The 59,290-nt window shown below is 40.3% G+C and overlaps 1 protein-coding gene across 3 annotated transcripts; it reads right to left on the bottom strand.

Annotated features, from left to right (window-relative positions):
* Window positions 1-316: 316 nt before the first annotated feature.
* On the bottom strand, window positions 317-52,104 carry LOC132761300 (calpain-1 catalytic subunit). Of its 3 annotated transcripts, none has more exons than XM_067464299.1 (22): window positions 52,052-52,104; window positions 27,716-28,006; window positions 26,124-26,193; window positions 24,569-24,687; window positions 24,191-24,324; window positions 23,687-23,855; window positions 21,937-22,020; window positions 21,770-21,855; window positions 21,195-21,269; window positions 17,443-17,603; window positions 15,140-15,309; window positions 15,020-15,031; window positions 12,961-13,172; window positions 12,139-12,178; window positions 11,128-11,193; window positions 9,219-9,276; window positions 9,015-9,079; window positions 7,433-7,501; window positions 7,217-7,295; window positions 6,748-6,864; window positions 4,955-5,013; window positions 317-3,516 (listed from the first exon to the last, which is right to left on the bottom strand). In XM_067464299.1, exons 2-22 carry the CDS (start codon window positions 27,959-27,961, stop codon window positions 3,490-3,492), a joined length of 2,118 nt encoding a protein of 705 aa, XP_067320400.1. In that variant the 5' UTR covers window positions 27,962-28,006; window positions 52,052-52,104; the 3' UTR covers window positions 317-3,489. The 3 variants fall into 3 exon arrangements, with proteins under 3 accessions (XP_067320400.1, XP_067320397.1, XP_060610031.2); XM_067464296.1 differs by lacking the exon at window positions 52,052-52,104 and adding an exon at window positions 43,640-43,981; XM_060754048.2 differs by lacking the exon at window positions 52,052-52,104 and adding an exon at window positions 43,607-43,981.
* Window positions 52,105-59,290: the final 7,186 nt, after the last annotated feature.

A 59,290-nucleotide genomic window follows, 5' to 3' on the forward strand; every position in this document is an offset into this window, starting at 1 on the left:
TATTTACTGTTATAAATAAAATGTTCTTTTACGTATTTCCCTTCAAGTCACCTGTTCATGGGGCAACCCAATAATTTTGCAGGATTTCTTAGGTGATTTTGTGGTTTCCATCTTCCAAAATAAAGTCAACAGCACCTTGTATTCACTCTTAGGAGTTCTATCTGTGCCACCAAAAGTTCAAAAATTACCACATACATTACAATAAACCAAAATCTCCAGATTTTGGTCAAAGGGATAACTTTTCCAACCTCTGCATCACCCTCAGTATAATAAATGCACTCTCTCATACAAACATGAACTTCACACACAAACAGAATGTTGTTATATCTCTATTTATTACTTCACATATCTTGCAAATTGGGCTGAGAGACAGCCCTGCTCCTTGAGCGAAAGTGGTTTATCACTAGAGCCATATTCTGCAGGAACTCTAAAGCAGCACGAGAGCACAAAGCTCTCTGGTAAAGCACTAAGGCCACACTGCCAGCCTGGAGAGAGGCCTAAGGCATGGAGGAATTGGGGCTGGTGTGGGCCAGGGAAGTCATGCACTGCCCTAGCTGGAGTGGGACTATGAAGAAAGAAATGCAACCAGGAGCTGAATATCCTTGTGGAAGACAATGGGGCACGCAAGAGTGCAAGTGTATGAGACAGAAGAAAACAAACTGATTTGTTATGGTTCCATTCTGTAATTCCAATTTTGCTACATGTAAGCAAACCACTTCCTTTCTAGCAACTTCCCAACCCAAAGTATGGAAAAATTGCTTCTAGCACTACAAGTTCCAGAATTGCCAAGCCAACAAGCTATGCTGAGTGTAAGAATCAGGGAGTTTTATTACCAAAGGTAATTTTCTAATTTCTGCATAAGATCCATATAGCTGGTTTGTGCCTACTGGTTACATAATTCTCAGCTCTCCTTAATCAGATGAGGGATGATTCACACGAGGAAGACAGTGGGTGGGCTTTTTTTTTTAAAAAAAAACAACAACAATGCAGCGGCAGAAGCCTGGAATTGGAAAAGGCTGCTTGGCATCTTTTTCACTTTTAAGAATTTAAAATATATTAACATTTCTATTTCAGGAATTTAAAACTTCATATGAGGCAACCAAACCTGGGAAAAAACAGGAAGTGCTTAAGGGAGAGAGGCAGAAGGGCTGCTGGACAGAATTCTCAACCAACAGCAAAGGTCTCAGGCCTCAGCTCCACATTCTTCCTCTCAGCCTTAGACTTTCACCTTGCTTTGTCAACCTAGCATTTTAAAAAAACTGCCAGATCCACATTTTATTAAATTTCACTACTTTGTCTGGCATGAAAATAAGATGACAGAGATGTGACTGTGGACTTTTAATCGGTTTGTCAAATGCCAGGCATGACTTCAAAAACCGAAGGGGACAACTGCAAATGACCATGAATAGGCATAGTAGCTCAATAAACATTTACTCTCTGTTTCCCTCTCTGATACTTTTTGAAAGCACACATTTTATGTGTGGAATGCAGTTTCCAGTTGATGTCAGAGCAACATTAAAGTTTGACAAGCCTTCTGGATGGTTTCTGTTAAATTACTCCAAAATGTGACAGATAGATGGGCATGCTTCAAAGATAAATCCAAGCTGGCAGGATTGAAAACCAACAGGTTGCAGGTTCGAATCCGGGGAGAGCGCGGATAAGCTCCCTCTGTCAGCTCCAGCTCCCCATGTGGGACATGAAAGAAGCCTCCCACAAGAATGGTAAAACATCAAAACACCCGGGTGTCCCCTGGGCAATGTCCTTGCAGACAGCCAATTCTCACACACCAGAAGTGACTTGCAGTTTCTCAAGTTGCTCCTGACATGAAAAAAAATCCTGGACAAGTTGACTACAGTTCAAAATCAGAGGCTTGCAAATAAAGTGGGAATTCTGCCCTCATTCTGGGAGATAAAAAAGCAGGGCATGATGGAGAGCTCCATCTACAGCAGTGTAACAACAGTGTACAGCATTATAACTGGTGAGTAATAGTTTTGCTTGTTATGCCATTCAGAAACTCAGAGTGGAAATAATAAAAGCAGGAAAAAGGACTTAGCCAATGCCAAAGATAAACATTTCAGGCAAGGCATGTAGTATGTGAATGGGACTCTAAACTTTGCTTGTGCTAGCCTATTCATTTGTAATGCTTCTATATTGCTTGACTGACCAAGTTCATGCTAACAGCTTCAACAAAGCAGCAATATTGGTTATTCTGCATAATTCCTAAATTGCATGGGAAGGTGCTGGGATTAAAACCCAAGAAGCCCAAACCAACAGGCTTCCTTTTAACTCAGAGATGCCGGATGAGACTCTGAATGTGTACTGAAGCTATCCTGTGTCTTTCCAATTACTTTTCTTCTCAATCCCCTCTTCAGAAAAAAACAATGTCATAGAGGAAAGAACAATTCAGCTGCCCAGTGTCTTTTGAAAGCAATGGTTATACCTTGGTTTTTGAACTCTGCCATGATAGGTATTTGTTACTAATCACATCCTGCCTTATTTAGTTTAAACAGTGAAGGGAAAATGAACCCTCCAGCAGTATTTGGACTGGGAGGGCACTATATAGTCTAGATTTCTTTTCTTAACCGAGATTTTTCATAATTTATGTTTTCACTCTGCATTTAAAGGTTCCATGATTAATTCTGCCTACTTTGTGCAGAGGGCACAGATATCCTGATGCACTTTGGTTTTGTGATCAGGACCATTTGCTCAGCTTCCTGTAATCTGGCAATGCTTCTCCTTGGAAAAGGCTACAGTTTTCAAACCAAGTGCACTACATCTCTGTATTTTTGCAGGAGTGGAAACACTCTCTACAGGGAGAGCAGCTGTATTAGTTCTTGGAAGTGGGATCCTGAGTGGTCTTTGCAAAAGACTTCCCCACCTTTGGGTGGGTGTATTCTTTTATTTAAGACTGAAGAGTAGAATCCAGGGCTCATCTCCCTTTTGCCCATTGCCACTGAATTTACCAGTGAAAAGCAAAAACAAAGAGAAATGATTCCAGGAGAGAGGAGCAGGTTTCCTTGTAAAAGCAGAATCAGAAACAGGACCAAGTGGTATAAAAAGGCCAACCTTTTAGGAGAAGCAACAACGCCCCACCAAAGTCCTTCTGCCAACTCTGAAGGGAGCCCCTCCTAATAGGCAGACTAACTCTGAAATCAGCACACACTCCTGATCTTTTCTCGGTTGCCCCAATTCAACAAGAGCTGTCACAAGGTATGCTCACAGCAGGAAAGATCTGCCTCCTCTCTCCCCTGGCCCCTAAAAGAGAGACCAATCCCTACAGAGACAATGGTGTTGGTGAGAGCAAGAGTCCTTGTGCCGTGGGGTTCAACTGTGTGGGTGATCAAGGGGGATGGAAGATTCAGACAGAGGACTCAGCAGTGGGTTGATGAAAGAAAGGAGGGGAGTTGGGCCATCCGGTTTCAGCCTGAAGGAGGCACTTGGGTAGCCCAGTCCGAGAGGGTCAGCGCAGCCTGAAGATCCACCTGTGCTCTAGCCACACATTGTGAATGTCAGCCACTGTGAAGGAAAGACAGCAACAGTGAATTAGCTTGTGAAAGACCAGACGTTAGGTGAACAATCAACTGTTGTATGATCTGCCTTCCATAGTTTGGCCAAAGAATAATGCAGTGAAGTTACATTACTTTGAAAATTCGACCAGTGTTCAAATTGTGGAGCAAACCACAAGGGACAAGAGATACTTTTCACCAAGGTAGTTTTAAAAGTAGTTTGAAAGAGGTCAAGGTGCACATACATCCAGAGACAACTTTTGGTGCCTCAAATGTTAGATCTGTTTCTGGCAATGATTAGTTAACACCTCTTAATGTGGACAAGGTCCCTGTTTATAAGGATATACTTTGATTCAGGTAGTAGGGCTCTTATTTAACTTATAGGAATGATTGTGATTTTAACTAAAGTTTTATGATTCTTATTGTTTAATTTTTGTTTGCTCATGCTTTGGCTTATTTTTTATCTCATGTGTTATTATTTTATTTTTATTTTCTATGTATTTTTATTGTATTTCTCTATTGTAAGCCACTCCGAGTCCCTTTGGGGAGATGGAACTGGGTATAAATAAAGATTATTATTATTATTAAATTGTGGATTCCACAAATGGCACTATTTCCCCTGATCAGCTCTAGTTTTTAAGATACAGAACATATACAATGTAACAGTTGTTATCTGCTTACCCACAGAAAATCATATCTATGAAACTAGAGTTGATGTGGTCTATCCAATGTAAATTTTCTAATTCAATGCCCCAAATAACCCCAAGAAACAGGCCTAAAACCAAGACATCATGAAAAAAAATGTGTTAGGATGCGATTTGAACAATTACTCCAGGCCTATGGTTAGCTAGGGTCCCACCATAAAAGAGACAAGCGTGAGTTTGATTTCTCTTCCCCACAAATTCCTGATATTTCATGTTTCACCCACATTCTGAGTGCTACTTCAGTAAATAAAAAAATAAATTGGGATGTTAATTGCCTTAAATTTGCAGGGTTAAAATGAGTTCAATACATGAAGGTTTAAGAGCATTTGTCTTGTTTTTAACTTATGTCAGTGGTTCCCAACCTGGGGGCTGCAAGACCTAAAATAAGGTTCACAGCTATAGATTATTAAATATGGTTTTCTATGGGCAAGTACATGTTGACTACTGAATGGCATATGTTCTGTATCAGAAAGTAGAGCTGATGTGGTCTATCTAATGCAATTTTCTGAAAACATTGATTTGTAATCCATTTGGTACTTAATGTTGGAGAGTGGTTCCTGATCAAAGTGGTCCTTGGTAAAGTGGCCCATGGTCAAAAAAAGGTTGGGAACCACTGACTTATATCCTAAGATGCCTTAGCTCCCATCTTGGTACATAAAATTATACTGCACACTTTGCCTTCTAGGAGAGAGCTTTTAGTTAAGCTTATATGTCATTTGTCTGGCTCTGTTTTAATTCTCTTACCTCACCAAGGTTCATCACTGCACTGCCAGTACCTTCAGGATCCATGCTTTGGAAGAACCCTGCAACATTTTAAGAAAAGCAGATTCACTTATCAAAGTTGTCTTTTCCTATCTGTTTTGCCCTATGGCAGCTTACGAATTAAAGGTTGAGACACATACAGACATTCCAGTTAATAATGGAGACTTCTGCAAAGTGTATAGATTTACAAATACATGAAATTATGAAGGGAATTTCATAATTTCATGGACCAATTTCTACCATGGGAGAAGTGGTTTGCACTTGGTAGTCACCTATCTCACCTCCAAAAGGTAGCTATGCCAGAATCTCAGCCAAGAAGCTGAATGGTAAATAACTAAATTGAGCTTAATTATGACTGAGTGACATGAGAACAGTACCCCCCAATAAATAAATAAATAAATAAATAAATAAATAAATAAATAAATCTCAGAATACATTTTAAACAGTTTTAACAATTTCAACTGTTTGTTTGTAATACAATTCATATTTAATTCTATTTTAATGCTTGTATGTTTTAAGCTTTCAATTTCTGGTTTTCTTGTAAGCCACACTGAGTAGAGAGAAAAAGCAGGGTATAAATATAATAATATTAATATTATTAATAATATAAAATTCAGCCTCCTTTAAGCTCTTATTACACAGTCTGCAATGTACACACTATCAACCCTGACAGATTTCCCTTGTGCCATAACAGGAACATATAGGTTTAAACTCAACATGGCTTCTGTTTCAGTGTTGTAAAGAGAAGTTCTCCTTTGCTCTTTCAAAGAGAGATTTCTTCCTTCAAAGCCTGGAGCATATCTCCAAATTCTACACAATCTTGCAGAATACAGAGTTACCTATATTCCCTTCATTTTTCTAGAATAACAAGTGCAAAACCCAGTTAAGTTTTTAGTTCAGGACAATGAGTGCCCACAGCATGTCCCATTCCTAGTGAAAGGGATGGCTGCAGGGGCTAGAGCTACTACCAACTTTTTTCTTCACATGTATTTTTATCACTCCCCAGTCTCCTAGTTTGATGGATCTCAAATGCCCTCTAGATCACGACTGCACAACTGTTGGCCTCTAGATGTTTTGGACCTCAGCTCCAAGAACTCCTGACCATTGAACAAGCTGGCTGGGGCTACTGGGATTCTCAGTCCCAAATGGCATGTAGAGATTTGAAGGCATTTTAGGCTCAGGAAAAGTCTTTTCCCTAAAACACAATATGAAACGCTCTTGGCTTAGCCCTACTAAACAAAATATAGTGAAAATAGCCTCTATGATCTTGAGATAGTATTTGGGAATCATACTTTTTGTTTTTTATTATTTTTGCAAGGAGTATAACTTGATTCCTTTGTTTTTATCTTGATCCAAATCTTGTGATTCCACTTGGTATCATTGATTTATGAAACTGATCTATACCTTATTCAGGAAACCCATTTTATACACACACAAACCCCCACTGTATCATGTGCCAACTGTATTCAAGTCTGAGAGAAATATAGGAATGCATACATCAGGCTTGGAAGACAGTACAGTGCAGTTGGACTAGTCTGCTAGGAAATCAGGACTGAAATTTCTGCTCAGTTTTGGAAACCCACTGAGGGTAAGTTATGCTCTCAGTAACAAACTTCTTCTGAATAACAGGTTACAAACAGTGTTGTAGAAGGCTGAGGTTGACTTGAACGCATACAGCAACAATGTCAGGCTTAAAGGTATATTCTTACATACTGTTGAGACTCACAAATTGCTCCTAGAGAAGGCTGCTCAGACTCAGCAACAGAGAAACTTACTGAACATGGTCTCCAACTTCACTAAACAGGAGACAAAGTTATCAAAATCCACACCCAATGAGTCGTCAGCATATCGGGCCACCACCACTTGATGCAACTTGTTGTCCAGCTTGAATCCTAAAATGTGAAAAAAATATTTGAATTAGTGGCAAAAATGCATCACAACCTGGTAATGGAATTGGGATGACTATGTTGATAGGCCAAGGATTGCAATGATAATAACTGATGACTTTTTATATCTCTATTCTGGTGATATTACTGCTTGTGCCTTTTTAGGTTCAAAGAATATTAACCTTAAACTGGCTATGCCCCCTCTCCTCAATGGGAAATAGAAAATAATGGCATCACACAAGATATATGTACATCCAAAGTATACAGTAAAGTCAATGCATCAGCTACTTCAGTTTATAAGCACTCCCAACACCTCAATGCCCCCAGCATGTTTATTATTTTCCCTTCTAAAACTTACCAGCTGTTTCCAAAGCCAGACGCATCTCATAGGCGCTCATGGTGCCTGATTTATCCAGATCATGCTGACGAAATATATTCTGTCATAACAAAATAAAAAATGATGACTCTCTGATTCGTTTCCCAACTGTTACGCTTTGTGTACTCTGTCTCACTCTCAATTCCCAAAGAACTGTGCTGAATGTGTCACAGACCCATGCTCCCTTCACTTCCTTACCAGCCAGCTCCTGATCTTATTCCACAAGATCTGAAATTCCACAAGACCCAGGCGAGCACTGCCATCTTTCTGAAGAACAGGAGAGTCAAGGAGAACAATTCAACAGAATAAATCTTACAATCACAAAGTCTGAGAAAAAAATATATGATGGAACAGATGATATAGGCAGGACTTCCAAAACTGCTGAAAGTACTAAATGATGAAAAAAAGTATTGGTTGTAATTCGGTTTATATGGTCAATCCCACCCACTCCTTCATTCTAGACCCACTACTTGGATAAATGTGTGTTGCATAATGGCTTCATTTGTGTGCTTTTCATCTTGGAATGGTGAAAACATCTGGAATATAACTCTGAGCCTCCATTTTGGGGTGAGAAGGGTGGGATATAAATGTAGTAAATAAATAAATAATAAATAAATACAACTGTCCCACATCTGTGCCAAAGAGTGACCCTTTGGTATCTGCTGAGCTGTGATTCCAGAACTGCTTCCCTCCCCAAACCCCCTGGATACTAAAATCTGTGAATCCTCAAGTCACGCTATAAACAATGATGTGGTAAAACAGTGTTCCTTATATAGAAAGGCAAACACAAGGTTTGGCTTTTTGGATTTTTTTAACAGGGGGGGGGATAAATAAAGTGTGGCTAGTTGAATTCATGCATGCAGAATCTGACGATACAGAAGGCTGACAGTATATAAAAACATGAAATAAAGAATTGTGCTGACTTCTTAATGATGTTTGGTCACAAAGTTACTTGAATACAGTGCTATCCATGTCTTGACAGTTTTCTGAAATGTCTTACATGAGCATAACCAGGAAACCAGCTTTACTACTACTACTACTAAATTGTTATTACTACTACTACTATTATTATGTTATTTTATTTATAATCCTCCTTTCCTTTTGGCTTGAGGTGGAGTACAACCATTCATGGATTTAGTCTCTTCTCTCTCACATAGCTCCCTATAGCCAAATCATTCATCTTGATCTACTTGTGCTGATGCACTGCTTCTTTGAAAAGAGAAATCACAAATATGCAAAAGATAGCATATTAGCATAATTGCTCTCACTTTTGAATCTTGTTGTTTGTATCCATTCTCTGCCCACTTTGCTTGGGTCTTGATTTACACTGTCACATGCTGTTCCAAAAGAAACATTGCCAAAAATGGTCAGGATGAAAGAATAAAACACTCTGGGAAATGGCAATGGTTTCAGGATAGACTCTCTCTCTCTCCCCTCCATGCATTCAGTCAAAAATGTGGCCAAGGCATTAACATAAATGCAATAGCTTAAAATATTTTTCAGACTGTGAGGCATGAGCCAATAAATATGAACAGTCTCCAGTACAGACTGATTTCTGCAGTATTGTAACAATCTGAACTTTTGATCTGTTTCTAACAAGTTTGGGGGCTGAGAAAAGCTATACACATTTGCAAGATAATACTGTTCTAGAACTTAGTGACTGCCTCATAGAGTTCCCGCTCTGCTTAATATAATACAAGCAAAAGCAAAATAAAAAGTCACACTACATTTCAGCTTAAGGATAGACCCCCCTGAACCTATTGACCACAAGAGAGGATACATCCATCAGGTTGACCATGTTGCGGCAAGAATCCATGCTGAACCCATCTGTCTTCAGATCCTTGTCTGTCAAAGTGAGGAACAATGACAATTATGAAGCTGTTTTCAAAATAATATATGTTTAAGGTATGTGAATCATGAGAAAGGAGCAGAAGTTATACTCCCCACATACTATGGGCCAGAGGCTTAAATAAGAAGCACTTACGCCTTGCAATGACTCTGTTCAGGACAGTTCTGAGTTCAAAGACACTGATTTCCATGTCCTGGAGGAAGAAGGAGCAGAGCATTAGCCATTTCTGAATGTTTCTATTTGTTCAGAATCTCACCTCCTCCAAAAGCTGTTCAGTAGTTCCACATGAGGACAATGTTCACATTGAGCTGGGAGTTTGGAGGCTTGCAAATCCCTCCTCCATCTCCTACATTTTCTAGGTTCTAGCAAAAAGTCCTCAGGCAAGGACTTGTGTTAAACGAAGGAATGTGTGTTGAAACACATATATAACAAGACTGACGAGCATCTCCCACTGCCACTTGTTTATTTCTTCCTGGAATTTCTTTTGGGACTATTTTAAGAAGTAGAACTAGTCCATGAATAAACACTGTGTTAAAGGACAGTTCTGAATAATCTTAAGGAACATCATCGCTTCAGTGGAAATAAGCTACTATCTGACTAGAAAACCACCAACCAGAAAGCTGTAGTCTAATTCACCATCTTTGAGATGTCACAAGATCATAAATGATAAGGTGCTTCAATTCACTATATGTATTTTTTGGATTGTTTCCAACATTCTTTCAACAAAGAGCAACAAGATACTGTATAATGTCAAATCTAGGACAAAATTGTTTTCTAAAAATTAAGAGTCCAAAAAAGGGGCGCATTTTGGAATTGTTGGTATCCTTGAATCACAGAGTTGCTTTTTAAAGATGTTTGGGAGGGAACCTCAGTGTCCTGGGCAGCTCTCTGTCTCTGTCTGCCTCTGGAAGTGGGGAGGAGTGAGAGGAAATCCTGGGCTTAGGCACAAAGACTCCCCCCCCCCCCCCCCCGCCTTCCATCTCCAGAGAGAAAGAGTGAAACCAGGTCCAGAAGTCGGGGCCTTCCAGCTTTTCTCTTCCCCCTTCTTTCTGTGCAGCTGCCTGCATTCCAATGACACCAAACAACAAAAAGAGAAAAAGAAAGAGGGAGACGTCCAGGCATCATGCTGGGCTCAAATAACTAGGGTGCGTCCTAAATTCAAAAATACAATTTTCTTTTTCTTTCTTCCAAAAATAGGGCTGTTATCTTACAACTGAGTGGTGGTGGCCAAAAGCAAAACTGCGATTTTAACTAAAAATATGATGTACAAGGAGCTTGGCCTTGTTTTAAAAGAGGAAGTGCAGAATTTTGGAAACCTGATTCTTCTCTCAAATGACACATTTCATTTGTTTTTAAAGGAATCTGTACAGTTCTGATTCTGTCTAACTGTGGTGGCAGGATGGGGACATTGTAAGAATTCCCTGCAAATTATTGGGGAGGGGGATCTTGGACCCTAAACTAGGTCTGCAAACCAATTTCAGGTGTAAGCTCTCCAAAACTCTACCCTTACACTAATATAAGGCAGAGGGAGGCTAAAATAACCCCTCCTAATTTTCCTAACACTGATAGGTGAAGACAAGAACTATAAGTCCGGTATTGTTTTATATTGTATTGTGTAACTTCCAAAATCTTTTTAGAACACACATTTTTAATTTGGTTAGTAACTTAATTCAGTTTAATGTTGATTTTTTGCATGATTTTAATTGTAGTATTTCTAATGTATATGCTGTCTTAAAGCCTAACCTTGGATGGGTGGGGGGAATGGAAGATGTACGAGTAAATAAAGTTAGCAGCAGCAACAACTATAGTTGGGGTTTGAAAGAAAGTGACCTTAGAGGATGCATCTCATATCAGTCTCTTGTTAAATCCAAGCGCTATAGCCTATATAACAAACACCCCCCAAATGACAATGATCATCACTCTACATTACCAGTTAGTGTCTTTGATATTTTGCATATTCACATTCACTATAGATTTTGACTGTTCTGTGCATAGAAAAATTGGCAGGAGAGAAATTCATAGAAAGTCGCATGTCAGCACATACCTCTCCTGCAAGCTGACGGAACATGTTTTTGAAGTTCTCATCTACATCATCCTCAGAGATTTCTTCCTGAGAAAATAAAATTTAGGAGGAGATGAACAACCAACATTTTTTGTAATCATTCTAGAATTTCAGGTTTAAACTGAGAGCAGCCTATAGCTATACTATCTATACAGACTGGCCCCAAATTACATTCAACTTACAAATTACTTATTGTTAAGAAAGGGGGTGAGAAAACAGGAAGTGAGAGAAATATATTCCTCAGAAGGGAAATTCACTCCTGAAAGAGTTATCATGGCGAAAAGGTGCCTCCACTGAATCTTTATCACCAATCTACAACAAACCAATTTTTCCAAAATCCAATTATCACAAGCACAGAAAGTGAGGTGAAATATTCTGAATAGGGGCACACATAGCAAAATAAACACCACAAGGGAATTAACCCTTCCCCCTATGCTATCCAATGCTGGCTGGAGTTACACTTTAAAAAATGTACCTTTTCTGACTTACATACAACTTCAACTTAAGAACAAACCTACAAAACCTATCTTGTTCATAACTTGGGGACTGTCTGTACTGGCAAATTCTTCTCCAATGAACTTAAAGGGGCATACAGAGCTTTTTCTGCCCTCCACCCCCTATCCTTGCAATAACTCAGTAAGATAGACCAAGCTGAGAGCAACACTGCTCCTGACTAACACATTACACTGAACTGGATTTCATGTTTTCTCCATCACCAGGTCACTTATTTGCACCTTTTCCCTTTTTCTTTCCTTCAATTTGGCTTTCTTTTTCAACTTTCATCCCAAACTGTTTTGACCAGCAAGGCCTACTTAATAAAGATACAGTGGCTCTTCAGAAGTAAATAAGCCCATTGTGAAGAGCAATACTGATATGCTTCTTTCAAAGTACCTATAGTACACTGTAGTCATCAAAGGTACAGTACAAAGAAGTCAAAGGGTGGGGAGGGAAGAGTAACATTTTAATACCACATATCCTGGACTAAGTCCTTACCTCATCTGGAAGATCTGCAGAGATCTCCTCATCAAGTTCCCTGAAATAGAAAGAAGGCTGTGAAATGGGTCTCTAGTAAGTATGCCTAAAAGGTAAGTTGAGGAATTCTCGTATGGAGTGTTTCTGAATATACAACAGAATGGAAAAGAAAAGTCTATGACAATGGCTATTCAAGTTTTGTGAAGTAATTAAGATTGACAAACTGATTAGGCTGAACAGAAGAGAAATATCCACCTAACTTCAAGAGATTGGGGCTTTATTAATATAAAATTGGGAGACTGACTAATTGTGTGATTTATGAGCTAGTCACATACAATCTTTCTTAAAGGAGAGGTCAAATCAGAACCAAAAACCAGGCAGAAAGTGAGAGGTCTAAAGATTAGGCTAGTAGATTGGTTTTTATATTTGTTCGTTACTTTTGCTTTTGCATGTACATTGTGTGACTTAGTTTTGTTAGCTGTTGTAGTAATCTTATATTAAGATTAAAATGTTGGTTTTACGTGTTTCGTGTAATTTGCTTCTTTGCCCCACTGCCACATACAGAGATGTGACATTCACTCAGGTAGTTAAATATATCACTAAATAATCATGGCACTGAATGGTGCAGTTAGGTCTGTCCCAAACTGATTTTGAATCTTTTGCTCACACCTACAATCCAAATGAGTTTTCCACACCTCCCAACAAACTTTGCCACTACAAGACTGTTGAAGCTAGAGGACAGATGCACCAGGAAATCTCTGTGGAGGAGGCTTGAGGGATGTTCATCAGTACCTTACAAACAATAATAAATACTACAGCAACTCAAACAGTGCATGGACTCACTCTGTATCAGACTGCTTTTCTGTGAAGACACGCAAGACAAAGTCTGCTTCCTTGTTGGGCTCGAAGGTGGAGGGCACAATGACGTATTCACCAGGGGGCAGGCGGATGTGGTTGCTCACCTCCCGCAGGTTGATAAAAGTTTCTGAGCGAGCCTGAGACTGGTTTCTCAGAAAGAAATCCTTTTTCAGGTGGACATTTTGGCAGCCCTGTGCCTAGGAGAGAAGCAACTGTGTATAGCTAAGCAAATACATGCAATCCCTGTGTTACAAACATCCAACTTATATCCGACTCCTAGTTACAAACGGATAAGACAATCTATCTCTAGGAAGTGAATTCACTTCTGTAAGAGTTATCATGGAAAAATGTTTCTCCACTTTGTTAGCAAACCTTGTTTCCATGATAACCCAAAAATGTTAAAATCCAATTGTCACAGGGACAGAAAGTGAAGTGAAATCTTCTGAACAGAGGCACAAACAGCAAAACAAACATAACAGGGGTGTTAAGCTTTCTCTATGCTATACAAAATACACAATTTATATATCTGGTATAAAGGATTCAAAGGATATCTGGGACAAGGGGGAACAAAGAATCCCACCGCTGCCACCAGTATAGTAAAATTAAAGCGCCACACAGCTTGGGCAGGGTGGTCAAACAATCCCACCTCTGCCACCAAAGCAAGGGATGAAAAGGTATTATAAATGACCGATGTTATTGGTAGTATTAGCCGCCACCACCTCAGCTTTATTGGTCTGAGGAACCAAAGGTGTGAATGTGTTGTAGGTAAAGGTGTGTTTGCCCTGGGTATCTTCTATTACTCCTTAACTGGCTGACTGGACTTTAAAAGTGCTTGACAGACTGAGGCTTACACCAACTAAAAGTGAACTAGAAAAGGTTTATTGAGCTTTAAACAAACATCTACTCATGGAATGAGCGGTACAGAAGCGTAATTCAGTTGCAGAGACTTAGTTGAATTAAACAGTTAGTTCTACTGACCAAAAAACTTTTGAAACTGTGAGTTTCCTTAAACACACTGTTCTATCCTTAGAAACAGTATCTCTTAGAGAACAGACTCCTGTCTGTCTCACACACAGGGCGATAAGATATCTTAAACTTCTCCTAAGTTTAATAAGACAAAACTCTCTTTTACTGGTCCTCTAAGCTCAGTAAAACCCTAGCCTTTGTCTCAACCTTATTCCCTAACCTTAAGGCTCACTTTCTAGCTTTCTTTCCTGTCAGAACCCTATTTTAGCTTCCTCTCCTAAAATCTCATCCTTCTGTGTCTGATGTTAAGACACTTCTCCCTCTCTCTGTCAAAAGCTGACAGCCACTTTCCCTCTCTCAACCGACTCCTCCCCTAATTGCTCTACCAATCAGGAGTCGGCTTGACTCCTCCTCCTGCTGCTGCCTGTCTTTCCAGATGAAAGCTACTGACATTCAGGCTTCGGCCTGTTCGCCCAAAAAGGTAGATTTCACTACATCTGGAGTTACGCTTGTACCTGTTCCGATTGACATAAAAATTCAATTTAACAACAAAACTTATTGTGTTCATAATCCAGGGGCTTCCTGTAGTTTGCCCCTCTCTTCAGATGACAAAGAGCCAAAACCTTCCATGAATAGGTAAAGACACAACAAAAAAAAAGCCCAGAGATAAAACCATACAGATGGAGGGAATGTCTTGTGAACCAAAACCCTTTGTGATTGACACAAAGTTAAGAAGGCATCATAACAAAAGAAAAATCTATCTGTCACTGATATGTTGAACCATTTCCTTATGTTGCATCTTCTACTCTAAAAGAGGATGCATTCACTGCAGAGCTGACATCCCCCCCCCCCCCCCCAGTGAGTTTGCATATAACTTTGACTATCTTGGTCAATCATATAGTCTAAGAAGCTGTGCAAACACTGTGACTATTTGTCGTATTAATGGTAAGTGCCCCCCCCCCCCAATTTTGTGCAGAGTTATTAGAAAAGATAATAAATCCTTTGATCAATTCATTTCAGTTGACTTTGAGGTCTTCATTGTCACATTTCAATAATGCTTTCCTTGCTCAGGACATACCTCCTCAGGAACCTACAGAAAGATCAGGGGAGGGGAGAGAAAAAAGAGAAGAGATTAGAAATTAGCTTCTGCTAAACTTTGCTAGTGAAAAATCACACCAGAAAACCTTGTAGGGTTTACCTCATAGACAGCAAAGCCAATGGTATGCATATCTTCTCCAATTCGGCGAGCTTTTCGACGATTTTTTTGCATCAAGGCAACTAAGAAAGTGCAAGCCACCTCATCATCCTCTGGGTCATCATCCTCTTCTAGGAGCTTTATTTTGAACTGTGGATTAATCCAGAATGTTGCTGCAAGAGAGGGAGAACTACAGTTATGCAGTGCTATAATAACTCTCATGAGTTCTGTACTGAGAGAAAGGCAGGTAACAAATAGCACAAATAAATCATTGCATGACTAGAAATGAACAGTAGTGTGGGGTCTCTATAGTGCTGAGCTGTCAGGAGAGAAGCCACTTTAGAAAATAGTTCAGAATTAAGAGCTACTACACCAGCATTCCTGCCGCCTGCCTTCAGGACTACAAGAACTTCTGCCGAGCTAGCCTTACTTACAAACTGGGCGTGGCTCCGTGCAGCTACTGTGGCTCTCACTTGAGGGCAGCTGCAGTTGGGGGTGGGTCACTGGAGCCTTTAAGAGCCTGTTGGGCTCAGTGGCAGAAACAGTTCAGAAGGTAAGAGCTTCTACACCAGCATTCCTGCTGCCTACCTTCTGAACTACAAAAACTTCTGCCTAAAGCTAGCTGTACCAGGATAATCATCATCATCATCATCATCATCATCATCATCATCATCGAACTGCAAAGGCTCTGGCATAAACCAGTACAGGTGGTCCCAGTGGTAATCAGCACACTGAGTGCCATGCCAAAAGATCTCAGCTGACATTTGACAACAATAAACATTGACAAAATCACAATCTGTCAACTGCAAAAGGCCACCTTACTTGGATGTGTGCACATCATTCGAAAATACATCACACACTCCTAAAAGCTTGGGAAGTGTTCAACTTGTGATTTTGTTATATGAAATCCAGCATATATCTCTCATTTGCTGTGTCATACTGTGTTTTTGTGTCCGTAAAATAATAATAATAATAATTACTATTTTAAAAATGACTTTATTTTTGTTCCCATCTACCCGAAGGGACTGGGGCGACTTACATGGGGACGAGCCCAAACAGCATAATTAAAATATAGCACATTAAATATATAATGGCAACATAAACAAAAATAAAACAAAATATAAAAGCAAACATCAACTAACAACCAATGAGCCCTGCCATAACAATCAGTTTCTGGGAACGGTTGGGCAGACTGGTGCAAAAACAATTGTGAGGATAGGGCCGATGGATAAAGTGCATAGATCATACAGAAGCAGTGGAGATAGGAGGGCAATATGAGAATAAAGCACTATAAATTTAAGTACAGGACAATAGTAAAGTGCATGGGCAAGATTTTGGGTTCTAGTTGGGGCCAAGCTATCTGGGGGGTTGTTTAGTCAAAGGCACAACAGAACAACCATGTCTTTAAATCCTTGCGGAAGATGAACAGGGTGGGTGCTAGTCTAATCTCCCTGGGGAGGGAATTCCAAAGCCGGGGGCCACCAACAAGAAGGCCCCCCCTCTCATTCCCACCAACTGTGCCTGAGATGGGGGTGGGAGCAAGAGAAGAGCACCGCTCTTTACATGTTAAGTGTTAATGTCTTATAATTTGTCTTTTGTGTTTTTATTTTTTGTATGTGTCTTTTCCCCTGTATTATTTGTTTTTAGTTCAGTATATACTGAAAATGGGATAGCAATACAAGTTGTGCAGGGCAGAGGGAGATATGACGATGGCAGAGCCACATGTCCTCATATAGAGGAAGGAGAGAAAGGTGTTTAATACCTGTCCCACCTACCAGTCACCCTGCCAGCCTGAGGAATTTGGAGACTGAGCCAGACCACCCACAAAATCTCATCTTGCTCTTAAGTAATGCCACTTTAGTCAAGAATAAGACACACATCATCTATGATCGCCTTAAGGAAGAAGGGCTGACCTGGCATGCTTAACTGAAACTTGCCTGGGAGATGATAGTGCTCCAATCTGAGCCCAGGCCCTCCCAGTTAGGTACTGCATCAATGAACAGGTGAGAGAAAGTGGATGAGGATGGGTTGGGGCAGTGGGTAGCAGTCGTCTATAGAGACCATCTTAACCTGACCAGACTACCTACTAGGAAGCTGAATCACATTGCATGTGTGTACCTGAATCTGAAAACCAGGGACAGACTAGGGATTCTGTTAGTGTACCATCCACCCCGCTGCCTAACAGATTTCCTGACCAAACTCACTGAATTGATGTGGGAGTCACCCAGACTTTGTGTAAGAAACAAAATTGTTATTATTGTTGCTGTTTCTCAATAAAAGAGAAATAATAGAAAACCAAGTGTCACCTGGATGGTTCCTGCAGCCTCCAGCTGTGCTGCCACGGCGCCAGGTTCCCTCAAAGAGAGTGGTGTGCCATCTGCTTAACCCATCCTTGTCCAGAGTATCTGGGGTAAGGTTACAGATTTCCAGCCTGGAAAACTGACGCAAAAATTCTCGAAAAGACATCCTGCAGGGACAAAAGCGATGGTGAGACCACATAGAAGTGGCAGTGAGTTAGCAAGAACAGACGAGAACAGAAAGAAACATAAGAACAGAACAGAAATGGTTGTCCGTAAAAAGAGAATAGATACCACTACCATTCTAGTGCTCCTCTCATATAAATGCACTTAAATCCCTATCTCGCCCAGGGTTTTAACTTTTTAACTTTTTACCTCATACATTTGGCCTGCCCTCTGTGTCTGATTTTATGTTATTTTATATTGTTCATTGCATTTGTTATTTCATATTTGTGTTATGGTGTATTTTTTGTTATTTTGTGTTTTAACTATGTTGTATTATTTTGGGCTTGGCCTCATGCTAGCTGCCCCGAATCCCCTTTGGGGAGATGGTGGCAGGTTATAAATAATGATGACGATGATGATGATGATGATTATTCTATTCCCACCTGTGTGGTTACAAAGACAAAAGGAGGTGTAAGTACTTTCTGTCATCAGTAATGTACTGGGTGAGGCTCAACAAACTGAAATTTTATCTAGAGAAGACAAAGGCGCTTCTGGTCAGTTGAAAGTCAGATCATATGTGATTGGCTTTAAAGAGTGTTCGTAAATTTGAATAGGAGCAGCCCCCCCCCCCCCCGGTTGCAGCAGGTCCACTGGCTGCCAGTGTGTTTCTAGGCATCATTCAAAGTGCTGATTATGACCTATACAGAGGCGGCCCTAGGTAATTTTCAATGGTATGCAAACAGTATTTGCCCCCCCCCCCCCCCAACCAATCACTGATATATATTTTCTGTTCGTCGTGAGAGTTCTGTGTGCCATATTTGATTCAATTCCATCATTGGTGGAGTTCAGAATGCTCTTTGATTGTAGGTGAACTATACATGCTAGTAACTACAACTCGCATATGTCAAGGTCTATTTCCCCCCAAGAGCGCCTCAAGAACGCCCCTGGGCAAAATCAACTATACTGCAAATGCTTACTTTGCGTAATGGATTGAGCCGCCCCTGGACCTATAAAGCCCTATCTAACCAGGGCTATTGACACGATCACTCCCAAACATTCTCTCTGATCCATTACAAATCAAGCTCCCTGGTATACAGAGACCCTCATGGAAATAAAACTGCAAGGATGACTAGAGTGCAAATGGTGGAAAACTCAACTTTTATCTGACAAGACATAGAAAGGCACCTTTGCTCCTATAAGGTGGCAATTGCAGCAAAGAAAGCTTTCCTTTCTGCAAGCATTGCATGTGTGAATTCTCACTCAGCGGAGCTGTTCAGAGTGGTGAGAGGCTTAACCCAGATGCCCTCCCTTCCGAACCCATTATTAGAACTTTCAGTAGCTCACTGTGATGCTTTTAACAACCACTTTGCAGATAAAATCTCTTGCATAAGAGCTGACTTAGCCACTGTCACTGGAGCAGAAGACAACAATGAGGTGTCCAGCGACTCTGGAAGTGGGATTACACTGGATCAGTTTCAATTGGTGAGTACTGTTGATGTGGACAAGCTGCTGGGGCAAGTAGGGAGGATAACTTGATTTCTTGATCCCTGTCCCTCTTGGCTGGTCGTCCAGTGAGGAGATGCAATTCGATCTCAACTACAACTAATTATTAATGCATCTCTAAGGGAGGGGATTTTTCCTTCTTGTTTAAATGAAGCAGTAGTTAGACTACTGGTGAAAAAGCCCTCCCTGGATCCTCTGGACCTTAATAAGTACAGACCAGCGTCTAAACTTATTTTTGGGTAAGGTGATTGAGAAGACAGCTGCTCTCCAACTTCAGGCAGTTTTGGATGACACACACTTCCTTGACCCATGACACACACTTCCTTGATCCATTTCAAACCAGCTTCAGAGCAGGATGTGGAGTTAAGACTGCTATGGTTGCCTTAGTGGATGATCTCAGTCTCAATATTGACAGGGGGAATGTGTCCCTGTTGGTGCTTCTAGACTTCTCAGCGGCTTTTGATACCATCAACCTTGGTATCCTTCTGGAATTCCTGGGGGGGGGGGGGGAGTGGCTAGGTATAAGAGGTACTGTGCTTCAGTGGTTCCAGTCATACCTCTCAGACAGATCCCAGATGGTGGCACTTGGGGATAGCTGCACCTCAAAAAAGGAGCTGCTATGTGTTACCCCACAAGGTGTCATTCTATCCCCAATGCTTTTTAATATTTACATGAAACTGCTAGATCACCTGCAGACTTGGGGCAGGGTGTTATCAGTATGCTGATGACACCCAAATATTTTTTCCATGCCTTCAAAAGCAGTTACAGCTAAAGATAGTGTCTCTCCTCTGAATTAATGCCTGGAGGAGGTAATGAGCTAGATGAGGAAAAACAAATTGAAACAGATTGAAACAGAGGTGCTTGCCATCAAAGGGTCCTAATTTGGGGATGGGGGTGTGTTAACCAGTCCTGGATAGGGTTAAGCTCCCCTGAAAGGTTGTGTTTGTAGCTTGGGAGTGTTCCTGGATACGTCTCTCCAAATGTCAGCTCAGGTAGATGCCATGGTCAGGACTGCTGCCTATCAGCTTTGGCTGATAGGCCAGATGTGCCCCTTCCTAGATTTTGAGGACCCGAAGTTGGTAGTGCACACACTGGTAAACTTCTACAATGTGCTCTACATTGGAATATATTTGTAACAAGTTTGGAAACTCCAGCTAGTTTAAAAGGAAAAATTGGTTGACAAATTAATAGTGTGTGAACAAATTGTTTTAGTGAGGGGTTGGAAAGATAAAACAAAATGGACATTGACTAACTGCCGATAGAACTTAGAAGATACAAGTGAGGACCTATATCTTCTGGCAGGCCTGCTCTGACAGTTTTAATGGTGAATTTTAAACTCCACTGTATGCCTAATTTTTGTTTTGTGTATTTTAATATATGTATTTTATGGAGTATTTTGAAATGATTATGTGTTTATGTTTTAGTAATGCTGTAACCCGCCTCAAGCCATGAGGAGAGGAGAGCAAGAAATAAAACTATTATTATCATTATCATTACCATTATCATTATTATTATTTGATTCAGGTTCACACTACTTGACAAATCGCATCTCCCAGTATGAACCTACTCAGGCCCTGACAGCCTCAGGAGAGGCCTTTTCTCTCAGTCGCACCTCCCTCCCAAGCTTGGTTAGTGGGAATGCAAGAGATGGTCTTCTTAGTGGTTGCCCCTCAACACTGAAATTCTCTGCCCAGGGAAGCCAATATCTTTTTATTCAGACAGGCTTTTAAAAAAGAAAGTTTTAAAGACACGGTTAAAGTGTTGTGTGGCGTTCATGTATTTTAAATTGCTTTTAACTGCTTTAATTATTGAATCTTAGATACTTCTAGGATGAATTCTATTTTAATATTTATAGTCTTAGGTTTTTAAATTCTATATTGTATTATTTATACCACTGCACACTGCCTTGAGTCTCTCTAAGAGAAAACATGGTATATAAGTAGTAGTAGTAGTAGTATTAGTAGTGGTAATGGTAGTGATAATAATAATGTCTTACAAAGCACCCCACTGGCAACAAATATTTTTAATCTACTGACACAGAAATGAGAACCAACATATCAACAATAAACTATGTCATGAATTTAGAAACTTACCAGAATTCACCATCTTCCATTTTTTGGTGCAATTCTTCCCTCTGATCAGGGTCCACTTCATTCCACTCAGAAGAGCTAAGATGTCAACAAAAAGACTGTTATGCAATCTTTCCCCCCCTTCTAAATTGATCTAATATTATTATTTCTAGGGAGCAACAAAAGTCTGATTCAAAGAGCAACAATTCAGTGGTAGAGCACCAGCTTTTCATTCAAATAGGCCCTCGGTTCAGTTCCAAGTATTTCCAAGGGAATTTAAAAGATCCATCTGAAACCCTAAAGAGACACTGCTAGTCAGTGTAGATAAACTAAACTGGATTGATCCAGTGTAAGTTTCCTTGATTTTGCCTTCATTGTCTCAGAGTTACAAAGATGAACTTATTCAATGAAAAAGTACTTGTATTTGAAATGATGCTGCCATTTCCTTCTACAATGGTTCATTTATACCAAATGATAATGCTGCATTTGTGGATAATTTTTATGTGCCCTACATAATAGGGCCATTCTGAGATGTCACAGATCAGCCCCCTCCAGAAGCCACTGAGGTGGCTTTGGTGTCTTGGCCCTGTCACACCCACCTGTCACTCCAAGCTCCAGTCCACTCCACCTGACCCCAGGGATTCCTTATCCGGATGAGTGATTCTTGTTGGCCACGATAGTCCACCTGCCAAAGTTGGAATATTAGACAACCTGCAAACCCGGCTAACCCCATGAATGGCTTACCACCTTATGATGAGAAACTCACATTCTTAAATCCTGTGACAGAATAGGCATGGCCCTTCACTAGTTTCTTGAAAGTGACTGCTTCCATATCAAATGCACTGGTGATCTGTTAAGAAAGGGAAGGTGGCTTTGGTCAATAGGCTCCCCTTTCATGCTTCTTAGATTTCAGAGGAATACAAGATATCACTGACAGATGAAATGCACACCAAACACAACATATGATTAGGAATTTAAAATCCCTAAACAGTGTAAACTGTGAACCAACTTTAGTATTTACAATACTTGGGAATACATAGAAGGGTAGCTCTGACCCATCCCATCGTAATATATTTGTGATGTGGCCCTCATTCATTTTTCTTGCTTGCTCCATACTGCCTTTCTAGTTTTTCCAAAATGAATTGGAGGACGAAAAAACAGATTTTTCTTTCACTAGCAGAAACTCCTGATGCATTTTGTTCTGTGAGTAAGGCCTTTTTCAGGGGGCTACAAAAAGTCATTAAAAGACAAATCTCTAGTAAACGGTTGGAGAGGTATTTTAGTCTATAGGCAAAAAATATAGTTTTATTAGTATTATGTATTTATGTGTTATATAAAATCTTTTTCTGATTTTATATAACACAATGAAGAAGACCTTAAGAGTAAACACATAGGCCAAAATATATTGTCAAAGGCTTTCATGGCAAGAATCACTGAGTTGTTGTAGGTTTTTTGGGCTACATGGCCATGTTCTAGAAGCATTCTCTCCTGACATTTTGACTGCATCTATGGCAGGCATCCTCAGAGGTTGTGAGGTCTGAGGATGCCTGCCATAGATGCAGGTGAAACATCAGGAGAGAATGCTTCCAGAACATGGCCATATAGCCCCCCCCCCCAAAATGTACAACAACCTAGGCCAAAATGTATTTGACTTTTCCACTAATTAAACAATTGATTTTTTGTTAGCATCCTGAGATTGAAGTCCTGTTTCTTCTGTGGAATCAAATGGAAGAATTCCAGTTTCTCCTTTTTAAAGGAAACAAAGGCAAAACGCGGGTAAGCTTTTATTTGACGGATTCCCCCTTTAAAATTAGAACTAATGGGTTTCTTCTGCAAAGACTGAAATTCCTTTGGGTGGAATCTTTATTTATTCTTTTCGAAAAAATATAAATTGAATATTACCTTGGAATGTATGGTTGTAATTGATGTTTATGTTTTAATTGGTTTGGATTTTAATGCATTTGTTTATTTTATCGACATGTATATACAATATCGAATTATTGCCTTTGTAAGGCCTCCCAGAGTCCCCTTTGGGATTAGAAGGGTGGGGTACAAGTGTGGTAAATAAATAAATAATAAATATATGGAGAAATCGTTAAGATTTGCAATGGGCAAATAATCGAACATGGAACTGTGTATATCAGACCAGCCCCTGACTGGCTCCTTGTATGCAGCAAAGCTGTTATTTTGAAGAACACAATGAAAAATTCAAAGAAAAACAAAAGTCTGAATGCTATTTGCCGAAGAATTGTTTTCAGTGCACCTACCCACCACAAGGGGGCACCAGTCAAGACTCTGTTTGTACAGCCTAATATGGGAAAAAGAAGTCTGTAGCTTAACATTTTGTGTCCCATCCTATAGTTTTCAGTTAATCTTTGGGCCCTTTCTGCTGTTCTACCTTGATCGATCTAACCAATTAAAGCCACTATTATTTATGGCAGGTCCCATAAGATCTGTTCCCTCCAAAATTGCAAATCTGAAGCATTTCGCAAATGACACCCGCTTGAGGCACTTACATCAATGGAACAGCCAAGGAGGGAACCCCTTTCGAGAGCCTTGCAAATGATCTTGGCAATGTTACGAGGTGGCTTCTTGAGATCATACATTTCTGCCACGCCTCCTGTGAAATCCTCAAAGCCTTCTGTGGTGCTGCCACCTGACAGGGCCTCATAAGAGCCATTCAACCTATATGCCAAGCAGAATTTAGACAATTAGCTGGATCAGAGTTTGAAAAGGTTATTTTTTGAAGTACCCAACTCAAAAAAGTTGGCTGATGGAGTTGCACAGGAAAAAAGTAATTCCCAAGTTCTTAAGCAGATAGTATAACCACACCTCCTGACCTCTAAAAAAAGTAGCAGTGTGGGGTGGTTGTTTTTAAAAAGGAGTGGGCTTCGAGAATGGACAGCTTTCTGGTAAAGTTAAATCAATGGATAGAGCTTCCTGGGAAAGGTACATCCTGGGAAAGGTAGATCACTACACTCTCAAATACTCTGCGTAATATAGACCAAGATAGTACTCACTTAGCATATGCCTTTTCCAGCAGAGCACTCCAGAACTCCTGACATTCTGCTGAATGCACAAATACCAGCTCTCCATCTTTGGTGGGCAGGCGGTCATCTATTACCACATCCATCCATTCACCAAACTGCCAGATCTGGGGAGATAACAGGAGAACAATGAGTTTGGGCCAAAAATGGTTGACGGTGATGGGATAAAAGTAAAATAGATGCTAGGTGTTGATGAGGAAACCATATGCTAAGCAACATCCTTGTTCATTGGTAAAAACACCCTTTGTCTATGGCTGTACATTTTTCACAGCTCAATTTTATTCCATTTTTGAGAAAGGACAATGAAGCACTTTCTAGGGGAAGTGTGAATAACCTTTTCCTTGATCTCACCTGGAAGTGGAAGATGCCTGCATAGTCCTCCTGGAAGCTCTGGCCGTGAGGCACAACTCGGTGCAGAAGATCCTCATTGAGAGTCAGGGAACCAATGGCAGCCAGTAACCAGCAATCACCTGAAGAGCAGGAAAACAGAATGACAGTTCCTAGAATATTTGGGTTCCAATATCCTTACATTTGATCCATGTATTCAATATCAGTACAGTAGATTATCTACTTCCATAGGAATTTGATGCACAGGAACCCCACAAAAATGGGGAAATACCTTCTCTTCTCAGGCTACTCAAATTTTTGTTTTGCTTTGAAGCACCTTTGTGTCAAAATTGTGGTTACTTTTGAACTACAACTCCCCAAGCCACTAGCCATGCTGGCTGGAGTATTCTGGGAGAGGAAACTGAAGGCCTTGTGCAAATGTGTCAATGCTGTTTCTCTGGTGAAACCTTCAGAATTGACGAAAAACAGTAAAAGTCTCTCCTTTATTATGATACCTAAACAATGAAGGACAATTTCTCAACCGAAACTATTATTTCCATAAAATGAAAACATCTTACTCGGTGCTTCTTTTAACAAGTTACAAGAATTTCACATTAGACAGTACCTAATGTTGGCATTGTGCCCATCTTCAAATTAGCCAATTTTAATTATATAATTCTTTTTATTTGATTTCTGTTTGAAAGCATGCTTTTTTGTACACAAGCCAAAGGCAACATTTTAAAAATGCTGCCTCAATTTGATTCTGTCTGAAATAGGAATGCATGCTCAGCTTAAATGTTGATGCCTTGTTCCCTGGCTAGTGAAAATAACCACATGCACAGTTTAATTGCATAATGATCTGAAACTCAGTGAAACATTCACTGAGTGAAGAGTGGGATACTTTCTGACTGCAATGAGAATAACCCACAACCTCAAGGGCTGAGGTTATAAACTGGGATTAGGATATAATATATATGTCTTATATTACTGTTAGAAAGTTGAAGGCTGCGTATCTATTTTCCAAAATGCTTAGGATCAGATGTGCTTTGGACATGTTTAATGTTGTAATATTTGTACTTGCACATACAAATGAGATGCCTTGGAGATGAAATCCAAGAGCAAAGATAACATTCATTTATGTTTCATATAGATACACCTTATATAAACAGCCTGATGGTAATTTTGTACACAATATTTATTTTTCCCACGAGAAGCCCTTTTGTATTTTCTATAGCTCCCACTAATATTCCTAACCACTGAGGAGAAAGGAAGCAATTGCCTTTCTATTCTAAAGCATTTTCTTCACTAATCTTTAGTGATGACCTGATGATGTCGCTGCCTTATGCAGCCTATGTATTATTTTTTATCTTGAGTTAGTTTTCAACAGCAAAATTTGGACCAGCTGGAAGAGCAAAATTTGGATAAGGTAAATCAACTTATGGCTTCAACTTCTGAGTACTCAAGGCTTATTGTCCACAAAATTATTCAACATCCAAATTCTGACCTCTCCATTTTATCAACCAATCTACTCTTTCCCTCATCCTGTCACTTCTCCTAAGAATGAATACCCATTACTCACCCAGAGCTCCTTGGCAGATATCTGTCCTTGTGGCACCTCCCACAATAAACTGTGGATCATCCACAATTTCCTGTAGGAGTGAAAAGTAACTTGTTAGTGGTTTCCTTAGCATTCCCACAAAAGCTGAACAGACAACACAACAAAATGGGTAGAACTTGAAAAGAGACACACACACTTTGGAGTTATAGTTGTAAAAATTAACTTTACAAGTTCTGCAGATAGCATATGTTTAAATGCATATTGTATCCTTAATACTTAAACAAATATGCTTCTTTTTCCTAAAAAAGCGACTCCTTAGCTTTTCTATGATATTGGCTTTTCTTTGATATTGTCTCTTATCTTGGGTTGGCAAAAGAAAGGGCTGGGTGTCCCTCAGGAAGTTCAGAGTTGAGTCAGGAGTTGAAATAACATTCAGCACATTGTCTCCAGTTCCTCCATAAGCACTTCTCACGCAATTTCTATGAATTACTTACAACGGTACATAATTCTTTGTTATTGTCTTAGCTTCTAATTCCTTCAAACAAGACTAAAACTGACCTGAAAACACTATGCAGTTCATTGTTGTTCTACAAACTAAAAAAAAAAGGTAAACATATAACTCGCTGTGCAAGCCCACCCCCTCTTATCGCCGCCTGCTGTGGGTCCAGCAAACAGGAGAATGACTTCGGCTACAGCCTTTTCCTGGAGTGAAGCTGCGGTGAGAGAAAGCCCCTGCATAGCTTCGTCTACAAGAGCTTGTTCACTTTCAACAGACTCTTGCAGACGAAGACGACAGGTGAGGGTCCTGGCAGGAAGGTGTGGGACTTAAAGAAGTGCTTATTTCAGCCCCACACCTTCCCACCATAACCCTCTCTTGAGTATAAGATGAGAGGGACTTTTTCAGCATTAAAAGAAGGCTGAAAAACTTGGCTTATACTCGAATATATATGGTATTTGATATAAAGAGGTCAGTAGGAATCCATACAGTGCTTATTTATTTATTTATTTATCATATCAGAAGTGAACTGAGGGTACGTTGTAATGTATTAAAAAAACAAAGTTTTTAAAAAAATGGCATTATGCTCAATGTCCTTTGACCAGTAGCTGGCCACTTGGAATGCCTCTGGTGTTGCTATAAGAAGGTCCTCCACTGTGCATGTGGCAGGGCTCAGACTGCATTGTAATAGGTGGTCTGTGGTTTGCTCTTCTCCACACTTGCATGTCATGAACTCCCCTTTGTAGCCCCATTTCTTAAGGTTGGCTCTGCTGAATTGAAAGTTCAAGAGTAGACAGTGACAGGCATTTCTCCCATTCTGCAGACAAGAAAACCCTTTTGCAAGGGTAACATCATTTGCAATTTGGCAGGAGCTCACATTCATAATGTATTAGAGTGCAAAGCAAGAGGTTTAAATGGGAAAGAGGGACTAATAAGAAGATGGAAAAGGGCCATTGAAATAATTAGTATAGCCTTGGGTGCAGAAAACAAACACAAAAATGCTAGCATACAATCAATGAGTGAAGAAGCTTTTCATGAAAGCTGCTAATGTGAATTATTACAACGCAGAATGCCAAGTCTGATCATTTCATGAAGCTTTCTCTTAACAGGTACTCACTGATGGCCGCTTCCACCGCACTCCTTGGGTCTTGCCAGAATTTGGCCCCAGTTCCTTGAAGCCAAGGACAGAAGGGATGGCAGGAAACTGGGGATCTTCGAACAATCTGCCACTCTCCAAACATTCCTGCTTCAGGGTTTCGTAATCCTGACCCAGGTATTTAACAGCATTTTGGTGATTGCCCACACCCTCTGCTCGCAGACGGTCCCTTTCTAGTCTGGCAGCCATTCCTCCAAAAGGCATCATCACAAGTCCAGCTGGATGAAGGAAAATGAAGCTTCAGCAGCTCCCCTAAAACACAAAATAAGAGCACATTGAAATAGATCACCAATCAGCTGGAAATGAAACATGGAAGCCTCTACTGTGACCTCTTCGGAGGGGCTCAATATGACAGGCAAGAACACCTGCAGACCATCTAGCAGCAAACAACTAAGCCCCAAAGAATGCAACAACTGCCCACCCTTGTGCTAAATTATTCTTACGGCTGTTGAAGAACAATTGGTTAAAATAAGGGGGATATGGCACAAAATTATACCATTACATACATACATAGGTGCATCTCAGTTAACAAAAGCCCTATGACAAAGATGATCCTTTCCACAAAGTATTTTAGGGTGAATAGCACCACCATTTCTTGTTCTCTATCTCACTGGAAATGTTTTTGAAGCAGTGACAATGGGGAGGTGATGAAAAAGGGACCAGAGAATGACAAACTTTCAGAGATGGGTTGCAGAAGTGTGTCTGCAGTAAGCAATGAAATAAAGTAGCAAATCTTAATGTTTTCTTTACCAGTTTAAATGTTGTATGTGTATCTTTTATTGCTGCAGACAACTATGATGTAACTGAAGATTTTAAACTGTACAATGTATCAAAGTTCTATTTTAAGCTGCTCATCAAACATTTTCAGATTTGGAGAGAATGGAGAAGGAAATACTCTTCTATTATAATATTTTTATTAGAAGGATTCTATGCATAATAATAATAATAATAATAATAATAATAATAATGCTGCAACAATAACAGTACCTGAATACCAGACCATGACCTATTATAAATTGTTAATTAATCAGTTAATGTGGAGACCAGGTGAGAAGGCTTGTGCTGCCTTGTTAAATTGGGTTTAATAGCTGAAACTTGTATTCTGAGTTCTGACTACATTTTTTTCAAATTGTTTCTATACTTCTTTTTAAGATAAAAGAGAGCAGTGGAAGATTTTCGAAACAAGGATGTTGTTACAAAAGATATCAATACTTTCTTCAATGGTTCTAGAAAATCTGATTGTGAGCAATCATTCATACTGGCTTCTCTAACTCTTTCTATTTTCCTTTTATTACATGAATTTCTTCAAGACCATTCTCAACTCAGCTACAGAGTACTAGGAAGCAATATCTATTCCAAGAACATGGTGGCACAACATTTGGAACTACTAAGGAAGATTCTAGTGGTAGCAAAAATAGCATATGCTTTATCTCAGCCATTCAGCTTCATTTACTTGCATGCTCTCTCTAGTAGTGTTCTTGTGGCTAACATCTGCATGAGAGGCAGAATTAAAACAGGTGTTTCCTCGTCCCAAATGTCATACTCTGAATTTTAGTCAATTTGCTTATGTAAAAGGTATCAACCTAATTTTAGGGGTTCACACAGAGGGAGCTGGCTGTAGTTGAAAAGGGAACACAATTTGGCCATTTTTGCGCAGTATTTCAAAGAACAAACAGTGGTACCCTGTTAAGAATTGGATCTTGGCAGTTTTCCTGACACTACTTTTCTTTTTCATTAGGACCAAAAATATGAAAGCTGACTGTAAAATACTGGGTGGGAGAGGAGTATTAAAGAGAGGAACAAAGATGGCTAGCCCAAGCATCTGATGAAATTTTGCATTAACGAGCTTTGTCTCCAGAAGCCAAACTTCAAGTGTTGTTATTCATGTGATTAAACAAGTAGGTTTAAACAAGGAAGATATGACTATCATTAGCTACTAATCTAGAATTATTTTATTACATTGTATTTATCTCCAAGCATTAATGCCCAGAACCAGGATTATAAAATTAAAACAGATGTAGTTTTAAGCAAGAATAGACCAAAACACACACAAACGTATTACTAACATCCATTTAAAACTAATGAGTCTATGAAACACTAATGAGCACAAGTCTACTAAAAGCCCTTTTGTTAAAAACAGTTGGTTATTATCCAGAAGCATCCTGGAATGAAAATGCTTTGCCTGGTGTTGGAAGGACAACAAGAAGGGGGATAGTCTAGCTGAGAGGTGGTTTCAAAGTCTGGGAGCAGTCACTGAAAACAGCGTGGTGTTAAACCCAAGAATGGAGACAGCATGCTTCTCAGTACCAATTGCTTGTGGACTTTCCACAGACATTTGTTTGCTCACAACAGGAATATAATGTTGGATGATAAAGGACTTCCTTCCAATGTAGTACAGTCTTTTGGTGATTTATTTTAGATATGAGGTTGGCATGGCTGGGAAATAGTTCCAAATCATGGTAAGCCCCATCTATGTTTTTTAAAAATGAAAACCATTGCCTACCTTTGAGGGGTGTGTGTGTGCTGATGTACTATAGTTCCCAAACCAGCATAGCCAATAATAAGCAATGCTAGGAGATGCATTTGTTACCTTGCTCCTAAAAGTGCTGTTTGTAAAAGCAGGATTGTAGCACACCTCCAGTAGGTGTTCCCAATTCAGATACTTTTCTTAAAAAATAAAAGTGGCGAGATTAAAGATGCTTACTTAAACACATAACAATAGATTTGGTCTGAGTAGTTGCAAAAGGGATATTCTTGTTTACAAATGAGGGCAGAAATGAGGGCTTTTAAACTGAATGACTGTTTTTTTAACTGGTTCTTAAATATTTTCTGAAATTACCAGGAAACCTGCACTGGTGGTCTATGAAAAATGTTTGTATGGTTAAAGTGCATATTTGAGTGCATTTACTTGAAAATTAAGGAGTTGGAATTCCCACATTCAAAACCAACTGCAACATATTGGTTTACAGGTCTCGCAGAACTGCAAGTGCTTCTCAAGACTATGGACATCCTGGACTGGGTACATGAACCAATCAGCAGTGGAACTTGTCTCAGGGTTAACCTGCATGCTTATTTAACAATTTTCTTTTTTTTAAACAAAAAACCCCCTTGCTACAATGTGCATGGGTGAAGAAAAGGGAAGAAATCTCTAAACCCCTTTATCACTGCCAGATCAGGAAACAGTGGTTGGGTTGCTGTGCCACCTCCTCAGTTCTGCAAAATAGGGCTTGGACTTAGATGAATGTAGGTAGGAGGGCATATTGGAAATGTCTCCAGTGCACACCTGGCACTTGAATTTGCACCCTAGACACACACAATCACCACATCACTCCACCATGGCCTCCACACCACCCTGGATTGTGGGAATAGGACTTTTGCTAGAGAGGAGAATACAACACACATGTACACACACATATAGATACATCTACTCCCAATGCCATGGGAGAAAGGAGACTGGCACCACCAACCAGTATCAGGAAAATCAGCCCAGCCTTCTTGTCCTATGGAGCCAGCATGGTTTGAACACTGAACCAAGACTCTAGAGAACAAGGTACAAATACTTTCTTGGCCATGAAAACCCACTGGGTGAGCTTGCAAGTTACACACTCTTAGTCTCAGAAGCTCCCATGGCAGGGTCACCTACGGTGCTCCGTAAGTCAGAAACGACTTGAAGGCACACAACCACAAATTTATGTGTTGCCAGTCACTCTGCTCTTGTTTGTACGATACAGCCAGAAACTGTCAGTGATAAGGATGAAACGAGTGCATAGAGTGGAGCAAAAAGAGGAGGAAGTGATGAGGCATACTAACAGAGGAGGCAACAGAAAGGGGCTGAGCAACAAAAAGCAGTTGCCATCACCAGTGTCCAGTGCAGCAGCAGAGAGACTGCTGGCCTTGCCATAGAGGGAGAGAAAAAAGGATGAAAGGAGAGTGGTACCAATGATCCCATTTTTCTCCCTCTATGGCAAGGCCAGCAGTCTCACCTTAAAAATTGTGGCATAGATGCTGAGAACTGGGAAGCCCTGGCCCTCGAGCATTCTAACTGGAGGTCAGCTGTTATCAACAGTACTGTGGAATTCAAAGAGGCACAAATGGAGAGCAAAAGGAGAAAGGTGTCCAGAGGAAGGTGCATCAAGCCAACCTGATTGGGACCGCCTTCCACCTGGAAAACAATGTCCTCACTGAGAAATAACATGCAGGTCACGAATAAGTCTCTATAGTCACCCATGAACCCATCATCAAGACCGTACGCTTATAAGGCAATCATACCTGGACACAAGATACAGCTGATGATGATGATGACTGAATGTCAAACTCATGTATAAGTTGAGGGTAAAAAATATTGATTTTGATATGACTCATGGATAAGTTGAGGGTCACTCTGAAGAGAGGAAAAAGCACCAATGTTGCCTCGGGAAGCTAACTTCTCCTGCCCGCCATTTGCCCATCCAGGTATTCAAAAAGAACAGAGGCAGAGCCATGGTAGAGAGAGAAGAGGGGACTTGTGCGTCTTTAGGTATTTGTTTAGGTTCTCTGATGATGGAAACTGTTCTCATCTTTTGTTATTCTACTCAGACAAGGGGATAATTCTTTTTTAAAATAACAGTTAAGATATAGTACTCACACTCATCCATGGAGAAGTCAACTCAGGGTTATTTGGGCTATTTTTTAAACTAAATTTTCTATTTACACTTGAGTATATAGGCTATATAGCACTAAGGAGCTGCGGCCCTAAAAACAATGTTACCAAGTTCTGTCAATGAGATCAAGTTACAATGTGTCTTGATATTCATTGGGGTTTGGTTCCTGCCCCCACTCCCTGCTGATACCAAAATACGTGGATGCTCAAGTACAGTTATATATAATGGTATAGGATACTGGTGTCCATGCCCATCATATAAAATGGCAAAATTAAGGGTTTTAGATATTTTTTAAATATTATGAAGCTGCGGATGGTAGAATCCAAAGATTTGAAGTAAACTGTTGTTTACTTCCAAATTAAAGGTCACAAACACATATATGCAGATTCCTTCCCCATAGATCTTTCCATCCAGGCCACCCTCTCCCACTGCTGACTCACTAGGGCAGGGTGGAGAAAAATGGATTCCCTGAACACACTCATCTACATATGCTTCCTTGTTTGTGGTTTCTTTGTTCTATACATGCTGGGTTACCAACAGAAAAAAAGCCTGAAGTATTCTGATATACACACAATACATACATTTGTCTCTGTTGCAGCATTTAGAACTGAGCTGGATCATCTCCCCATTAAAAATCCTTTTCAGAATGACTTCTATAGACATACTTCCAATTCATGGACAAAGAGTATGATGGGTAGGAAATACGGAGTTTGTATTCCAGGTATGGAATAAAGGCCACCTGGACTGGACTTTTGTTTAAAAAATCAAAAGAAGCAATAGAGGCTTATTCATGCATGCATGTGATCATTTACTCCATGTTATTTCTGTGCTAAAAAATATTCCCCTCCATATCCATTGATTTCACAGAAGCAGGAAAACTAGACACACCCCAACACAATATAAACTTCATGGAGAAAATGAGGGAAAATCAGTATTGTGGTTTTGCATATGTGTAGATTTGTTTCCTTGTTGCAATTCCTATTACAGAAATAATTATTTGGTTTTCTATCTGCATGGTACATATTTCAGTCTAGGTGCAAGCACTGAGAAGCCAGCATATATACAGTAATCTTCTAAAGCATGCACTACACCTATAAAAATTGCCTATTTTTACCAACTTTCCAAGGGTGAAAGATACGTATGTTAAATGGACTGTGCAGGCAAGAACCCAAATGTTCAGGTGCTTTTTTGGGGTAAGAATACTTCAGCAAATTTAGGCATTCTCGTGGAAAAAACAGATTAATGCAGAGATATACTATGATACTCAAACTATTCTCTATTGGCGTTACAGACACTGACAGTCTATCAGACCTGGCACAAGCCCTGCTGCATCAGCAGAAAGCTTGATGTGCTGTTGCCATAAGAGATACATTTTTGGGAATGCCCAGAGCCTCTGGCAGAACATTTTGCAATGTAGCTGTTCCACTAGTGAATGCATGATAGAGTACCTGCTCTGCCTGACAAAATTTCTATGTTCAATCCTAGGTCTCTCTGGTATGAATGGGAATGACTAATAGGAACAATGCCTGTCTCAAATTGTAGACAAGTCAGTATTGGCATTACTAAACTTAATGGAACAATGAACTGACTCAGCAGGTGAGTTTGCTGCAGGGAGGCTATACGGGCAAAAACCACATGTCTGCCTAAACATATGATGAGAGCTCAGCATAAGAAAATACAGGAACAACATTGCTGTAATTAGGTTTGTAGTAGGAAATATGCTAATTTATTTTATTAATTATATTGTAAATGACTTCCAAAAGGAGCGTTATTTATTGATCAATACTATATTTTGTGTATTGTAAGCAGTGTCAACTCTAGTAAGTGTTCAAATGTGAGGCAGCTTTGCTAAGTGCTTGGGCAGAACACCAGGTGCTGTGAGCTATATTTCATAGACAGCAATGATAAATTACTCTTGGTATACCTTATCTAAGTAAAGGAATTGTGTAAACTTTACACAATTCAAGGGGTCATCCTAAGTTGGCAGGCGATTCGAAGGCACATAACAGCCATACACATTGCAAGCTTCCTGGGGAATGACAAGCTCTTCAGGCTAAATTTAATACAAGGTGCTACAAGTCACAAAACTTCCTTGTCTTCCCCTCCAATACCTTCTGCTGCCCTAGGAAGGCAGCAGGCTGAAACCAGGGTGGTGGTGGTGGTGGGGGGGGGGGGGGTTGCATGCTCCTGCCTTTGGAATAGGTATTTGGCAAGCAGTGCCTTTGAGGGGTTGCAGAAGGAAGAACACATCACAAACCCAATTTACAGGTGGGTTCTGTGATTGCCAGTTTCTAGCCAGTATCTAGCATTGGATACAGTCCTTGCAGGGCAGCTATGTAATATCCCTCCCTCAGTGATTTCTTTCCATTTTTCCAATGAAAAATTTGGAATCTGGAGGAACACTTAAAAACAGTCCTATAAAATAACATCTCTTGAAAAAATTAAAGATGAAACTTTACTAACTTTTTAATAGAAGACACTAGGTAATATAATTCCTATATCTATATTATGATATAATATTGTTATTATTAAAAGTTTTGCCATTCATCTATACCAGTTACTATATGTCTGAATGGGAAAGCACACTGTTAACCCAGAAACATTTTCTTCATCATCAATTTAGCTATCACAAGCCCAACTACTATGGGAGTTGCCCACATCCGCAATGCCACCATTTCCTCATCAGTGATTTAAATAGCTGTAAATCAACCACTCTTCATGAGAATCTTTTTTGTCATTTCTTAAGACAGTAGATTCTACCCATCAAATTTAACCATTTGCCAGGTTTTATAATATTAAAGGAAACTGGTTTCCTATAGAACCATTACTAGTTAATTATTACTTCCAGTTACATTGCTGCAAGTAATTATTAACACCGGTAGCGTATTAGCAACCTGTTGGCAATTACAGAGATAACATATTTTCAGGACTGTTACCTTCATCCAGCAAAACAATAGTTATTACTGGCAAAAAATTGTGATACAACAATACTTCAGTGCTTGGAAAAGTTATTTCCAGACTACAGCTTTTAGAATGGGAGAATTGCAATACAAAAAAGAGACCTGTCTGAGCTCTGCAATGTGAAAGTACAAACAATCTCCATCTATGCTACCGATGAAAGAAGAGAATAAACAGGTTTTGACTACTCTGTTCAATCTTATCAGTGTGGTGGCAGAACAGAATCTGTTTCCTGAGCTGTGGGGCAGATGCCTTACATGTGTGCTCCAAGGAGATGAACAATTAACCACATTTCCAAAATCAATAAAGTCTTGTTAGGTTTTCAGTACAGTAATACAAAGATGGGGGATAATAATAAATATCACCCTTTCTCTGTGTGTGTACACATAGGGTGTGTAGTGGTGTCGCTTCCTTGAATCGACTACAGAGACAGGTGTTCACTCCTGTTATTCTAGAAACAGAAGAAGGCTTCACTCTGGTTGCCCAATCTCAAACAAAAAGTATAACAGAACTTTCAAAGAACAGATTTGAAAAACAGCAATAAACTGTTTTTGAAATAAGGAGATCATGTAACCCTCCAGATGTTATTGACTGCATCTCTGCCTATGCGGGCTGGATGGGAACTGACATCTGACAATATCTGGAAGGTCATACGATTCCCACTCAAAAACATATTCATATATGAAAAGCAGTTGTGGACTATTAATGTCTCATTCTCTCTGTCCCTTTTGTTTCAGATCATTTTGGGGGCAGGATTTTATTGAAACCTATAATTTGTTTCATATTTGAGATGAAAAGAACCTCACATTTAAAATGATTCAAATGTAACCCCCTCAAAAAAAGAATTAGATTTTGGCATATGGGTGGGCCCAGGTTTTGAGTGCTTAGCTCTACAGATCGTATGTAAATGTAAAAAATACATTGTTCTCTCGCACTGTGACAGCTCCTCACATACATTCAGAAGTTAGTCGGCTGCTAAATATACACAAGTAGAAGACAGTGCTTTAGCTACTTTTCCCTTTCAGCATATTTAGAGGCCCTTGTAGCTGGTACAATCATTTGATTTTGCTGAAATATTTCCTGCTCCGTTCATTTCCTGCCACTTTAAATGCAAGCTAAAATGGTGGGGGAAAGTTCTGTGCAGTTTCCTCTCCAAAAGCACTATTCTTCTGCAGAACTGGCACCAGAGTGAAGTCATACATTATTCATTTCTCAGAAAATGTCTCTGCCATGCCAAACTAAAATGAGTAATCACTAGGACCTAGATCTGTGTTCACTACTGAGCAGTTTGCAGAATTCTGAGTTCAAGTTCATTGGGTTGTCTTTACTCCAAAATACAAATATTCAAAAAAAGGCAAATTTTCTCCAGCTTTAATCCAAGGGAGTATATTCAAGATCTCTCCCATAAATAGTTCTTTAAATGTTTCAGTTACTCTTGTTACTCCTCTGTAGGAGTACTCTAAGAGTAGTTAAAAGCCAGGTTGTTGACCATCAGGACAGAGATTCACCTGCAAGCATCACTTTGTACTATCGTGAAATCTTGTTGCAAAGTTTTTCTTGGAATCTATATTTTCACACTGCTGAACATACCTTATTATAGTCAGTTATGGTGACCTACAGGCCTCCAGCTTCTTTTGGTCTGCCAGACCTATAATCTTTTACTGTGGCCATGCTTCTTAGGGCTAGTGGAAGTTGTACCTAAAAAACATTTGGAGGAGCACGACTGCCCACCCATATTTAAAGTCGGACACTATCTGTCATTGCACTAGAAAGGCACAGGCAAGGCAATGACAGTTCATGGCTTTAGAAGATGCTAAAATGGCCTTCATTACATTTCTACTTGTCCATTCCATGAAATAAATTACATCTCATTCTATATTATATAGAAAAAAAACACTGTAGATATTTCAGTCATATTGTTATTATTGTTGTTATTATATTCATTTTTATCCCGCTTTTCTCCCACTCAAAGTGGCATACAGTGGATTAAAAATTAATCCACTGTAAAATACCTATTCAACAAGACATAATAAAACAACGAACATAAATACCCAATTACCTGAATCATAAACAATAAATTAATAAATTACAACATATACCATTAAAAATTCCTTAACCTCAGGCCACAGAGGTTATTCATAAAACAGGTTATATTCTAAGAGCCTAAAAAGACTCAATTTTCATTAGGTGTCACATTGCCAGGTCCAATATAGCACATAAGAGGTCGGTATTAGGGGCTGTTAATTGGTAGTTACCTATTATTATTCATCTGGGAAGCTCTGGCTCCACAAGGAGGTTTTAATTTGCGATTGAAAAGCCAGCAAGGAGGGGGCCGATCACACCTCTTTAGGAAGGGAGTTCCAGAACCACGGGGCCACCACTGAAAAGGCCCTCCCTCTCATTCCCACCAAGCACACTTGTGATGGTGGTGGGGCCGAAAGAAGGGCCTCTCCTGATGATCTCAAGGCACAAGTGGGTTGATAGGAGGAGAGGCGATCACTCAAGTAAGCTGGGGCCAAACTGTATGAGAAAGCACCTCTCAAATTATCTGGAATCAATGTTATAAGGCATGCTGAATAAACAGAATTGGTTACTAAATCTTCATCCCACCTTAAATAATCATGCCCCATTCCCATACCTTTTCATGTGGTTAAATATGGGAAGTACCTATGAACTTTCAGTCCTTAACCATCTGTACTTAGGAAGCTCCTGGCCCTCACCATTAACCCCAGGCACCTCCTGCAATACAACAAGCCACTCTGCTTACAGTCTCTGCATCTCCTTTGCAGAAAAAGGCCACTATGTTTCAGTTCAGTGTAAAACCAAAGACAAGTGAACATTCCAGTTAAAAAGCTTTTCCTTAATACTGGAAAGGAAATCTAGACAAGCAATCACCGTGAGTCTGTTCTGACAGATAGTATTGCCCACAAATAGTGTTCTACACAAGTGATAAGCTAATGGGTGGTATAGATTAGCAAGATAGCTTGGACTAACTCATGAAAGGAGATATTTTTAAAAACATAGCGATAGCTCTCAAGACTATAGTGAAAATCATACATATGTTGACAGTGTCCTGCATTAAGTCCCTGTTGCCCATCCCTGCTATTGCTGATCCTCATTTCTCGTTTCCCTCCCTTCATATATTTTGTGAGCCTAAACCTTCCAATCCAACACTGCACATAACAGAAGCAAACTAATACATTACCAAAAGGCCACTAGTAAAATAAAAATGCATTCAAAATCAAACTCTATGCAAAGCATGTGTGTTTTGAATACTGTAATCTCCAGTGTAGACAAGGCATATGTCTAAAGCATCTATCCTATATGCTGTCAGATCTGTATACTTTCTGAAAAGACCACAAACAGATCATGCTGAAAGTCATATTGATAAATGCTAAGCAAAATACACCCAGAAGTAGCAGAAGTGATCCCAGGACCACTGGAAGAATAATCTTGGAACCACTGGCAATAATCATTTATCTGTATTTTGCAAATAGATTGACAGCCATTCATGGACATGAGAGATAACTTGATCAGTTCAATTCTTCAGGTGTTATACATGAACTTCCTTTTTCTTTCTCTCCCTGCCTTGCTCCTCTCTGAGTACAAAAGTGGAGAAGATCAATGAATACAGAATTTAGGAAGTTGAACTTGTTCTAAACAAGGAGAAGACTAGATATAAATGTAAGTGATTCCATTTTTATATAATTTAAAATGAAGCTGAAAACAATGTATAAGGATTGTTTAGCATGTACCTACTTTCTAAAGAAATCCAAATCTCTGAATACACAGTAAGATTATATTAACTAATGCAAATGATGATAAAATAGCATCTTCCTCAGTAATTTGCACTTTTGACTTATTTAAAATAGGTCCTTCAGAGAAGCAAGCATCCCAAAAGTGCGTAGATGGACACATGAAAGGAAGAGCCATTCTAAAAGTATGCTCATATTATTTTACTCAAAACATTGTTTCTCCAAGGTCACACATAAGAAAACCTAGTCCAGCAAGTATACTATTCAAGCCAAGTACACTATACAAACTATGCTTCGATGGCATTTGTGACATAACCTATTGCTCCCCTTATTCCAATATTTTTTGCAACTCGTTTTATGTTTTCTAAATAAAATTAATAATATCCAGATGAACAAATATGAAACTTTAAGACCATTTGAAGGTGGGGAAGGGGACAAGGATGAAACAATCAACTTGGATATATGCTTCTTATTCACACTGACAAGATAGTAGGAAGCTAAGCTGCAATCATCTGTAAAATGGGTGGGTGGGAATCACTGCAATACAATGTTAGTGTTATTTCTGCCCACATCCTATCAAGACAGACAAAATCCCTTACAATTTCTCTTAGGTTTGGAAAGAACAAAAGCCATAGATCACCACCATAAACCACAATAACCACTAGCCACCTCAAAATCCAGTCCCAGGAGAGTACATCCAAATAACAGAATATACACACACTATCAAAACAGAATGTAAGAGATTTGTAAGAGAATACTTAAGAAAAGGGACAGTGATACACTAGTTTAGACTATTTTAGCCTGAAGCTGTCAGGACAAAAACATTGCAAATACAGACTGGAGCAGTGGTTCCCAACCTTTTTTTGACCAGGGATCTCTCTCCAACATTAGTACCAAAAGGGTTACGAATCAGTTTTTGGTCAACTTTAGATTTGATTTGGTTATTTGGGGTGCTGATTCAGAAAATTGCACATCAGCTCTAGTTTCTGATACAGAACATATGCCATCCAGTAGTCACCATCTGCTTGCCCACAGAAAACCATATTTAATAATCTAGAGCTGATATGGTCTATCCAATGCAATTTTCTGAACCAACATCCCCCCAAAAAACTTGGGAACATAAAAATGAAGACACCAATTTTTTTTTTTTGGTTGGGCTATGTTATTATCCGTAGCAGTAACGGTGAGGCCGTGGACCATATTTTAGTTCTTGCGGACCACTGGTGGTCCATGGGCTAGAGGTAGCTCCAATGAGATCTGACATAGGCCGCATCTACACTGTAGATTTAGTCATCATCATCATCATCATTTATATCCTGCCCTATCTTCTTGAGGGGACTCAGGGCACTACTTTAACTATCATGGCTTAATACTATTGAAACCTTGGATTTGCAATTTGATGATGCACCACCACTCTTTGGCAGAAGAGGCTAAAAACCTTAGTGGTGGAATGATGGAAACTGTGGTGGTTAACTGCACCAAGACAGTTAAAGTGTTGTCAAACTGCAGGAATTCTACAGTGTAGATGCATCGTGGCTGGCAATGCCTTGTATACTCCTACGTCATTCTTGGCCCTCCTGTTTAATCAACCAAAGAGAAACTATGAGTCATCAAGTTCTTCCATGAAGCACAGCTGAATTTAGATGGCCAGATATCACTGGAAAAATCTCACTCAAACTATTTCCAAAATGCATTTGTCTGGTTATATAGCAGAACAACGTCTATTACAAATGTAAACTGTGGCCACTACTGTATCTCAAAGTAGTCAGATTACAAGAAAGTTGATGTTTCTTTGTGAAAAGTTAACAAAATAAGATTATTATTATTAATCTTGGGCTAAAATAAACGAGCCTATTCTCGCTATCATAGGAGGGGGGGGGGGTCTGAGGCTGTTAGGAATGGTGGGAGTTGAAGTCCAAAACACCTGGAGGGCCCAAGTTTGCCCATACCTTATCTACCCTGTTCAATTCATACAGTTCTGATGCCGCTTTAATTGCCTTTGGCTCAAGGCTATGGATTCATGGGAGTTGTGGTTTTATGAGGGCTTTCACCTTCTCTGGCAAGAGGGCTGGTGCCTCAGCAAACTACAAATCCCAAGATCCTACAGCATTAAGATGTCACAGATTAAAAGATGTCAAACTGCATACACACACCAAGGGAAATTATTTCTCTACCATTGCTAACTCTAAATGGTTTATTATTTCCTTTTAAAAAATTCACAAGTGATGCCTTCTGTCCTCAAATATTTTGGTATGACCTTATCTCCCTTCAGTGATGACAATGTGCCTTAAGATCCCAGGCAGGAAGTATATGAGGGACTGTTTCCCCTCCTTTTCCTGTATAACTTCCTTTGACTTTCCTCCTTGTTGCACATTTGCCTGGAATTATGGAGCCCATATGATGTTGACACTCTGGCACTTTTGTTTGAATTGATGGCAGCTAGTTTTAACTACTGATGGTTTTACGTGTTTTAAATTGTATCATTCTATTTTATTGTATGTGTTGATAGCAGTTGTTTTATAATGTTTATGTAATATTGTTTTATACTCATGTATTGTTTATATTATATACTGCACTGCAATGTCTTGTAAGCCACCCCGAGTCACTTTTGGGAGATGGTGGCGGGATATATATAAAGAATATTATTATTATTATTATTATTATTATTATTAATTAGACCATAACTAATAAGAGGTGACAAGAAGATAGCATTCTGAACTGAAAAACTGCAAAAGCCTTGAGAGAAGTAACATCTGCAGTCTAGCAGGGCACAAAAAACTGGGAACAGGGAAAAGGAAGGGGCCTGAGGCTGTTAGGAATGGTGCGAGTTGAAGTCCAAAACACTTGGCGGGCCCAACTTGGCCCATGCATGGTGTAGATCAGGCATGGGCAAACTTGGGTCCTCCAGGTGTTTTGGAATTCAACTCCTACAATTCCTAACAGCCTCAGGCCCTTTCCTTTCCCCCCTCTGCTGCTTAAGAATGCAGATAGTACCAGCAGAAGGGTGTATATAGGCAAGGTAAGTAGGGATCACTATTGTGTCAAATCAGTAGTGGTATCAATAAAACTAAGGTCTTTCATGATATACTTCCATGTTATTTCCTGGTGCATCACAGCAGTCATTTGGAAAGGCCATTGCAAGGTAAATAGGTTTCTCAGCTGTTAAACTGATGTACCAAGGTATTTTTTGTGCCGCTGTGCCTTCAATTAGACAATTCCCTAGATAGCTGGCCCCAGCGAAGACCCCAAGTCCCTCCTTGCACTTTTCTGTACCCAAAGCCATAATGATTTATTTTACATTGTTCTATTCTTAATTACTCCCATATGACATCGCACTTTACTTACCAGCTCTATTCTCTAAATTTTTGTTGCACCAGTCCGCCCACCCATTACGTGACATGAACTTCATTATTGGTTGTTGGTTTTGATGCCTGTTTCTATATATTGTTATAATGTTGTTGTTGTATTTTATATTGTACTTTACTATATTACGTTTTTAACTGTGCTGGTTGGGTTTGGCCCCATGTAAGCTGCCCTGAGTGCCTTCAGGGAGATGGAGGCGGGGTACAAAAATATTATTATTATTATTATTATTATTATTTGAAACATGATAAGATGAGTCCACAGCAGACACACTGCTAGCTCTTGTATTGGATCACACATCGGACACTTCCCAAGTGTCTAGGACTGTGTGATGTATCGATGAATAATGCGTGCAGATCCCAGTAAGGTGGCCTTTTGCAGCTGGCAGATGGTAATCTTATCAGTGCCGATTGTGTTTAAGTGCTGGCCAAGGTCTTTAGGTACTGCACCCAGTGTGCTGATCACCACTGGGACCACCTTGACTAGCTTGCGCCAGGGTCTTTGCAATTATTATTAGTACTATTATTATCACCATCATCTTTGAACTGTTAGGGGCAAAGATATGCCAATGCACAAAAGGACACACACACATATATAGCAGTTTCTGAAGTTGCCTAAAAAAAAACAGCTAATTCCTCATAAAATATCTTGGTTTTAAATCATGCTCTCAAGAGACAGAAAAATAAGTGGACTTCTTTAAAAGTAACATAGTTGGTTTACTCACAAACTTCATGTATTCAGCATCCAGGTACTTTGCATATCAATCCAGTTAGATAGGATTTGAAGTAGTTTCTGTGTATAGATAACACAGAGTAGCGGAGGGGGGAAGGAAAAGGGTCTGAGGCTGTTAGCAATGCTGGGAGTTGGAGTCAAAAACACCTGGAGGGCCCAAGTTGGCCCAGGCCTGGTGTAGATACACCCTGAAGTTATAGTATAGCTTAAGCTGCAGAGGGAGAAAAGGAAGGGGCCTGAGGCTGCTAGGAATGGTGGAAGTTGGAGTCCTGGAGGGCCCAAGTTGGCCCATGCCTGGTGTAGAGGCCCCCTCACAGTGGAGTGTAACCCTCGGCCCCACCCCTTCCGACAGACACAAGGCTAGTCCCTGGCTTTGCCAAGCCGCTCCACTGACAAATCCTTACCTCGGGGGGAAACAAAGGCTTGCCAGGCCTCACCTGGGCTGGGATGGTTCTGAGGGGCTTCCTCCGCCCAGACTGGGGCAGGGCCCTTGGCCCCTGAGGCCCGGCTTCCGCGGCGACGGAGGCTCCTCTGAGGCGGATTCCTGCTCAGGGGGGCGGAGGGCGAGGCCAGCCCGAATTAGCAACTCTCCTCAGCGCTTGAGCTCCTCTTAATCGCGTTTGCAGGGAGGGCAGCGCGGGGCCGGGCCGGCTCTCTCCTCTTCTTTCCCTTCCTCCCTTTTCTCCTCCGAGCCGCAGAGTTTTGGGCCCGGCCCAGCGGGGGTGGGGCAGGGCTCTTGCGGCTGAGATTTGAGTCTGAGAGAGAAGGAGGGAGGGGACTGGAGAATGGGAGGCGAGACCATCCAAAGGGGCGGAGGATTTGGAGGGAGCGCCCTCCCCAGCCTTGCCCCCTTTCTCTCTTCCCTCCATCTTCTTGGGGGGCTTCCCTCAGCGCCTGGGCACGGCTCAAGATTTTTTGCATTCTTTTTTAAAGTACCCTCTACACAAGACTCGAGGGAGTTGTAGTTTGGCCAAACACTTTTCGCCTCCCCTGTTAAATAGTGCTGGGGCCTTACCAGACTGCCAACCCCAGGGTCCCTTCACACCAGGGCTTTGCACACATTTCATGGTGGCCACAACACTTTTCAAGGTGACATCATTTTGCAACACAGTAATTCACTTTTCCTAGCAAAACCAATTGCATACACCAGGTCCTCCACCATCAAGCCCACTGGACTACAACGTTGTCTGGATGGATACCCAACCACCGTCTCCCAAAACAGTTGCTCTATTCTGAACTCAAGAACGGAAAACGGAATGTTGGAGGACAGGAAAAGAGATTTAAAGATGGGCTTAAAGCCAATCTTAAAAACTCTGGCATAAACACTGAGAACTGGGAAGCCCTGACCCTTGAGCACTCCAGCTGGAGGTCAGCTGTGACCAGCAGTGCTGCAGAATTTGAAGAGGCACGAATGGAGGGTGAAAGAGAGAAACGTGCCAAGAGGAAGGCGCGTCAAGCTAACCCCGACCGGGACCGCCTTCCACCTGGAAACCGATGCCCTCACTGTGGGAGAAGATGTAGATGAAGAATAGGGCTCCACAGCCACCTACGGACCCACTGCCAGGACACTACACTTGGAGGACCATCATCCTCAGACTACAAGGGATTGCCTAACTAAGTAAAACCTTTTCAGTCATTTTTGAAGCAAAGCTTTCTTGTGGAGCCCCAAGACTTGGCCACAATGGTCCATGCCTTACCTCTAGATTGGATTATTGCAATGAACTCTATGTGGGGCTGCCTTTGAAGACAGCCCGGAAATTGCAATTCGTCCAAAGTTGGCAGTCAGTCTGCTAACTGAAGTGACTTATAGGGAGTGGACAATCCCACTGTTAAAACAGCTCCACTGGCTGCTGATATGTTTCTGGTCCCAATTCAAGGTGCAGGTTATTACCTACAAAGCCCTAAACGGTTTGGGTCCAGCGTATCTTCGCAATCACAACTTCCCCTATGAACCTGTGCGAGCTCTGAGATCTGCTGTGGAGGCACTTTTCTCACTCCCACCTCCGTCACAAGCACAGTTGGTGGGGACAAGAGAGGGCCTTCTTGGTGGTGGCCCCCCAGCTCTGGGACTCTCCCCAGGGTGATTAGACTGGCACCCAACCTGTCCACTTTCCGTAAAGACCTAAAAATGTGGATGTTCCAATGTGCCTTTGATTAATCGGTTCACTAGATGAATTGGCCCTTCTAGCCTTAACTTAATTTTCAGTTCTTGCACTTTATTATTGCCTTAATAATAATCACTTTATTTATATTCCGCCCTTCTCCCCTAGGGGAGTCACCTCCTGGCAGGCCCGTAGCCAGGATTTCAATTCGGGGGGGGGGGGGGAGCTGAGTCTGAGTGAAAGAGGGTCTACCCTAGCAAACCTTTTGTATCGTTACCCCAATACCCCCATGCATATGGGATATATTGAGTATAGCGATCAGATCATGATATGAATAAACATAGCAGTTTAAATAATGCACCAGTAAGGCCTTTTCGCGAACCACCATGAGAATTTGGGGGGGGGGGAGGCTGAAGCCCCTCAAGCCCCCCCCCCTCCCCGGCTACATGCTTGCTTCCTGGTCATGTGGCCACCATGATTGTTTGGAGCGTCTTTTGCCTTTTCCCGCCAAAGCAGTCCCTATTCATCTACTCACACTGGTATGTTTTCAAACTGCTAGGTTGGCAGGAGCTAGGGCTAACAGCAGGAGCTCACCTCATCCCATCTATTCAAACTGCTGACCTTCAGGTCAGCATTTCAGTAGCACAAGGGCTTAACCCATTGCACCACTATGGTCCCTGAGGCCCAGAGGCCCTCCACTCCAACCCTCTTCTGTCATGCACGAAAAACACAATCAAAGCAGTGATGGGAGGGAAATGGAGTTTTGAAAGCAAGAAAAGTGATTGGTAAAAGATCTGGGTGGTGAGGAAGGTCAAGAAAAAAGCTTTTGGCATTAAGGGAGGGGGAGGGAAGCAGCAGGAAAGATGAGGGATTTGGAGGAGGTGGAGGGACATAATAGAGAAAGTGAGAAAAGTAAAGAAGCCAGTGCAATCCTTTATGCAAAGGTAAGCAGGCAGGCAGACTGGGTCAGGGTCATATGCAACTGTTATGGTTAATTACAGCGGGGGGGGGGGGGGGGGAGAAGACAGAAGGGGAGAAGACTGGAGCCCCTCAGTTTGCTTTTCGGAGTCCTAAGGGATCCTCAGAGCACAATTTGAGGAATGCTGGCTGTCACTATGTAACACAATTTTTGTTCCTGGGTTATAAATGTCATTTCCTGATTGGTTCTATCATGGAAAAGGTTTATTAAGCTGAAAAAACTTTGTTTTTGTGATCTGTGCAAAAGGTTAAAAATAGCACATTGAAAGGTTTAAAATGGCAGCCACAAAAATGAAGTTTCTGGAGTATAATAACTACTTTTAATGTAAATACTGCACAGTTAAACAGGAAATAACCCTTTCAAACCAGGGACAGATTTTTTTTTTCAAATTTTGTTATGTAGTGTTTTCATTATATCATCATTGTCATCACTGGCCAGGCATGTAACTACTTTTAATGTAAATACTGCACAGTTAAACAGGAAATAACCCTTTCAAACCAGGGACAGATTTTTTTTTCAAATTTTGTTATGTAGTGTTTTCATTATATCATCACTGTCATCACGAAATTCTCATGGTGGTTCGTGAAAAGGCCTTACTGGTGCATTATTTAAACTGTTACGTTTATTCATATCATGATCTGATCACCATACTCAATATATCCCATATGCATGGGGTTATTGGGGTAATGATACAAAAGGTTTGCTAGGCTAGACCCTCTTTCACTCAGACTCACCCCCCCTGAAATTCACCCCCCCCCCCTCGAACCCCCCCTGAAAAAAATTCAGCCCCCCTGAAACGAAATCCTGGCTACGGGCCTATCACTGGCTATCACTTGTAGCCAAGTATGATTGCCTTCCAAGAGTAAGGTCTTGGAGGTGGGTCCATAGATGACTGTAGAGACCTATTCTTGATCTGCATGTTCTTTCATAGTGAGGACATTAGTTTCCAGGTGGAAGGTGGTCCTGACAAGGGTTGACTTGACATGCCTTCCCTTTGATGTATTTATTCCTTTCACCCTCCATTCGTGCCTCTTTGAATTCCATAGTCTTGTTGGTAACAGCCGACCTTCAGTCAGAATGCCTGAAGGCCAGGGCTTCCTAGTTCTTGGTGTCTATGTCACCGTTTTTCAGGTTATTTTTAAGCCTATCTTTACATCTCTTTACTGTCCACCAACATCCCATTTTCCATTCTTGAGCTGGGAGTATAGTAACTGCTTTAGTGATCAGACATCCGGACAATGCCCAATAGTGTTATAAGAGAGGGGTGTCAAACTCATTTACCTTTAAAGGACCATTGAATACCTGGAGGAAAAATCCATGGATACAGAGAGCCAACTATATGTATTTTTTACATTGTAGTCCCCAGTGTCACTGAAGGACAAATCCTATATGTTGTTTTGCCACAGCACCCCCCTTCCCAAATTGATCCCAACCTTCAGAGAGATTCCAAGCAAGATATACAATTTTATTCTTCTTTTAAAAACATTTACTGCTCTTTCAAAGTTCTGCAATATCAAAGCCACTGGAGGCTTTGGAAGGACTCAACAGCAACTGTATAAACTTGTATCAAATGCAATATGAAGGCAAATGTATAAACTGGTATCAAATGTAATATGCAGGCATCTGTACCACCATTGACCCCTATTTATATAAACTTCTGGAAATAGAGATTGCTAATCAGTTAAGGAACTTCCTCCAGCAATCTCCCAGAACAAATAAAACAAATACCACATAAATTGCCATGGTATAATGCTATCGAATCGGGAATTTTAGTTTGGTGAAACATCAGCTCTCTTTGAAAGGGAAGGCTAGAAATATTACAAAACTCTCAGGATTCCATACCATTGAACTATGGCAGTGAAAGTGGTGTCAAACTACTTTAATCCTACAGTGTAGATGCAACCTTAGTCTCAAAGACTATGCACACTGGAATTCTGTAATAATACTGCTATGTATTTTACTGTTTATTGTTGATGTTTGTCTTCAAATAATTTCCAATTACCTTAAAGTGAACCACTCATGGGTTTTTCATGACATTATTTGTGCATAAGGTTTTCTTTTGCTTTTTTTTGCATCTGAGGCTGACTTGTCTAAGGTAACTCAGTATGTTTTCATGGCTGAGTGGATGCCATCTAGGACTCTAGAGTCATAGTCTAATGTTCAAACCATGGTGTCAAGTAGGTGTCTTCTTTGCCCAGCGTCATTAGAAGACCACATGAACTGGTACACCTCCATCCTATGGAATACTGAAATTTGTAGTTTGCTTTGGCACCAGAGCTCTCTGACAGAGAATGGTAAATATTTCACAAAACTGCAAATTCAGGATTTCCATAGCATGAACTGTGGTAGTTAATATGTCAAACTGCTATGATTCTGCAGTGTGGATACAGCCAAGGAGGCACACTTCTGAGTTATCCCCTTGCAAGGTGTTATACTTCACCTCATGGCTTTTCTTGTACTGTTTTATCTGTTAGGTTTAGGTCCTGTTTTTCTACCCAAAGTAAGACTTACAATAGAAAAATAAGGAAATCAGGAACAACATACATACCTTTAGGCATTAAAGATAATACCGCAAATTTTAAATGCTGTGATAAAAGAAAAGAACATGCATTATGTACTTTAAAAAACCCTTCCCTCAGCAAGCAAGGCTTGTTGCTAACAGCCTGCTTGAAGACAGACTTTTGGCTCTCAGCAGAAAGAGAGTTAAGGATTTCAGAAATGGCAAGAAAGACCTTGCCTTTGTGTGTATATCTTGCTCCAAATGAGAAATGGGAAGAAGGGACAAAATAAAGTCTTGGTTCATAGTTGTACTCTTTTCAATGTGGCATTAGGACAGGATCACTAAATATATTAGGTTTTTGCCAATATGCATGCACTGGCCAAAAGTGCCAAGAATAGGAATGCACAGTTGCCTTAAGCAAGTCACATACAGCCTTAGGAGATAGGCAATAGCAAACCTCTGAATAAATCTTGTCAAGAAAAGTAGTTCATGTTGCAACCTGGGGCACATCTGTACTGCATACTCACCATTTAGCATAGCTGGAAGGCAGCTTGACAACATGATGTTTGCATAATGCATACTTTAAACCAAGATAAGCAAAGTTGACTGATACTCCAGAACAGAGCCCTTAATACACATCAGTGCATTTTAATATAAACCACAATGCTTGGCAAAACTGATTAAGGCAGTGTTTCTCAACCTGGGGGTTGGGACCCCTGGGGTGGGTTGTGAGAGGATGTCAAAGGGATCACCAAAGTCCATTAGAAAACACAGTATTTTTTGTTGGTCATGGGTGTTCAGTGTGGGAAGTTTGGCCCAATTATATCATTGGTGGGGTTCAGAATGCTCTTTGATTGTAGGTGAACTATAAATTCCAGCAACTACAACTCCCAAATATCACGGTCTATTTTCCCAAACTCCATCAGTATTCACATTTGGGCATATGGAGTATTTGTGTGAAGTTTGGTCCAGATCCATCATTGTTTGAGTCCACTGTGCTTTCTGGATGTAGGTGAACTACATCTCCCAAATTCAAGGTCAATACCCACCAAACCCTTCCAGTATTTATTGTTTCTGTGTGCCAAGTTTAGTTCAATTCCATGGTCGGTGGAGTACAGAATGTTTTGATTGTAGGTTAACTATAAATGACAGCAACTACAACTTCCAAAATCAATCCCTCCCCACAACCACACCAGTATTTAAATTTGGGTGTATTGGGTATTTGTGCCAAATTTGGTCAATTGAATGAAAATACATCCTGCATATCAGATATTTACATTACAATTAATAACGGTAGCAAAATTACTGTTATGAAGTAGCTACAAAAAATGTTATGGTTGGGGGTCACCACAACATAAGAAACTGTATCAAGGGGTCACAGCATTAGGAAGATTGAGAAACACTGGATTAAGGGATGGGCATTCTGCACATGGACATTATAGAGGAGGGAAGCTGTGGAAAAAATGTATTTTCTGTGACTGTGAAACCACTGATACTGCAGAAGTGCAGATCCTAGAACTAATTCAAGACCAGACTCTGTGGTGCATACAAGAACCATTCCAGGTCTTAGCATCAGATCAACTGCACATATGGAACTGCTTCCTCCTTTGCCAGTTACACACTGACCTAGGTGGTCAGTGTGGATGTGTCCATGGAGTTGATTCAAAGGCGCACAACAACAAAAACAAGTCAAGTTTGGGCTACGCTGAAGAGGGTCAGTTAGGTAGAGGAAGGGCCACCATGTATTCACCTAGATTTCAACTCACCTTTTGTACTTCCTGAGCAATATTTTTTTTTAATTTTATGTAGGCATGTATGTAAAAAAGAACAGATTTTTCTTAAAGTAAGATCGCCGGTGTACTTTCCCATGCCCCTACTGCAAGTTAAACTGTAGCCAACCCCATGGGTGCCATGTCAAAGCAATGGAGCTGAGAATTGTGTCCTCCTGTTCTTGTTTCTGGCTATGAAACATTCTTCCATGGGAGGCTAGGCTGGCTCCTGATAGGCCAATTAAACTATTTGTTGTCAAAAGCTTTTAAGCTGTGGTTGTAATGTTCACCCTTTTGAATGTTTTAAAGTATTTCAATTAAATGTTCGGTATTAATATTGTAAGTTACTTAATGTTTTAAAATCATTTGTATTATAAACTGTCTTAGGCCATTTACTAGGTGAAAGGCGGGGTATTAAAATAAATCACTTGACATTGTTGGATTTCAACTCCTTACATCTCCATTGGCCATTTTGACTGGATAAGATGGGATCTTACAGTCATTGGTTGATGAGTGCATTTTTATTGTTTTACTCTATTGTATTTTATACTGTGTTTTGTTTTATACTCTGTTTTTAGGCACTTTGTGCCATGTCTAATGCTGCCCCGAGTCCCTTCAGGAAGTAGTAGTAGTAGTAGTAGTAGTTATTATTATTATTATTATTATTATTATTATTATTATTATCTGGAGGAGCTGCTGCCTCATTATCTTTGAGTTAATGCCATATTTTCCCTGTATTAACCAGTGAGTGCTTTTATTTCCTTCGCCTCATGCCATATCAAATTTTTGTTTGTGAACTCCTGAGGAAAGTGGTGTGTTTTGCAGTTCTGTAAAGTGCCATGTAACCTGATAGCTACATTTATAATACATCAATAAAAATAACAATGTTCAAGCCTTCTGGTTCCTTCCTATAATCTATTAAGCATAAGCATAAGGTTGGGCATTTAAACTTAGCTGAGAATTCTCCTGTCTCATTCCAAAATGCTTATTTTCATTTGAAACATCTCTTTTAAGAAGAGAAAATACTTTCAAGTGCTGCTCCCCTAAATAACCCTTCCTTCTAACTGTTTTTTCATCTGTTTAAGCCAAAAACGCTATATCTGCTGGTCTAGGATCAGTACAGCTGACGTAAAATATAAGGCCTGGGTTTAAGCAATTTAAATGCTAAGTTCACCTCAGATATACTGAAGTTAGTGAAGATGTGTACCTGGCATTACTTCTTTGACAAGAAATTTGGTACCCGAGGCATGAAGAAATAAAATAACATGAAGAAATAAAAACAGCACAGAAAAGAAAGCAGTTAGACATAAGCAAACCTTTTATGTATTTAAATATGTTATGGGTGGCTGGTGAGGCAGGTTTGCCTGCTTTCACCCTTTCTCTCTGTTTTGCTGTTGAGATGAAACAAATTTAGAGCTATGGACCGCAGATATGGAGGGTCCATGCCTGGCAAGCATTACATTAACAGCCCCAAGTTTCAGATTAGAGAACACACTTACCAGAATGAAGACAAGTGACAGAGGTTTATTCAGTCCAGCCAAACAGGATGCATGTACAGCTGGTGCCAAAATGTAGAGGCATAAGCATGAATACAGACAGCACAGGGTTTTAAACACTTCAGTTTCCATTCAAGCTTTCTCTCTGACCCCAGATTGGCTGAGAGAGGGGCTGGCCTGAGTTCTCTCTCTCTGATTGGCTGGGCTCTGTTGACATAATTGGTCCCAGGCTAAGATTATTTTATTTATTTATTAATTTACAGTATTTCTATACCGCTTTTCTCACCCCTAGGGGGACTCAAAGCGGTTTACACATAACTGACAAAACTTCAGTGCCATACATTGGACACTGACGTGATGCCAAACCATAACAACCACAATTAAATATAAATCATAATTAGACAGTACATAAGCAGTCATTAAAACAATAAATAATAAAAACAGATTCTCTCCCACTTGGAAGGGGATGGCTGTGGTTGGTTTTTCACAGCCTAATCAGCTTTCTTTCTGGGAGGGGATGACCCAAGAAAATTCATGTGACCATATTTGGAGGTCTTAGGAGGGCTTCTGACTTGCATAATAGTCTAGTTTTGGGTGATAAAGATGGGATTATGATAGTCATATGTCTGGGGTCCCTGAAACAAAGGGTGGTGATCTCTGTCATCTGGGTCCAGACTTGTATGTATATTTTAAGTCTTTATGGTTAGCGATCTCTTAGCCCAAGTGGGATATTTGATTGAACAAAGATTGGGAGTAGAAACCATATGTTGATTCATATGTGCATACAATTGGTCCCAATTATTACCTTTCTCCGGGGCTGCCAAGGGACATGTTCAGCCCCATCTGTCCAGGAAATTCCTCAGTGGGGTCAGCAGGAAGGTGAAGACCCCCATGGCTTGCTTTGGCAGAAAACATATAACTCATACATACATTTGATATATATTTGATACATATAGGAATGGGACAGGGGGCAAAGGATATAAAGTGGACAGAAAGTTATAAGAAAAGATAAATTTCATTGGATGGTTAGGGACAATAGAGTATTTGAAGGGGAGCTACATATCAGCACATATCTGCAGATTAAAAAAAAACTTAAGCAAGGGCCATGGTTTCTGGTCTGTCTGCTGGTCTTGCTTTTGGCCAGAGTCACAGAAGTTTAGCAGAGAAAGAAGGGAAAGTATTTTATTCTAGTGCACTTAGAGAACTATATATCATTGGGTTGTGGGGGTGCTGTGTTCGACAGCAGACACATTGAATACTGTTTGCCATGCTTGTTTGTTATAGGCAGGTATATGAAGCTATAGTAGGGTCAGCTAGAACAGAATTCCATTCTTTCTCAGCTCTGGCCTTATTGTATTATTTGATGCAGATGTGCAGTTGCAACTTGATACCAAAAGTCTGTGTTGCTCCAGTACTCCTTTGCTATTCTCCCTGCTGAAAAATCCAACAATTTCCAGTTAGAGCTTCCTTGTCAGATGCTTTGTTAACTAATATAAATGGATATAGTCCTGTTGATGTACCGTTGCCTAGAATTATGTCTCACTGAATTCAGCAGGATCCCAACGGAATGTGCATGGGATTGCAATCTGGGTACATGCAAATGATGAGCACATTGTTTAGTCTCATGGCTTTTACGCAATTAATTGTACTCGCTGCCTTTGTTTCTGAAGTTATCTGTGTATTGAGCTGGTATGTATAACATTCTGAATGAATATGTTTATGGGAAAATAAAATTACTCAGAAATTAGCATGCCTGGTAGGGGTGGAAAATCCTGGACACACATGGAGAGTCACTGTCTTACCTGTTGCCACAGTGCTAAATGCTAAAAGAGACGAATGGGGTGCTGAATTACACATACTGGGAAAGTAAACATTGAGGAATGTGGTTGGGTGAGACATGCCTGGAAACACTCCCTTTACTATTTGTTTAAACTCACCTGGATTTTCCATCTTATTTATTCTCCTGTTTATTTCTGAATAGATCAGTGCATGGTGTTTGGTTGCAGGAACAAAAGAGATGGCAAAGGTATAGATAGCAAAGGGCACAGTCAAAAGAACTGAGAGAGATATCCAGAGTAATAAGGCAAGCCAACCCCTATTCAGCTACTGGACTGTTGGGCTGCAAGGTATCTTTCCAGCTCCAGTGGTTATGAATGGGTTTGAGCCACATGGAATCCATCCACTTGTACCCAGAAGCTGTATCTTTCAAAGTTCACTTGTTTCTCTTAAGAGAAACTGAGAAACTACAACTATTGACTGACCACAAGACACCAAAACAGAACATATGTTAAGTTAGACATTGGAGAGAAACAACAAGGTACAGTATTTCATCATGACATCTCTGCTGCACATTTTGCTTTTTGTGGCAATGGGCAAAATTGCACCTCATCCACCCCACATGTCCTGCATATGCAAATGCTGATTGGATTGGCTCTTGACTCATTTCAGTGGTAGTTATGAGACAACATCCTCCACTGCAGCTGTAGGCTACAACATCCTTACAGCAGCAAATCCAATGCCCCACATCATCCCAAGAGAGGAGTCAGCTTCACTGATGCCTTTTAGCTGATTGTTTTTACTCACTTCCCTACACTGGGACTTCTGGGCCCATGTTTAAAATTTGGGGAGGGAAGAGACAAAGGGCAAAACATTTCAGGGTTCTTATATTTCTGAGGTCTTTCCAGTTATTCTCTTAATTCTTCACTGACTGACAGACCCAAAAATCAGATAATATTCTTTTTTACATGATAGATGATATGATTGTAATGTCATAATGCTGAACTGTCTCTCATTGTTGGTTGGATAGCCTTATTTATTTATTTACTTACTATATTTTTATACTGCCCTTCTCAGCCCTCAGGTGACTCAGGGCAGTTTACAATGGCAACGATTCAATGCCCAAAAACACCATAAAACATTTAAAAACATTAACACATAATATAAAACCATAACAAGAATATTAAAACATAGATCATTTGCATCTCTTAATAAAAAACATTGTCCCATCTCGTTGTCTAGTCATTCCAATTCCTATGTCTTTTACCTTGCATTTTCAAACGCTTGCTCAAACAACCAAGTCTTGACTCTTTTCCAAAATGTTAAGAGGGAGGGGGCTGATCTAATGTCCTTAGGAAAGGCGTTCCATAGCCGAGGGGCCACCACGGAGAAGGTCCTGTCTCTCGTCCCCACCAAACGTGTTTGTGATGCAGGAGGGTTCAAGAGCAGGGCCTCCCCGGATGATCTTAAAGTCTTAGTAGGTTCATAAGGGAAGATGCGTTCAGACAGGTAAGTTGGATCAGAACCATTTAGGGCTTTATAAGCTAAAGCCAGCACTTTGAATTGTGCCCAGTAGGAGACTGGCAGCCAGTGGAGCTGGCACAACAGAGGAGTTGTATGCTCCCTAAGCGTCACGCCTGTTTTTAATCTGGCTGCTGTCTGTTGGACCATTTGAAGCTTCCGGAAAGTCTTCAAATGCAACCCCACGTAGAGCGTGTTGTAGTAGTCTATACGGGATGTAACCAGAGCATGGACTACTGTGGCCAAGTCAGACTTCCCAAGTTATGGGCACAGCTGGCGCACAAGTTTTAACTGTGCAAATGCTCCCCTGGTCACCATCAAAACCTGGGGTTCCAGGCTCAGTGATGAATCCAGGATCTCTCCCAAGCTGTGAACCTGCGTCTTCAGGGGGAGTGTAACCCCGTCCAACACAGGCTATAACCCTATGCCCTGTTTGGCCTTATGACTGACCAGGAGTACCTCTGTCTTGTCCAGGAGTAATTCTGACTTCAGAGCAAGAAACTTTGTAAGTGGAGCTCTACCACATAGTAGGTTGGCAGGGAAGGCAGTGGTGGTGCTTTGGCAGCTCAAAGGAGAAAGGCAGTGGGCCCTGATATGACTAATCTACACTGTCATATCATGCAGTTTCATGATGCAGTCTGCTTTCAAAGTTTAGAATTCCATTCCTAGGAAAGGCTAGGAGAGAGCTGTACTTTCTCTCTTCTGCCAACAAGTGAAAACTTTTCTATTCTGCCAGGATTTTGGGTACCAACTGTGATAAGGGATTAATAGTGCCTTTTAATTATTTTAAACGGTGCTCCATGCAGTCATGTTGGCCACATGAGCAGGTGTCTACAGACAACACCGGCTCTTTGGCTTAGAAATTGAGATGAGCACCACACCACAGTCAGACACAACTGGACTTCATGTCAGGGGTAAACCTTTACCTTTACCTTTTTAATTATTTTAAGTATTTCTTTAATGTCTTTAAATGTTAAAAAAATGGCTAAATTCTTTTGATTACATGTTTTCTATCATCTATGTTAAAATATTTTTCTAATGTTTTTAAACTGTACTGATTTTAATTCCCAGAACTGGGGAAAAAGTTGCAGAGAAATAATAGTACATCCCTATGGTTGAGGGCACAAGACACCTGTGAAAGTGAAAAAAATGTGAATGACAGTAAAAATTGCCTATTTTGTTTTCAGCTGAGAGAATCTCTCTCCAGGAACTTCTAGGACTTCCAGCATGACCCTATGGAGGACTAGAGATTCCTAGAGAGATGTTCCCTTTCAAAATATTTAGATTCTTCAGTGTAACTAGAAAAAAAAGCTCAACATAGAGTCATACTGGAAGATTAAGGGAGGCTGAGAGAGAACATTTTAAAATCAAATCCGTGAATAATCAAATCTGAAAATGTCAAAACCACAAATGTGGAAGGGCGACTGTAATAATAACCGCAATAGAGATATTTATTTTTGTAAGGAAATTGACTTTTGGCAAGCAGCTTTATTGACTCCACACATCAACTCTTAAGGACCACTGTAAAAATAAAATAGACTCGTATCACTATATATAGGTTTTCCCCTGACTTTGTCCAGTCCTGGCGGTTGGTGCTAATCTCCATTTCTAAGCTAAAGAGCCAGCGTTGTCCATAGATACCTTCAAGGTCATGTGGCCAGCATGATTGCATGGAGCACCGTTACCTTCTCGCCAGAATGGTACCGATTGATCTGCTACGTTGGCAGAAGCTGAGGCTAACAGCGGAAGCTCACCCTGCTCTCCGGATTTGAATCTGTGACCTTTCGGTCAGCAAGTTCAGCAGTTCAGTGCTTTAACCCACTGCGCCACTGGGGGCTCCATCACTGTACATAGTCCTTTGCAAATTTAGAGCAAGGGACAAGATTTGCATCTTTCCTTTAGATCTTATTACATTTCATCCCACTCCCACATTGGTGTAAATATTCTTTAGATCCCAAAGTCTGGATCTCTTCTGAGGTCTATTGCCTCAGAAAATGTTTATGCATTTAGTCTTATTCCTCCCCAACTTTCTCCTTTTAATTACAGTAACGGGAGGGGGGAAATTTCCCTTGCACATAAAGAAATAAGGCTTCATTTACACTGTCATATAAAATCCAGATTATCTGATTTAAACTGGATATATGAACTGGATATAATACAGTTCAAAACAGATAATCTGAATCATACATAAAATGAAACAATTGACCTCCCCATACCCTACTTTCAGAAAGTAAACTATGGCCCCTCCTACACTGCCATATAATCCAGATTATCAAAGCAGTCTCATGTAATTCAGTTCAAAGCAGATAATGTGGATTATCTGGTTTTATAATCTGAATTATGTGGTAGTCTTAGATTTCAAGTCTGAGAGACAAACATAGTAAAAATAAATATAAAGAGGAGGAGGAGTTGGCACTGGCAGCAAGGGCAATTACGGTATACCTTCATTTAAGACACTTTATCTCATCTCAACCCAGACAGTTTATATTCTGTGGAAAATTTGCATTTGGTATGTTTTCTTTGCGGTGAGAGGCAGTTTACTTTCTTAGCTTTCATATGTTTTTCTTGTTCCTTAAAAAAATTATTTTCCCATTCATAGTTTACCTGTCTCTTTTGTTTTAGCATGTGACGTGATGAAGACTTCTGGGGAATAAGGATGTTTGATCAGTATGTTGAGACCTGTTAGTTGACTAACTAAATTTATGTGGTTCTGTGGGACTCTGCCCTGGTTAGTACCTGGATGGGAAACAAATAAGGCCCCATTTACACTGTCATATAAAATCCATATTATTTGCTTTAAACTGGATAGATGAACTGGATATAATGCAGTTCAAAACAGATAATCTGAATCATCTAATGAGATAATCTGGATTGTATGACAGGGTAGATCCATCTTAAGTGTTTTTATGGGGCAGAGAGGCCACTTTTTATATTTAGCTAGAACTAAAATTATTCCATATCTTTTCCAAAGTTATAATTCAATTTGGCCAAATTTAAAATAAACAATTGACCTCCCCATACACTACTTTCAACAAGTAAACCATGGTCCCTTCTACACTGCCATATAATCCAGATTATCAAAGTAGTCTCATGTAATTCAATTCAAAGCAGATTATCTGATTTTATAATCTGAATTATGTGGTAGGCTTAGATTTCAAGTCTGAGAGAAAAACATGGTAAAAATAAATATAAAGAGGAGGAGGAGTTGGCACTGGCAGCAAGGGCAATTATGGTATACCTTCATTTAAGACACTTTATCTCATCTCAACCCAGACAGTTCATATTTTGTGGAAAATTTGCATTTGGTATGTTTTCTTTGCAGTGAGAAGCAAAACGTCTTAGCTTTCATGTTTTTTCTTGTTTCTTAAAAAAAAATTCCAGTCATAATGCACTTATCTCTTTTGTTTTAGCACGTGACGTGATGAAGACTTCTGGGGAATAAGGATGTTTGATCAGTATTTTGAGACCTGTTAGTTGACTAACTAAATACATGTGGTTCTTTGGTACTCTGCCCTGGTTAGTACCTGGATGGGAAACTGCTGACAAATTCTGAGTACTATAGGTTGCATTTTAGAGAAAGGAAACTGGTAAAACTGTCTCTGAGCATTCCATGCCTAGGAAATGTCTATGAAATTCATGGGTTGCTCTAGACCACGCATGGACAAACTTTGGCCCTCCAGGAGTCTTGGACTTCAACTCCTATGATTCCTGTAAGGCAGTGGTTCCCAACCTTTTTTTGACCAGGGACCACTTGATCAGGGACCACTTTGACCAGGGACCACTCTCCAACATTCATACCAAAAGGGTTAAGAATCAGTTTTTGGTTAACTGTAGATTTGGTTTGGGGTGCTGATTCAGAAAATTGCTTTGGATAGACCACATCAGCCCTAGTTTCTGATACAGAATATATGCTATGGTAGGCAACAGGGAAAGAGTGGCAGGCAG

Source organism: Anolis sagrei, chromosome 1, assembly GCF_037176765.1.
Source record: "Anolis sagrei isolate rAnoSag1 chromosome 1, rAnoSag1.mat, whole genome shotgun sequence".
Lineage (NCBI taxonomy): Eukaryota > Metazoa > Chordata > Lepidosauria > Squamata > Dactyloidae > Anolis > Anolis sagrei.

Excerpts from the sequence above, each read along its gene's own strand:
- LOC132761300 (XM_067464299.1), bottom strand. The coding sequence starts at position 27,961 with ATGATGCCTTTTGGAGGAATGGCTGCCAGACTAGAAAGGGACCGTCTG. Across the intron at positions 9,277-11,127 it reads TCCGTCAGCTTGCAGGAGAG|GACATGGAAATCAGTGTCTT; the intron begins GTATGTGCTGAC and ends TTCTTCCTCCAG. Across the intron at positions 9,080-9,218 it reads GAACAGAGTCATTGCAAGGC|ACAAGGATCTGAAGACAGAT; the intron begins GTAAGTGCTTCT and ends TCACTTTGACAG.